Consider the following 71,102-nt stretch of genomic DNA (forward strand, 5'->3'; position numbering starts at 1 on the left):
TTGTATCTGAAAAAACCCATTTATGTAGACCCCATTCACATATGAGGAACTGAAATACCCTATGTAGATATAAATAAAATTGATGCAATATGGGAAAGATGTTGTACCTCATTACATATAGAAATGGTAGTAACTTAGCTTTGTTTTGAAAATGACTCTGTATGGAATATCTGCCCTCAATCTGAACATACACGCCAGTGAAAGAAATGACTCATGCTGTGAAATTAAAGTTCGGAGCAACTCGATGTATTAATGCGAAAGGAATTTCAGTTCCTCCAAAGCCTAATTTATTCCCGTCGGTGCATCCAAGACCCGCCCCCAGAATATTTGGTTTGTGGTGCCGAAATATTCAGTCTGTTTTCTTTAAAATAAACGCATATACTTGTTCTAGAATAAGTGGAAATCGACATATAGATGTGGACGGTGGGATCCATTTGTTAGCTATCCTTTTTTGAATTTATTTTTAGTGCAGCTGAGCTTTGACTAACCCAGCGGATAGCAGAACACACTCAGGAGAGCATTATCAGCACGATGAACTGTGTTGCTTCTTTAATGTTCTCCTTTCCTCTTTGACTACTGTGTTCAATTAAGCTGTACATTCACACGTCTTCATTTTTAATATTTAGGGCACCATTATGTGAATGGAGTCTACATAAATGGGTTTTTTCAGATACAACTTAAGGTTTGTTCATAAACATTTTTTTTTAATAATGTGTGACAATTTCTCACAAATAGTGCCAGCTGCAAGTTCAGATGTAAATTAGTCAAACATTTCGGGACTTCTCTGTTTTTCTGCCATGTATATTTTTGATTATGTTCAAGATCTTTAATACATCTTTACAGATACACTTCCATTGTGGATGACTTTCATATGACATTGCATCACAAGTTTTATTAAAAAAAAATGTTTTTGAATGTTGTTCAGTCCAAAGGAACACTTGAGGTAATTATCAAAACATTGTTATGGGGTATAGATATATGAACAAACAAAACCAAAAAAGACCTTATGTACTTTTTAAAGCTGTGACCACCAGACAGTGAATGGAATAATTATGTCAAGAGAATAATCTTAATAATGTTGATGAAACCGCATCAGCAAGCCAGACGACGGCAGTGTTGTAACTTGCCGTCCGGACTACTCGTCATTTGCGGTATATTTTCATTTAAAGGTTTGTCAAAACTATTTTCAAAGTCTCTAAGTGTTTTTCCAATTTTTCGGAAAAAGACACATCTGTTCCCCGTAATACAGTTGAAGAATAAAGCCCGACAACGGCCGGTGTTTCGTGATGAACTATCGCTTCTTCAGGAGTTAATTTCAAGGTGATCTTAGAACAGATGCTGTTAAATTCAAAAAACATAAATCAATCAAAATTATTCTCCAAATCTTTATATTAAGTACTTAACTTAAGATGTCACAACCATGCCAACCTTCATCCCGGACGTGAGCGTCTCCAAAGTGCTTTGATAAGAACGGGACAGAACAAACCTGAAATACCTGCCCTTTAAAAAAGCCTCCGCTTTGTTTTTTTTTTTTAATTTTTTAATTTCTGAATTTTCATTTCAATTACAATTGAAACATTTGCAAAAGAAAAAAAGGAAAAACAATAAGAAAAAAAAATGTTAGGCAAATTTCCACATTTCCATTCTAGATTATTACTAGACATAAAATTGTTTTCCATATATTATAAGCAAATAGAGAGATCCAAGGAATTATAAAGCGGTTTAACAAGAAAGAAAAGAACATCAAATAAGGTAACAACACAGGGTTATTTGCAGATACATTTTGTATTATTGCCTACCCTTCTATTCCTATCCGGAGTGAGAGTCCAGGTATGTGCGCAATTGATCTAACTCTGTAAATATATACTTATTATTATTATAAACCAAAATACACCGACATGGATATTTCAAATTGAACTTAGCACCTCTAGATACAACTTCGTTTCTCAGATTTAAGAAGGCTTTTCTTTTCTCTTGAGTTCTTTGTGTAATATCAGGAAATACTCTTACTTGAAAGCCATAAAATAATACAGACTGATTTTTGAAAGATCTTCTCAATACTTCATCTCTGTCAGAAATCTGTTGAAAAGATAGAAAAACTGTTGCACGCTCCTCAATTTTTGCTTCAAATGACTTCTCAAGAAACTCTGTCAAGTTGTCAGGGGAGTTATCTTTATCCATTGATTCTTGTTGTTGAGGCACTCTATTTGCAGATGTTTTTGCTGGGGTATAGTAAGCCCTCGTTACTAAAGGCATTTTCTCCTCTGAATATGACAAAATGTTTTTAAAGTAACTTTTAACTAAGTCAATTAAAGACATCCATTTTGTTTTCGGAAAATTGAGAATTCTCAGATTATTTCTCCGCATCTGGTTTTCTAGGTAATCCAATTTACCACTAATATATGATTCAGACTTGATAAAATTAACCTGAACTTCTTTTATATTACTTATATCTTTTTCCAGATTCACAACTTTAGTTTCCATTGTTTGAACTCTCATGTCCAAGCCATTAGACTTCTCTATATTCAATTTTACTGCATTTGTTAAGTCAACTATAGCTAAAAAAGCCCGCGCTTTGTATGCGTGATGACGTATAGCGTCCTTCCGTGCTGACGACAGGTTACCGTAGTAACCTATCAACAAATGCAAGGTTTATTCCAAGCACTTATACTTCAATGTTGACCAATTTGTGAAACGGTATCTGCGATGTTGTTTTTACAAAAATACTTGTAATTCCAATGCAGAATTTAATCCCATTTTTTCAAGTCATCTTTAAATTTGTCCAGTAAATCATTTGTGTTTTTAAGTCTTTCAGTGTAATTTTCTAATTCTGAAGAGCTTGATAATTGATCTTGTATGGAATGAATTTCATTTTTAATTTCAGCTTCTTTGGCTTGTGCTGTTTTAATGATTAAAACCATTACATCCAAACTGCATTTACTTAAAATTGCATTCCAGTTGGTCAGAAATTCAGGATCTTCATTATACAAATGTGGAGCCTTTAATATCCGTAGACCCCGTGGTAACCTTTGATGGCGACAGTAAACCGCATCAGCAAGCCGTCATCTGGCTTGCTGATGCGGTTTCATCAACATTATTAAGATTATTCTCTTGACATAATTCTTCCATTCACTGTCTGGTGGTCACAGCTTTAAAACGTACATAAGGTCTTTTTTGGTTTGTTTGTTGTGTTTGAGAAGACTTTAGTTGGTTCTTTTGGTTTTGAGCTTGTCGTATAGATATATGAAACACTAATATTTTAATTTTAAATAGTTTTAAAAACTTTTTTCACAATATATATAGGTAATGTTCAACCTTATATTAATCATAGTACGGTTGATGTTGCATGTTTACTTTATGTCTGTATATCTATGTTACCCAGTTCGTATAATTTTTTCAGTGTATGTTTGTATAGTCATATTTTAATGTAGTGTTTTAATTTTGTTTCATTAATGTTTGTGTCATTGTGATTTGTTCATAGCCCCTGAGGCAGCCACTGAAAGAGCGGCGAAACTCGGCCTGAGTCGGGCAATTGTTTTTAAATACGTCTCCACCTCAATAAATATTGGATAAAGACCTTTGGCGTCTATCTTCTTTGTTTTACCTCACAGCTTTTTTAAACAATATCCTGTGCCAACTTTAATTTCAGTGGTGGCGTTTGCATCATCACCTGCCCTTGCCCTATGATTTATGTTGGTAAAACCATTAGGAAGATTCAAACAAGAATCATAGAGCACTGTTCTTGCGTACGACTATCTAGGAGTGATGCACCGCTCGTTGCTCATTGGATCTCCGCACAACACCGTATCTCTGACTTGGAATTTGTCGTGATCGTGAACAGCGCTGGATCTTTGAACTAGGTTCATTTCACCATGCTGGCCTCAACAAAGAGATTGAATGGTCTGTGTTTTACTGATCATTTGATTCCCTCTGATTCCCTGTTTCCTTCCCGCTCCTGTCCTTTTATTTGTTCCTTTCCATCCTATTCCACTATTCTTTTTCATTAGTCTTCCCTGAGCTTGTTTTGATATATTATGAATATTATATATATATAAACAGCATATTATATATGTTGATATCTATATGCTTGGAGGAGAAGTCCATTACCTGCTATTAATTAAGTTGACTTAGAGAATAGCCACTGCCATTAGCAACGGTAACATGGAATAGACTTAGTGTTTGGGTACTTGCCAGGTTCTTATGGCCTGGATTGGCCACTGTTGGAAACAGGATGCTGGGCTTGATGGACCCTTGGTCTGACCCAGCATGGCAGGTTCTTACATTCTTATGCTTTATATTGTTATTTTCTGATCCCTGTATTCATTTTTTTAGATGCTATTTGCCCCTTTCCCCTTATCAATGTTTTTTACTCGCTCTTTATCTATTTGCAGTTTTTTCACTCCTTATTATTGGCTTCTTTAAGCATCCTTTTTGACACATTGATTTTTCCCATGTTTTCAATCTTTCTCCCTTCCTCTGCTTTCTATGCTCAGAGTACACTTCAATGACTTCTATCTTTCTCTGTGACTGATTGATGTTTTCATTTTTGGTCGTCTGATACAGTGTGTCTTGCTGCCTGCACACAGTTTCTTCCTTTTTACAGCCCTTTTTGTATTTTCTTTTCATTTTCATATTTCGTTCAAACATGTTTCCCTTCCTTTCATTTCAGTGTCGGTATTTTATTGGCTTCAACGCGGCTGAATGCTGACGCCATCACGCTTGCTCCGTCTTTTCTTTTGGCGTGCTTCACCTGATTTTACCCGCGGTTTGCAGCACGAACACGTGGGTCCGGTGACTTGGTAAAAGGTATGCTTTTGGTTCTTCTTTTTCCATTGCGGATGCACTCTCGTTTATCTGTCTGGTAATTCTTCAGCTGCTCGCTGTTTAAATCTGCAGACATTCGCAACATTATATCTTAGACCGCCTATACAGCAGTTCTCTGTAACTTTGAAACCCTGCATTTCTGAGCAAGTCTATGAAGGTAGTTTACTGCTTGCTACATTTTGCTCTTTTTTTTACCATAGTTGAGTCTTTATTGCACTTGAGCTTTAGCACCATTGTTTACCGTTGTTTGTGGCTGTGCCTGTTGGTCGCCGCACTTCTCTCTGCTAGTAACCTTGCTATTGCACTTTGAGCTTTTTTGCCGCTTTTTCCAGTCACCTGCTGATGTACAGGGTCGTCACCCCGGCTTCTCCTAAGAGATGTAACAAAATATTTTCTTCCCCTTGGGAACACCCTTTTCTTAACAACAAAAATTTTATATATATTTCTCTAGTTATATATTTTTTCCACTAATTTTCCAATTATTCTTCTTTATTTTTTCTTTTGCATATTTTTGTGGGTGTTTGTCTCTTATCATCCACTTCTATTTTTGATAGATCTGTCTGTTCCTATATCAGTGAAGATCTGATTGATCTCTTGCTCTGTCCCTCCCGATGCAGCCAGTGCGAAACACCGCCATGATTAAATAAGGAGACCAACAATGCCATCACAATTAACTGTTTCACTGCTTTCAAATGCAAGATATCTGCCTGATAATCATACTGAGTGAATAAAAATGTCTTCTACTCCAGTACGGTTTCTGCGCCTGTACATAGTTCACCTGTCCTGACACATCTCCTGTATTATTTGGATTTCTCCATGTTCTCCACTTGTTTGTGTTGCATCCGTCGGTCTTCGACGACTTCACCCCACCTACCTCTGTCTACTCTCGGCTCCTCCCGCTCACCTTGGACTGATGGCCGCTGCGGCGTCTGCTTGCCGTTCTCTCCGGCGTCCCCGGACTGGCTTTGGTGCTGTCTCCCGCCATTCTCCATCAAGGTACCTCTAGGGCGTGCGCACGCCGCCCTCATCTTTAACTCCACTTTGGCACGAACCTCAGGGTCGTCCCCCTGTTCTGACATCACGACTTCCGGGTATATCTGCCTACAGTATTTGCTAGCTCATTGAGTTAGCAACAGGATTCGTACGGATGGGATTCGCTCTCCATTCCTAAGCTACTCTGCCACTCCAGCTCTATCTGGAACTCTTACTACCCTTCGGGGTCTCTAACGAGGTACCCGCTCCTCGGGGGCCTCTTTGCTTCTTTCAGGTGCTATCAGGAAACCGTTACTCGCTCTTCCAGGGCCCATGTTCCCTGTGTCGCTGCCTGCAAACTCTACCCTTCTACTTGGAAGAACTAACTTACAGTTACCATCAGTGAGTAGAGAAACCATCTCTCTCCACAGTACTGCTTCACTGGAATCAGGTACTCGCTCCTTGAGGGCCTGCTCTCTACTCCGGTGCCAGACCTCTCGGCTAGTGGAATCTCTGTTACTGCTAAGTGAGTACAACACTACCGAGTCTCTCTGCTCTAAGGGATCAGGTACTCGCTCCTCGAGGGCCTGCTCTCCCTGTATTGGAGCTTCGCCTATTTCTACATTGGGACTCTGAATGCTAATCTTATTGTGTGCTCATAACTCTCAGTCCCTTTCCACTACAGCACGTCCTTGCCGAGGATCCACTGTTCCAACGTTCTGTGTGAGACGTGCCCAACCGGGCTCTACAACCACTACTCACTACTGCCACATCTGGTGCGTACTCAAACTGTTTAATAAAAGATTCAAATCTGTGTTTGTCTGTCCAGAATCTAGCCTGACACCGTGGTCCCTCACGGGACTGCCCCCATGGGCGTGGTCAGCTGCCACAGTGTCCAAGGGTCCACCCAAACACCATTAACCATAACAGTTTGTTGGTTTTAGAATGTTTACAGAAATTTAAATCACCAGTAATTGTGCAAATTTCATTAGATATTGAATTCCATAAACTTTTACCTTATTTCAATTCGTTTTATCTCTTGAAATGAAGGGACACGCAACTGATTATCCCGAGAGGATCGTACTTTTTTGGAAGGAACTTAACTTCTGTTAGATATTTTGGAGCTAGCCCACGTAAGACTTACAAATTAAACTAAAAAACTTAAAATCAATCTTAAAAGAAATGGGTAACCAATGTAAAGATTTTAAGAGTTCAATTTTAGAAGGATGTGTGGATAACTTGCAATCTGTGCATCTCACTGTTTGTCACACCTGAATACAAGGCATTGCAAGAGTCTAACTGACTAGCAATAGTGGCATGAATTAGGGTAGCCAAATTGTCCTGGGAGAAATATAGCATAAATTCTAAATTATAGAAAGAAATAACCTACGTCTCTGGAAATTTGAGGCTGAAACGTTAATTCTAACACAACTCCCAGAATTCATACATTTTATTTTATTTATTTATTTATTTAGAAACTTTTATATACCGGCATTAGTGGGTACATCATACCGGTTCACATAATAACTTAAAGCTTGGAAAATACATTTCAACAAGGAGAATGTAACTGGGCGGGGGGTAAAATAAATAGGCAGTAGGAAGGATAGATAAAACAAGAAAGTCATAACCAGAGAATACAATTTATAATTTACAATGGTAGTCTCCTTAATATAAGGAGAGGGCATTTTGTTGCAAAAGGATTTTAAGATCTTCTAAATTATCACTGATGGATCAAAAACCTGGAATGACTTTTCTATCCAAAGAAGTTCAGTTGTGGATGGGTTGACATTAATTTATTAATTTCCCCCCATTTATCATTTCTCTTGGTTCCTGATTCAAATTCTGAACTTGATCGGAACAATATTCATAATATATCGAAACAAGCTCAGGGAAGAATAATGAAAAAGAATAGTGGAATAGGATGGAAAGGAACAAATAGGATAGAAAGGAACAAATAAAAGGACAGGAGCGGGAAGGAAACAGGGAATCAGAGGGAATCAAATGATCAGTAAAACACAGACCATTCAATCTCTTTGTTGAGGCCAGCATGGTGAAATGAACCTAGTTCAAAGATCCAGTGCTGTTCACAATCACAACAAATTCCAAGTCAGAGATACGGTGTTGCAACCAGCGGTGCATCACTCCTAGATAGTCGTACGCAAGAACAGTGCTCTATGAGTCTTGTTTGAATTTTCCTAATGGTTTTACCAACATAAATCATAGGGCAAGGACAGGTGATGATGCAAACAACACCACTGAAATTACAGTTGGCAGAGAATATTGTTTTCCTTATGAGGGTGGGAAAACACTGTGAGGGATGCCAAAAGGGAATAAAATATACAGGACCCACAAGGGGTGTGGCCAGCTGATAGAGTACAAATAGAGAAAGAGTGTGTGTCTGTGAGACACATGCACAAGCTTCCTCTGTGTCTCTCTCACAACACAAACAGGCTTCCTCTGTCTCTCTCACACACACTAACACACATACATATGCTGACACACTAACACACATACATATGCAGACAAAACCTGAACTGGAAACCACGACAAGGCAGATTCTGTATGCAGTGCAACAATGGAAAAACTATTCCTCAAAACAATGCAATCAAGAAATATAAATCAATCAGAATAGTAAAACCATACTAAAAAAGGATACATTTCAAAACAGATGATTAATAGAATTACCAAACACTAATAAAAATATTTCAAAATAACAGACACATCAAATCAAATAATTAAACTAACAACGATAAAAAAAAAAAAGTCTCACTCTCCATACCTAGGAACTTTAGATTTCTAGTCATCTTGAGATTGTTGTGGATTGGAGGAGAGCGCAAAAACTTTAATCCCCTCACACACATGAATACAGGCACACATGCACAGGAACAGGCATGCTCTCTCACAGAAACCCACACAGCCAGTCACAGACACACACAGGCCCACTTATACACACACACACCCTCTCATACACAAATACATAGATATCCTCTCATACACACACATACACTCACACCCTCTCTTACACAAATACATAGACATCCTCTCATATACCCACATACACTCACACCCTCTCATACACAAGGTACATATAAGACAAGCAAGCAACAGACAAAGAAGCCTAAGGTCACAAGGTAGGGCAAGACGACACTTGAAGGCCCAAAGGCCACAAGGCAGGGTAAGGAGGCCACAGGAGAAGTCACGAAGGCAAAGGAGGACACAGGACAAGGCAAGTTAAGGCAAAAAGGCCACAGGGGCCACGCAGTAGCAAGGGAAGGTGGGCCAATGCAAGGAGCCAAGGTGACTTGATGAAGATGCAACGAGTTTTGGGAGAGGCAGGGCTAAATAGGGCTGGCCCTGCTGCATCATGGAGACATCAAGTAGGTGGGAGACAGCGTGGCTCAGTGAGGACCTCTGCTGGTGTGGGGGGCACTGTCTAGCAGCCAGGATCGTGACTTAGCCTTTTCAATAATATTGCCCAAATTGAGCAAATTTGAAATAGGACAATAATTAACAATTTGTGAAACATTGTCTCCTGCCTTTTTATCTTCAAACTTGTTTTTTTGAAATATCAGCAAACAACATCAACATCACAAAGGGGCGGATTTTAAGAGCCCTGCTCGCCTAAATCCGCCCAAATCCGGGCGGATTTAGGCGAGCAGGGCCCTGCGCGCCGGTAAGCCTATTTTACATAGGCCTACCGGCGCGCGCAGAGCCCCGGGACTCGCGTAAGTCCCGGGGTTCTCCGAGGGGGGCGTGTCGGGGGCGGTCCCGGTCGTCGTGGCGTTTTCGGGGCGTGTCAGCAGCGTTTTGGGGGCGGGTACGGGGGCGTGGCTACGGCCCGGGGCGGTCCGGGGGCGTGGCCGCGCCCTCCGTACCCGCCCCCAGGTTGCGGCCCGGCGCGCAAGAGGCCCGCTGGCGCGCGGGGATTTACGCCTCCCTCTGGGAGGCGTAAATCCCCCGACAAAGGTAAGGGGGGGGGTTTAGACAGGGCCGGGCGGGTGGGTTAGGTAGGGGAAGGGAGGGGAAGGTGAGGGGAGGGCAAAAGGAAGTTCCCTCCGAGGGCCGCTCCGATTTCGGAGCGGCCTCGGAGGGAAAGGGGGTAGGCTGTGCGGCTCGGTGCGCGCCGGCTATACAAATCGATAGCCTTGCGCGCGCCGATCCAGGTTTTTAGCAGATATGCGCGGCTCCGCGCATATCTACTAAAATCCAGCGTACTTTTGTTTGCGCCTGGAGCGCAAACAAAAATAGTCCTATTCTCGGAGTATGAAAATCCGCCCCAAAGTGTACAGTCAGAAAGGGTACATACTTGAACAGTAAAAACACAGAGTACAAACAGGTAAGCACCTACTGCTCCAGAGACCAACTGCTTAAGTACGCAAACATAGATCATCAAGCAGTATCCACCAAATACTTCCATAACCTCGATGATTTCTCAAACAAAACAAATGTGGTAGAGCCATAGAGCTATCCCCCCCCCCCCCCCAGCCAGCCCAGCAATGGACAGAATCGACATTCAACTCATAGGTGCTGTAGTCTTATGCACCCAAGAGATTGCAGGAGGAATATCCTCCTCTCTGTCTCCCCCCCCCCCTTTCCTATAGCAAAACAACCCGTAAGTGAAAGATCCAATTCATTACATTATATATATTAAAAAAAATACAGGATACATCAGGATATAAAAGTGGCCTGCACAAAACATACTATTTGTTCAAGATCGAATTTCTAGCACAAGGAGCTAAATTCTGAATATATTTATCCCATACTCTCAAAAATCATTTCTTATGTGTAGAGCTAGTATTGATAGTCAATAACAGAGGTTCCATAACCACCCATATTGTGTAAAGAGTTTCTCCGTTGCCAAAAAGATGGAGACTCGGGAATAAGATCACGAGGACGCAGTGCTTAGTAAGAAAGGTGAGGTGCTATCTCACAGACCGCGTGTGGGTGACTTGGCATTTAAATCATTTGAACCCTGACACAGAAGCAAGGTTTTTTTTCTTTCCTTCATCAGTTCCAGCATCTGCTCCTGGATTGGCTTTTGCACCACTATATGTTTTCACTAAAATGGAAAGACGAATGATTAAAACAGGCAGAGAAGAGGTAACGGCAGAACCTAGGGCTGCGTTTAACACCTTTAGTGCCTTGGAGTGTATTGTTCTTTGCTGGTTTTCATTCTAGGCTGGCACTAGGACAAGTGCCAGGTCTCAAAGGGTTACAGAGACTTGAGGTGGATGTCTCAATACTTACAGGGCTGTGCCTTCATCACTGTGCTCCTGAGATTGTGCAGCTGGAAGGAGAGTAGAAGTTGTGCCCCCACCACTGGAATCCCAGTGAGTGACGGAAGGGAGAAGGATAGGGAAGGGGGGTGCAGGAGCAGAGGCGGGAAAATTCATCTCTTTCTTTCAGATCTTGGAACAATTCCATGACTCCAGGTCTTGTGCCTGTAAGAGGTCCTCAACGACCTCCATGGGCTCGGGTATGAACACAAAGCCCAGCAACTCCTCAGGGTCCAAGGGAAGGGCAGGGGAAGAAGCAAACATGACTTCAGAAATACAGACTCGGGCGTCAGATTTGAGTGTCATTGCTTGCTTTGAAATCCGTAGTGTGCAGCACATGGGGGTTGTGGTTTGGCCAGTGTTAATGTCATGCCTGCTCAGAGTTGGCTCCAATTTGCTAGCTGATGAGCCAGAGTTTCAGTAGCCAGAGAGAGCATATTAAACACTTTCAGAAGATGATTCTGAGGAGGTAACCTATGTGATCTCGAAAAATCATGATGAGTGCTGGATAATTCTTATTTAGAAGCATAGAACAGGATGGCTCTCCAGTCTGCCCATCCACACCTCCTGCTTCCCCGTATTTATTTATTTTTGATTTTTATATACCGCGGTTCCTATATGAGATACAGATCGCCTTGGTTTACAATAAACAGAAAACTTCACTCAAAGGCAGTACATAAAACAGAATACTAAAACTGGTACAACTGCTACAAACGGTACATAGAAAATTAGAGCTGATACAATAGGTGTTGTGGAGCGCTAGGAGAGCGATCCCACTCCTGAGAGATGGTGTCCTTGGGCCGCGCTCGACCCCAGAGGACTCCGAGGAGGTGCCGCGGGAGGCGTGGCATGCCCGAGCATGGGCTGGACGGAAGCAAGGCTGGAGTGATGACTGGAGACAGGCCCTCCTCCGGGCCTGCACGCTTCAGAAGACCCAACAATGCTATGTTGGTCTTGTGAACAGTCCTCCGACCATTCCCAGCCCTTTCGGACCTGCCGCAGGGTACGGCACGAAGCGGCAGGCCGGATGGAGGCCAGGGCAGCGAAGACTGGAACATGGGATGCGACGACCTTCAGAAACAGAGGTAGACTCAGGCAAAGACGAGGACTCGGGAACGAGGTACTGGAAGTGCGGACGTAAACTCAGGAACGAGGTACTGGAAGTGCAGACGTAGACTCAAGAACGGGGTACTCGAAGTGCAGACGTAGACTCAGGAACAAGGTACTGGAAGTGCAAACGTAGACTCAGGAACGAGGTACTGGAAGTGTAGACGTAGACTCAGGACGAGGTATGATGCATACAGGAGACTCAAAGGGCGAGGTACGAGACTGGCAACATGAAGCGCCCTACACACAGCCGCCCGTGGGGCTGGTCACAGACCACGACAGGGGTTGCAGGCAGGATACCAGGCTTTCAGAAAGTTCAGGAACAAGGTAAGAGGCTTTCTCAGAGACCTCAGAAACGAGGTGCATGGCTTGCATCTCGAAGCGCCCTACTCTGCCCGCCCGTGGGGCTGGTCACGGACCACGACATGGCTTGCCGCGAGGCACCAGGACATCTTGAGGACACAGCAGGGACGAGGTGCTAGCTTTCAGGAGATTCGGAACGAAGGTAAGGCTTTCTCAAAGACTCAGGAACGAGGTGCATGCTTGCATCACAAAGCGCCCTACTCAGCTCGCCCGTGGGGCTGGTCATGGACCACGACATGGCTTGCCGCGAGGCACCGGGACATCTTGAAGACACAGGGAAGAAGCAGGTGGCTGCACTTCTGGCAGCCTAAAGCAGGGTTTGCTGCACACCGGCAGCCAAAGGTAAGGTATAAGCATCAACTGGACTGGAACACGGGTACCGGATTGGAAGACAGGCCAAGGGCAGGAACATGAACAGGCAAACATCAGGGCTGGTACATCAAGCAGACATCAGGACTGGAACAGCAGGTAGACATCAGGACAGGACGAGGAGCTTCGACAGAGAACAAGCAACACAGGACCTTGCAGAAGGCTGGAACACGGACAACTCCTGGAGCAAGGATGGTAGAATCCCAGGAGTGACCAACTCCTTGCGAAGGCAAAGTCAGACTGGAAGCTGAGCCCTTTAGTAGGGCTGACGATGACAACGCCCAGGGAGGGGTCAGCAGGGGGCCACACCTGGCTGGCCCTTGAAGAGGAGTAGAGAGGCCGCGCGCGCCCGCCCGTGCCCTAGGAAGCTGGAGAGAAGAGCTGGAAGCTGGTGGCGTCCTCAGCCACGTGGAGGGCCCAGGGAAGCAGCGGAGCAGCCCTGGGCTGGAGCTGGGTGAAGGCAGGTAACTGGAGCAGCTCCCAGCTGCAAGGACTGAAGCAAGAGAGGTGCTGGCTGCAGGAACGGCCCCATGCCATGGAGACAGCCTCAGGGAGAGAGGTAAGACTGTAGGCAGAGTAGAGAGCTGCAGGGACGGCCTCCCTGCCGGGCGAGGACCCGGGCTGAAGCAGGCATCGGCAGGGACGGCCTCTCTACTGGCTGAAAGTCCCGGGATCGCAGCAGCACGTCGGGGGAAGGCAGAAATAGCAGCAAAGGAGCCGGCCGCATGGCAACAGCTGCGGGGACGGCCCCAGCTGATTCAGGGAGAGAGAAGCAGCATCAGCAGCCCAACTGGCCGCGAAGGTAAGAGCCTGCCCGCGCTCCTCGCGGGCAAGATCACAACAGTACCCCCCTCCTCAAAGCCCCCCCTCAAGCCTCTGTCAACAGCGAGAGGAGGAGGCGTAGTCCATACTGTCGAGGGCAAGCGAAGATCCAAGGACAAGCTGGTTCTTCTTGGCGAGTAACCGTAGCGAGAAGAATAATGGAGCAGAAGACAAGGCAGTAGTGGTCAAGGTCCAGGCAAGACAAACACAGAACATGGAACGCAGAAGACAGAGGTCAGGCAAGATGCAGAATACAGAAGTGCTGGAGCATCTTGGTTCAAGGATCAAGTAGTAGAGGCTGGAGTCCTCCAAGGGTTGACTTGAATGGATGTCCTAACTAAGGCTGAAACTGTAGTGCAGAGAATCAAGACACAAAAGTTCAGTAAGTCCCAACAGGAGCGAGCCCAAGACTGGGCGGAATCTAGATGTGGGTAAAGTCACCCTCGAGTGAAACACTCAACCACCAACAAGCAAGCAAGCAAACCACTCAACCACCCAACAAGCAAGCAAGCACACATTCACCACAAGCAGGCAAGCAAAAGACACGACGAGAGACCAAGAGCACGAGACCGGGAGCAGACGAGACCAAGGGAACACGGGACCACGCGAAACACGAGACCGAGGGACATGGGACCCACGCGAACACGAGACCGAGGGAGCAGCGACCGAGCAACGGTGACCGCGCGAGCAGCGACCAAGCGAACGGTGACCGCGCGAACAGCGACCGCGCGACCGACAACACAAAAACACAAAAGAGAGAGCAAGGGAACGGAGAGCTGATATTGTAAACCGTTGTGATCTTCTTTTGGAACGAAAGTATATAAAATTCCTAAATAAATAAAATTGAATAACTTTCAATAATGTCTCTAAAGTTAACAAAAACAAGGGAGACAGAGGGCAACCCTGCTTTTAGTTCCCCTGCCAATATTGGAGGCCTCCGAACATTCCCTATTCGCCACAATCGAAGCTTGAGGTTTGTGATATAATAGTTGCACTACTCTCCTTAAAAGACCACCTAAGCCCAGATGTTCCAGTAGGCAGAAAAGATAGGACCATGCCACCCTCCCATTGACCACGGATTACATCAGGAAACGCCATCGCTTCTGATTTATCCATATTTAAATGAATTCCCCCTTATCAATAAGCACTTCAAATGTCTTACTTAATAGAGATGAAACTTATTCCCTTAAATTTTTATAAAATTCTGCACTGTAACAATCCGGTCCTGGGGCTTTAAACATGGCTGTACTACCTATTCCCCCCTGAATCTCCTCTATCGTGATTGGTCGATTTAAGTAAGCCAAATGAAAATCATTAAACAGCTTTAAGTTTTAAGTTCCATAAAAATCATACACATTTCTCAGTATCAAAATCTTCTGAGGTATAGAGTTTGCTATAAAATTCCTCAAAAATTTTCAGAATTTCACTATTAGAATTAATCTTTCTCCCTGCATTGGATTGTAAAGTAGAGATGTACAAAGCCTTTGTATAACTACGTATTTACGTTTAGTATTTAAATTTTGTGCACTATTGGTGTGTGCACTTATTAAATTGTTTATGCTTCATTTATAGTGCTATTGTTCAGTTTAATTGATTGCCGCACATTCTTCTGCTGTGATTAACCTAAATGTGTGTGCCTTTAACTCCGCCCTTTATGTATGATTGCTGTTTAACTGCCATAAATCCCATATAAAACAGTTCTGGACGCTACAGTTGTCCAACAACTGCGCAGACATTCAGCAAATTCCTACACATCTCTGCGCGCATGCAACATAACCTCAGCCCCTCAATTCTTTCATTGCTGGGCCACGGGATTTTTTCACTAACCACTTTACTCATATATCCAGATTCGCTATGAGTAAGATTCAGTGGAATTTTCAATTATCAGTGGATCTAAGCTGTTCAACCGCTTTCGTCCCTATTCCATATTACTGATCTAGAACCAAATCCTCGGCTGGTCCTGCTCATGGTTGCATTTACTTAGGGTTGACGAGTTTGAATCCACATCTTCCCAACCCAATATGCGTCTATTCTGCTCCATGCAGAGTTTCTCATCAACTTCCTGGAGCTTCAAGCCATGAGTTATGTCTTTATGCCTTCCAATACTGCCTCTGCAACAAACCTTTGTGCATACAGACAGTCAGCATAGTGACAAGTACGCACAACCTTTTAGCTGCTCTGCTAGGAAGCTGCACAGCTCTAGCCTTTGGCCTTTGCACACTCCATGCATCCCTGTGCCATTTATCTAACAGACTTACTGAACGCACTAGCAGACCTTTTTCATAGATGTTTCCATTCTCTTGAATGGTCTCTGACTACATGTGTAGCGAGAAAAATCTTCTAGCGCTGAGGTCAACCGACCTTGCCCTCTGCGTCCGAATCAAACCATACGGTGGACAAATTCTTCTCCCTACACATGTCTTGAAATGCGTTCCCATGGACGCCTTTGCTGCAACAAAGGCCTCTTATATGTGTCTCTTTTGACGCCTCTCATAGCCAGCACTCTTATTATGCTGCACCGGGATGGGGTTCACTGTTCTAAGACCCACGTCCTGGCCGAGACCAGTATGCTTTCCCATACTTCTCAATCTATCACACCAGTAACCAATTCGCCTTCTCACAGGTCAGTCTCATATTATGGACTCACTGATGTTTTCAGGTACTGATAGCGTCACAACAGCCTTCCACACATAAATCTTACCATTAAAAATGGCATGTTTTACCACATGGCGCATACAAAAGGGTATTAGCCCTTTTTTCTGCACCACTCCTTTTCTTTTACTCCCTCGGATTCTGCTCCCCAGACATCCTCCGCATGGGTACACCTCAGTTCCAATTCAGCGTACCACTTGGGAGTGGGGATACCCGATTAACGGTTCAACCCCTTCTGAGTCAGCTTACCATGGGTTATCCACGGATTAAGCCACCTCTATGTTCACTAGTTACAGAATGGGGCCTACATTTAGTGCTTACAAGACTCATATGTTCCCCGTTCGAGCCTTTACATTCCTCTCACTTAACAGTCTAGCATGGGAACTTCTTTCCCTTGTAGTCATCACTTCTGCCAATAGGGTCAGTCAGTTAAACACCTTGTTGCATACTCACCTGACCCTGCGTTCCTCCGTGACTGAGTGGTCCTACATAATCACTCTCATATTCTTCTTAAGGTAGACGCAGCATCTCACCTTACTCAAAATATACTCTGCCCACTTTTTCTCGATGCCTCTCTCTCACCAGGGCGAGAGGGTTTTCCACTCCTTGGACTGTAAGAGTGCATTTGCATTCTATCTAAACCGCACTACCCTCCATAGGAATTACACCTAACTCTTTCCTTCTTTGACAAAAGACAAGCTGCGAGTTCCAGTGGGCAAACAGACTCTCTCCAATTGACTAGCAGACTGTATCGGATTCTCCTATGATGCATCAGGTCTTCCTCTCTAGGGGTGAGTGCAGGCACATTCTATAACGGCCATGACAACATCAGTACCACACTATCGTTCAGTACCAATTGCCGACATCTGCTAGGCTGCGACATGGAGCTATCTTCACACATTCGCAGCCCCCTACTACTTATCAAAGTCTATCAAGACTCTGCCTTTGACCAACCTGTCTTGAAAAGCTTTCTTCCACTATGATCCCCAACTTCTTCCATAACCACCTGCTGTGATGTCAGGCTGCCTCATCATTGCCCAATTATTGTGCCTCCGTACGAGTTGGCCTGTTGTAATACGAGTCAGCCTGTAGCTTGCTAATCACCCATATGTGAGGACTAGCATCCTGCTTGTCCTGGGATAAAGCAAAATTGCTTACCTTGTAATAAGTGTTATCCCAGGACAGCAGGATGTAGTCCTCACAGAACCCACCCACCTACCTGCGAAGTTGGGTCCGATACGTTTTATTATTTTATTTTATTTTTCGCTCACACTTTTTGCTACAAACGAGACTGAAGGGAGACCCCTGTGGATACAGGGATCATGGCATGCTGGGCATGCTCAGTGGACTCAATGTGCCAGTCAAACGTTTCTAGAAACTTTGACAGAGAGTTTTCCGTGATAGGGCTCCGTCAGTGACGTCACCCATATGTGAGGACTACATCCTGCTTGTCCTGGATGTAGTCCTCACATCCAGGACAAGCAATTTTGCTTGTCCTGGATGTGAGGACTAGTCCCAGGTAAGCAATTTTGCTTTATAATATTTCAAATGGGTTTTAGAAATACTCAAATCCTCTTCTTTACCAGAAGTTTACCAAACCCTTTCTAACGTTCTCCCGGTTTTTTTTTTCTCCAACAAGCAGAGATCAGATGAAAACCATGGAGCCACTTTAATACTGGTGCCCTTTATTTGGAGCAATCTGATTTATAGCCCAGGATAATGTGCTGTTCCAGGCAGTAATGAGCTCATCCATCTCTATTTTCTCTGCAAGACTGATAATATCTAAGATAGCATTCTAAAGTGTTCTACTGTTGTTTTAATCCCTAGATCAAATAACTGGCTGATCATTAAGCCCAGCTGACTGCTGTAAAGCCACAGCAAACGGACCAGTCCATTCTTGTAGTAAGTAGTAAGGTTACATATCTGACAAGGATTAATGTACTTGTTTCAATGTAACGCCACAGCTGCGATTGTTCAGTTTCAATGGAAACCGATATGATTTGATATCTTCTTTCAAGAATGTCGGTATACAAAAATTCGAAATAAATAAATAAATTAAAAATCAAATCGAATATATTCCCTTTTAAATGAGAATGGGAATTCACAATTTGCTTGTCGCCTTGTAGATTTAAGTTGGATAAAAATGTTGTGGCCTAGAGAAAATTTGTCAAGGAACTCCATAGATTTTCAAAATTTGACAAGTTTTTTAGAAGAATCTCAAGTAGAAATTTTAGCACGGATTACTTGCTGGGCTGCATAGAGAGAGGAATATCGAGTAAGAAAAGGGAAGTGATTATCCCCTTGTACAGGTCCTTGGTGAGGCCTCACCTGGAATACTGTGTTCAGCTCTGGAGACCGTATCTCCGAAGAGACAGAGACAAGATGGAGGCGGTCCAGAGAAGGGCGACCAAAAAGGTGGAAGGTCTTCATCGAATGACTTATGAGGAGAGATTGAAGAATCTAAATATGTACACCCTGGAGGAAAGGAGGAGCAGAGGTGATATGATACAGACTTTCAGATACTTGAAAGGTTTTAATGATCCAAAGACAACGACAAACCTTTTCCGTCGGAAACAAATCAGCAGAACCAGGGGTCATGTTTTGAAGCTCCAGGGAGGAAGACTCAGAACCAATGTCAGGAAGTATTTCTTCACGGAGAGGGTGGTGGATGCCTGGAATGCCCTTCCGGAGGAAGTGGTGAAGACCAGAAGTGTGAAAGACTTCAAAGGGGCGTGGGATAAACACTGTGGATCCATAAAGTCTAGAGGACGTAAATGAATGTGGGGAAAAAAAAAAATTGCATTCACAAAAAAGCAGGGAGAAGCTTGCTTTTTATGGCAGTTACTACCCTAAATCAAATAAGCCTGATACTTCACTTTCAATGCATATCCAGCATAGCTCTTTGCTTCAACGGCAGGGGAGGAAGTCTTCAAGCATATTCAGCATAGCTCTCTGCTTCAACGGCAGGGGAGGAAGTCTTCAAGCATATCCAGCATAGCTCTCTGCTTCAACGGCAGGGGAGGAAGTCTTCAAGCATATCCAGCATAGCTCTCTGCTTCAACGGCAGGGGAGAAAGTCTTCAAGCATTTCCAGCACAGCTCTCTGCTTCAACGGCAGGGGAGAAAGTCTTCAAGCATATCCAGCATAGCTCTCTGCTTCAACGGCAGGGGAGAAAGTCTTCAAGCATATCCAGCATAGCTCTCTGCTTCAACGGCAGGGGAGAAAGTCTTCAAGCATATTCAGCATAGCTCTCTGCTTCAACGGCAGGGGAGAAAGACTGACACTTCACTTTCAATGCATATTCAGCATAACTCTCTGCTTCAGCGGCAGGGGGAATGAAGAAAAGTGGATCTATATACAGACAACCAACAAGGATTGAATTACATAGTCGGGGTAAACAAGCATGGGTGTGGTTTGCTTGTTGCGGCGGTTGCTGCCCCTGGCTAATTAAGCTAGATATTTCATTTAGATGCAGCTCCAACACTGCTCTCTACATTAATGGTGGGGTTGGAAGGGTAATAGAATCAAAAGGTTACTAAGAGCCAAGAGAAACAGATAAGTATGAAAAAAAAGAGAGTGTGAAACTTGCTGGGCAGACTGGTAGGGCCGTTTGGTCTTCTTCTGCCGTCATTTCTATGTTTCTATGTTTGTTAATATCTTTTCAGTCTGAACAAGATATGAATCTGGTGATGAGGGATTATTTAAAAAATATGGGTATTCCTTTTCTTGGTGCTATGGTAAGGGTCTATCCAGACCTTGCCAGAAACACCCAGATCCGTCGTAGGGAATTTCTGTTGTTAAGGCCTGAGGTTCTTGCTCTTGGCGCTACTATAATTGTAAAATACCCTTGTAAATGTGTAGTAAAATTTCAAGGAACACCACATATTATTTTTAAGTTAACTATTTAAAAGATTTCCTGAGTGCAAAAAGGCAAGTTTTGACTAATGAGAATGTGATTGGAGGTAATGAAATATATGCTGGACTCCCTGTCACAGTCAATATTTGGTGATTTCTTGTGATATTCCTCATTTATGGGTTCATATTATCCTGCATATTTCCTCTATGATGTCTTTAGTTGTTTGAGGTATGGCATAGATGATGATATTAATTTCTTGAATTGAATATTGATATAATTCTTTATATTTCTTTTTTATTTTTCCTTTATGTATACATATCAAACGCTATATTATTTTCTTTGCAAAGTTATTCACTTTGTAAAATGTTGAAAAAATGAATAAAGAGATAAAACAAAAAAAAAATGTTGTGGCCACTGCTTTAGCTTCACCAGCTGAAGGTAAATTAATATCAGCTAATAAGATATGATCACGCCTCTCCAACCCCAATATCGTAATCAGTTGAGATATTTGGGGACCGATAAATAACCAGAAAAAGAAGGTTCAGTGCACCCATCTAATTTAACAAATCAAAAATCAGTTGCTATCTATTGGGAAGTAAATCCCTCTGTTGCGTCCGTCGGTCCTCGATGGCTTCGCCCCGTTTGCCTCACCTTATTCATGGCTCCTCCCGCTTACCTGGGCAAGATGGCTGCCGCCGCATCTACAAGCCGACCTCTCTGGCGTCCCCGGAATGGCTATGGTGCAGCCTCCCGCCATTGCTCCTCCCAGGTACCTACTAGGGCGCGCGCGCAACTCACGTCTTTGTACCACCCTTGGCGCGAACCTCGAGGGCGTTCCCTCAAGCTGTCGTCACGCCATCCGGGTATATTACCTTCACTCATTTGCTAGCTCCCCGAGTTAGCAAGGACTCGAATCCGTTCCTGTCCTCGCTACTCTGCCGCTTCCGTGCTGCCGCAGGAAGCTCTCTCTCTTTGCCCTTCGGGGTAATTGCTAACTTGGGTACCTGCTCCTCGGGGGCCCTCTGCTTTATTGCAGGTGCCTTACAGAGAACAGGTACTCGCTCTGCGAGGGCCTGCTCTCCCTGCCTTGGTGCCTGTACCTTATACTACAGACCTGGTGGAATCGCATATCAACAGCAAACATCAAGGGGTAGATTTTCTAAATCTACGCACGCGCGTACTTTTGTTCGCACACCAGGCGTGAACAAAAGTATGACGGATTTTATAAGATATGCGCGTAGCCGGTTGGATGGAGGCCTTTTAAGACGGATGATGACCATTTTTCGTCCCCATGCTTCACGGTTCCGATCGAACTATACGCGTGGGTTCTGAGGGCTTTTCCTCCGTATCTTAAGAAAGTGCCACACAGGTCCTTTTCAATCGATTAGGAAGGCAAGTTATGGTGTTTACTTCCCGGAAGTCCCGTCTTTGAGTTGGTGGGCAATGTCAGCGGGGGCGTGGCTAAGCCAGGCGATTTGCAGCGGTCAGGCAGGAGGTCAGAGGGAAGTCGCTGGTGTCGGGTTTGCCAACTTTCAAAAGTGAAAATTCCGAACATCCCTCGCAAGAACGATGGGGCATGTGGCGACCACTAGTGCCCTGAGGCCCCCACCTTCCTTCCCCATTTCAATCAGGATCCCCTCTTGCCTCGCCTATGCCCCTCCCCAAACCCACCTCCTGGATCCCCGAAACCTTATCCTGCTTTCCCTGCTCCCTTGGCTTGCGTACGCTGTCAGAGCAGTTCTGGAAGTGGCTGGGAGCAGGGAAGACATTACTGTGCTCCCAGCTGGGCTTTCAGGGGTCCGGGAGATGGGTCCTGGGGGTGCGCTTCAGGTTGCAGGTCAGTCGAAAGGGTGGGCAGGCAGAGAGGGAGGGGGTTCTGATTTTGTTGTAAAAATCTCGGGAAGGAGAAAAGGGGGGATTGGCATCGAGGCACCAGCAGCCGCTGCTTTATGTTTGAATTTGGTGGCTTGTGGAGGCGGGGGATCGGTACTCTGCTGGCACTTGTTTTAAAAGTGTTTTCTGGGCTTGCAGCCCCTTAACCGGGTGTAAGGAACCCCTGGTTTCCTTACCAGAAGGAATGTACTATTTAACTGGGGAGGGTCAGAGCAGGAATTAGCGGAGACATGGCTTTGACACCCCCCCCCCCCCCATGTGGGAGCTATAGATGGTGTGCTCTAGCTGTTTGTTACCACCAAGCACCTTTTTAGAGCATGGATTTTAGTTTGGATTTTGGTTAGACAGGTTGTGGGATTTTGTTTGTTAGATTTCCTGGAGACAGGACGTCTCTGACTGTTGATTTTTTGTCACGTAATGAAGAGAGAAGCTAGTGGGGTTTTCCCGTAAAGCCAGCCCGACAGACTGACTTCTTAGATGCTGTGTTTACACTTTGAATCCGTTTTGGAGAATTCCCTTGTGTGGACTGCTCCCAGAGGACTGGGGAGTCCCTGGGCAAGGTGAAATCAAGGGTAGGGATAGAACTGTTAGTCACCCGATACAGAGGCATTTCAACTTCAGACCTCAGGAAAGGTATGAGGTATGTCATTTTGCATCATCTCCTCAGTTTTGAGGCAATGAAATGTTTCCACCCTTCCTGGCTCTAGTTTTGATTTTCCCCCTTGTTTGGGTTCAGAGACTATTTTTCTTTTTTGGCTCTGAGCGCCCTTGGTACTAGGAGACTCTGTTCCCAAGCCTTTGGGAGAGAGGTACGTTTCACTCTGAAGGAACCTGAAGTGTGGATGATTCATCTGGGCGGGAAGAATCCCTGCCCCATGACAAGAAGGGAAGGAGCTGGAGGTAGTGGCTAAGAACTGCGTCTGAGAGCTACTTGAGAAGGGAATACCTGCTCGGTATTTGCAGAAAGGATTGAGACTTGGCACTTGCGTTCTGATCAATTATTGGGACTGTATTCTAACCAGCCTACAGTGGGGATCCATTTGGGAGTGGAAGGAGGATTGAACTCTCTGCAATCTGAATATTTGGAAAGAGAAGGAGGTCACCTACTAGAAAAGGTCACACATTTATTCATCTTTCTTCTGCCTTATTTGTTCATTGACTTTATTTAAATTCTGATTTGAGATCCTCTAATCAACTCTCAGTAAAGAAGCAGGAAACCACATGGCTTCTCGGGGTGTGATTTTTGGATGCAATAGGCTGTGACGATCATCAGTGCTGTTTACAGTGAAGGAAAAGGGGCTTGAAGCTGTGCTTCCCTCCACAGGGAGGCTATCTATGCAGAAACAGAGAGCAGTAGAGTCCATCTCTCTTTCCATCTATGGGAGCCATCCTGCCCAGGAGTTTACATGGCTATGTTCTGAATATAGCGGGTTAAGTGAAGAAAGAGAGAGCCCCTCCATCCCTACCCAGATCCCACAAGCAACTGGTCACAGAGTACTGAGGTTAAGTTCACTTAGAAAATAGCCACTGCTATTACTAGCAACGGTAACATGGGATAGACTTAGTGTTTGGGTACTTGCCAGGTTCTTATGGCCTGGATTGGCCACTGTTGGAAACAGGATGCTGGGCTTGATGGACCCTTGGTCTGACCCAGTATCGCAGGTTCTTATGTTCTTACGAAAAACATCCAAAAACTACAGTTCCTCAAATCCCCCTGGCAAGTGCAAGCCAGTGGCAAACAGGGGGGGGGGGGGGCAGTAGGCAAAGACCTAGACTGGGAGGAGTTGCTAGTTCCCAAGGGGCAGAGGGAGAGAAGCAGCATGGAGCCGGAGGAATCACGGAGCTCATGGACCCCTCAGAATAAGAACCAAGGCTAGGGGTTAGGACAAAGAGCTTCCTAGAACTGGGGCACAAAGTGGATGTCAGTGGCAGGAGAGGGAAGTTGAAATCCCCAGCAGCATTGCACTGCCAAAGGAGGGGATGTGTGCAGAAGCACGCTGGGAGACATTTGTAGAGAAAGGTGTAGGCAGCCTCACAACTCGGCGAGCCAGCCTTTAACAGAAGGTTTTCTTTTGCAATATGCATGAAGCAGTTTTGCCTTCAGTGGAATTGTTTGTTTTTTTTTCTGACTGCACATGGAGCCTGGGAGAGACAGCGCTTCCCAAGGTTTTTTTTGTAATTCCTGCTGAAACATTTCCACGTGGGCAGAAAGCAGGCTGTGGTCATTGTTTGTTGAGTTCTGTGAGATTGGCTGGGCTTTTGCAGAGAAACCCAGGTGAGCCATGCTGGGACAGACCAAGGGTCCATCAAGCCCAGCATCCTGTTTCCAACAGAGGCCAAAACCCAGGCCACAAGAACCTGGCAATTACCCAAACACTAAGAAGATCCCATGCTACTGATGCAATTAATAGCAGGGGCTATTCCCTAAGTATAATTGATTAATAGCCATTAATGGACTTCTCCTCCAAGAACTTATCCAAACCTTTTTTGAACCCAGCTACACTAACTGCACTAACCACATCCTCTGGCAACAAATTCCAGAGCTTTATTGTGCGTTGAGTGAAAAAGAATTTTCTCCAATTAGTCTTAAATGTGCTACTTGCTAACTTCATGGAATGCCCCCTAGTCCTTCTATTATTCGAAAGTGTAAATAATGATCTTAAACACCTCTATCATATCCCCCCTCAGCCGTCTCTTCTCCAAGCTGAACAGCCCTAACCTCTTCAGCCTTTCCTCATAGGGGAGCTGTTCCATTCCCCTTATCATTTTGGTAGCCCTTCTCTGTACCTTCTCCATCGCAACTATATCTTTTTTGAGATGCAGCGACCAGAATTGTACACAGTATTCAAGGTGCGGTCTCACCATGGAGCGATACAGAGGCATTATGACATTTTCTGTTCTATTAACCATTCCCTTCCTAATAATTCCTAACGTTCTGTTTGCTTTTTTGACTGCTGCAGCACACTGAGCCGACGATTTTAAAGTATTATCCATTATGATGCCTAGATCTTTTTCCTGGGTGGTAGCTCCTAATATGGAACCTAACATCGTGTAACTACAGCAAGGGTTATTTTTCCCTATGTGCAACACCTTGCACTTGTCCACATTAAATTTCATCTGCCATTTGGATGCCCAATCTTCCAGTCTTGCAAGGTCCTCCTGTAATGTATCACAGTCTGCCTATGATTTAACTACTCTGAATAATTTTGTATCATCCGCAAATTTGATAACCTCACTCGTTGTATTCCTTTCCAGATCATTTATATATATATATATTGAAAAGCACCGGTCCCAATACAGATCCCTGAGGTACTCCACTGTTTACCCTTTTCCACTGAGAATATTGACCATTTAATCCTACTCTCTGTTTCCTGTCTTTTAACCAGTTTGTAATCCACGAAAGGACATCGCCTCCTATCCCATGACTTTTTAGTTTTCGTAGAAGCCTCTCATGAGGGACTTTGTCAAACGCCTTCTGAAAATCCAAGTATACTACATCTACCGGTTCACCTTTATCCACATGTTTATTAACCCCTTCAAAAAAATGAAGCAGATTTGTTAGGCAAGACTTCCCTTGGGTAAATCCATGTTGACTGTGTCCCATTAAATCATGTCTTTCTATATGCTCTACAATTTTGATCTTGAGAATAGTTTCCACTATTTTTCCCGGCACTGAAGTCAGGCTCACTGGTCTATAATTACCCGGATCGCCCCTGGAGCCTTTTTTAAATATTGGGGTTACATTGGCCACCCTCCAGTCTTCAGGTACAATGGATGATTTTAATGATAGGTTACAAATTTTAACTAATAGATCAGAAATTTCATTTTTGAGTTCCTTCAGAACCCTAGGATGCATACCATCCGGTCCAGGTGATTTGCTACTCTTTAGTTTGTCAATCTGGCCTACTACATCTTCCAGGTTCACAGTGATCTCGTTCAGTTCGTCTGAGTCATCACCCCTGAAAACCATCTCCGGAACTGGTATCTCCCCAACATCCTCATTAGTAAACACGGAGGCAAAGAATTCATTTAGTCTTTCTGCAATGGCCTTATCTTCCCTAAGAGCCCCTTTAACCCCTCTGTCATCTAATGGTCCAACCGACTCCCTCACAGGTTTCTTGCTTTGGATATATTTAAAAAAGTTTTTATTATGAGTTTTTGCCTCTATGGCCAACTTCATTTCAAATTCTCTCTTCGCCTGTCTTATCAATGTTTTACACTTAGCTTGACAACCAGCCTTCACCTGGATTGTTTTTTGAACTCCCCCTGGGACGTCAGGAATGGGTTGATATTCATTGACCTGTTTTTGGAAAGGTGGAGCCTTCCAAAACCTGGCAGGTTCTGTCCTCCTCGGGCCAGAACATTCTTTAACTACAGCAAGGGTTATTTTTCCCTATGTGCATCACCTTGCACTTGTCCACATTAAATTTCATCTGCCATTTGGATGCCCAATCTTCCAGTCTTGCAAGGTCCTCCTGTAATGTATCACAGTCTGCTTGTGATTTAACTACTCTGAATAATTTTGTGTCATCCGCAAATTTGATAACCTCACTCGTCGTATTCCTTTCCAGATCATTTTGTATATATATATACTAGCCGTTAAGCCCGTAACAACGAGCTACATTACCTTTTTTTTTTTTCGGTCCATTTCCTTACCCCTCATTCTCCCCCTCCCCTCATTCTCTCTCCCCCCCTCACTCCCCACACCCCCTCTGAGCTCATTCACAACCCCTTCGGATGGCGCAGACGGAAGATCTCCGGGGGAGGTCCCTCCCTCCCTTGCGCGCGCCGCCGCCGCTACTGCTCCTCGCCGCACCATTTTTGTTACAGGCAAGCTCTGACCGACGTGCTGCCCGCGCATGCGCGGTAGAGTTGCTCTCTACTGCGCATTTGCGGCACGTCGGTCAAGCTTCATTTACCTAGTAGATTGAAAAGCACTGGTCCAAGTACAGATCCCTGAGGCACTCCACTGTTTACCCTTTTCCACTGAGAAAATTGACCATTTAATCCTACTCTCTGTTTCCTTTTAACCAGTTTGTAATCCACGAAAGGACATCTCCTCCTATCCCATGACTTTTTAGTTTTCTTAGAAGCCTCTCATGAGGGACTTTGTCAAACATCTTCTGAAAATCCAAATACACTACATCTACCGGTTCACCTTTATCCACGTGTTTATTAACTCCTTCAAAAAAATGAAGCAGACAACTTACTACTTCCCCAGATATCTTCAAAAGATATCTGGGGAAGTAGCACTGTCAGTATTTTTTTTTTGTATTCTTTATTTATGATTTTTAACATTACTTAGACAACATTATAATTATCACTGAACCAGTCATTATTCTTCATAGTTATTCATTTCAAGTATTTGTATATATTCAATTAAACTCAAACAGGCAATTAAATTCCCATTAAATCAGTATTACATTCTCAAAGAAATATCATTTTCAACATCATACAATGTTTTGATCGTGAACCCTTGGCCCGGCTGAGACAGTGGATGGTAAGCTGTGGAGGACCACAGCGAGCGTCACAGCCGGGAGGAGGTACGGAAGAGACTCGGATGAGGCTTCACCACTGGAAGTCCGAGGTCCCCCCATGGACTTAGGTGGGATCCTATGCGACCAAGGATCCGGGCTGCGGCCAAAGAGATGGACGAAGGACGGCTGGGCCCACGTAGCTGAAGAGTCTTCACCCTCGGAAGCCCATGGCTCCCCCGGGAGGAGCCCGTGAGAGCCCGAGCCGCTGGGACTTAGGAGAATCCTCTGGGCCAGCAAGTATCGGATACCTGAGGAGATGAAGAAGCCGAAGTCGGAGCCCATGAGCGAAGCCGGCTCAGAAGCCATAAGTCAGAGATCGAAACCAAAGCCAGGGACGAAAGCAGGAGACGGAGTCGTGGGACGGAGCCGGGTCAGGAGCCAGAGGTCAGAAAACAATACCAAGCCAGGAACGGAAGCTGGAGACGAAGTCGTGGGATGGAGCCAAGTCGGAAGTCAGAAGTCAGACGTCAATACCAAAACCAAGGGGCAGAAGCTGAAGACAAGTCAGGATACAAGCCGGGTCGGAATCCAGAAGACAGAAGAAGCAATCCAGGGACTACAGCAGCAACCTCGTTGCAAGGCGAGGTGCTACTGCAGCTGCCGGGTTTAAATGGCCCGGCGGCGTCTGACGTCATGAGGGGGTGTTCCCGGGTTTTCCCGCGCTGGCCCCTTTAAGAGAAGGCCCTAGCGCGCGCTTAGAGGGCGGGGCCAGCTGCAGAACCTCCCTGCAGTCCCCCTTGCAGGGAGAACGCCATGGAGGGCCGCGTCTTCGGCCCTGAAGGCCGGAGGGAAGGCGTTCCTGCGGCCGGACCGGCCGCACAGTAAGTGCAGGTCCCGGGGCAAGGCCCGGGACCGTAACATACAAATTAACCATATGACATGTTAAAAGAAATTCTGGTGCTCCTAACCTTTTATTATAGCACATCACATAAGAGAATTTTCAGATAATATGCGAACCAAATTTTCTTATTTCTCCAGTTCCTATGTTGGGTTTCCCACACCTATGGGAGCTTTTGCATTAATAAATGATCTCAGCTGGACAGGTTCAAAAAATATGTATCTATTATTATTCAATCGAATAACACATTTACTTGGATATCTCACTATGAAATCCGCTCCAAGGTCTCTGACTTCCTCTCGCATAGACAAAAATGTTTTCCTACGTAACTGGGTTTCCCTTACAATATCTGGGTAAACCCAGATTTTTCCACCTAGGAAAAATTTTGATCTGTTGCGAAAGAAATGTTTCAAAACTGAATCTCTTATAGTGTGAAATATAAATGAAACCAGTAATGTTCCCCTGAAGTCTATTTGATCCTCCATAGACTGTTCTAACAAAACTGTTATATTACCTCCCTCACTTTCGGGCCGATATAGTACAGTGCGCTCCGTTGGAGCGCACTGTTAACCCTCTATTGGACGCGCGTTTTCAATGCGCTAGCATTACCCCTTATTTAGTAAGGGGCCGAAAACACGCGTCCAACCCCCCGAAACTAATAGCGCCCGCAACATGCAAATGCATGTTGATGGCCCTATTAGGTATTCCCGCGCGATTCAGAAAACAAAATGTGCAGCCAAGCCGCACATTTTGCTTTCAGAAATTAGCGCCTACCCAAAGGTAGGCGCTAATTTCTTCGGGCACCGGGAAAGTGCACAGAAAAGCAGTAAAAACTGCTTTTCTGTGCACCCTCCGACTTAATATCATGGCGATATTAAGTCGGAGGTCCCGAAAGTTTCCAAAAGTAAAAAAATTAAAAAAAAATTTGAAGTCAGCCCGTGGCTGTCGGGTCGAAAACCGGAAGCTCAATTTTGCCGGCGTCCGGTTTCCGAGCCCGTGGCTGTCAGCGAGCTCGAGAACCGACGCCGGCAAAATTGAGCGTCGGCTGTCAAACCCGCTGACAGCCACTGCTCAGGTCCAAAAGGAGGCGCTAGGGGCGCGTTAGTGTCCCTAGCGCCTCCTTTTGACTGTTTTTACTGCTGGGCCTAATTTGAATAGTGAATCGCGCGCACAGGAGATTTGCCTGTGCGCGCTCCGGGATTCGCCCGCTTTCCCGTGGACTTTACTGTATCGGCCCGTTAGTAATTGTTTACTATTTTCTTGTAACTTATTATCCCTCTTTCCTTCATTCAAGAAAAATATTTTTGCAATTGGTGGGATTGCCTCTTTAGGGAATAAAAGGTTTTCTATAAGATACCTCTTAAAAATATCCAGAGGAAGACTTAATCTTACACAGGGAAAATTCACAATTCTCAAGTTCTTATATCTAATCTCGTTTTCAAGGGTTTCTATCTTTCTAGAATTTTGTGTTTCTCCTTGCATTATTTTACCCTGTATTTCTTGCATTTGAGACTTTATTAGTATTATCATTAACAACTGGTTCTAAATGACATATATGATTTTTTGTTTCTGACATTATTTTTGCCAACATTGCAATAGATGATTCTAATGAAGTCAGAGCCTTCCATACCAATTCCAATGTGATTTCTTGTTTAGATACCAACTGTAAACCAAAGAGGTAGATCCTAAAAAAGTACGCCGGATTTTATAAGATTCGCGCGTATCTTATAAAATCCGGGGTCGGCGCGCGCAAGGCTGCGCAAAATCAGCAGCCTGCGCGCGCCGAGCCACGCAGCCTGCCTTCCTTCCGTGTCCCCCCACCTTCCCCTCCCTTCCCCTATCTACTCCACCCCCCAGCCCTACCTAAATCCCCCCCTACCTTTTGTTGTGCAAGTTACGCCTGCTTGAAGCAGGCGTAACTTGCGCGCGCCGCCTCGGCATCCCCCGGCACAGGCTGCAGTGCCGGGGGACTTGGGACCACCCTCCCGGCCCGCCCCCGGCCTCGCCCCGGACTGCCCCTGACACGCCCCCTCCCGCCCCTTTTACGAAGCTCCGGGAATTACACGCGTCCCGGGGCTTTGTGCGCGCCGGCGGCCTATGCAAAATAGGCGTGCTGGTGCACGCGTAAATCCAGCAGGAATTACGCTCGCAGGGCTTTTAAAATCTAGCCCAAAGGTTGTAAACCCAACTTGGACCCTTGAACATGTTGCCTCATATTCAAGTCCTCTCTATCAACAGGTGACGATGTCCTTGTTTCCAAATCTGGATTATCCTCTCCAGCTGCTCCAGAGATTTGCTGTTGCAGCTGGGATTCCCTTCCAGACTCTCCAATGAACATATTAGCAGCCACTACTTCATCTTTATCCACCCCGATGGGGATGCTCTCAGTCACCAACTTGGGGAGACCGGCTATCTCAGTCATCTGATGTTGATGGCTACTTGGATGAGAGGGTATCTCTGGAGCTCCGGGGCTTAATGATGTATGAGCGCCAACATAGAAGACGTGTGCTCTGCGTCTATCAATGTAACGGACTGCCTACTCGGAGTTAATAGGTTCGCAGGGGAGAAAAAACCTGTTATGGCTGATTGTAAGGTTGTTATTGCTGAGGTAGTCGGGGTCTCTACTCTAATTTTACCTTTATGCTTTGTATGAGGCATTTATTTGGAAATATTTAAACCTCCACAGTTTTTCCCCAGTCCAAATTACTCACGGTTGGAGCACCAGTGGAGGTAGAAGAGATAGGATATTCAATAATTTTTATCAGCTGGAGAAACAAAGTTTTCTTCAGATTCTCCGAAACCAGACGAAGCCGAACAGACAAAGCCGCGCATGCCCCTTTGTTGCACATGGCTTCGTCAGCTCGCCAGCGTTGACTGCGCGCCGCAGGAAGGTACTTTAAATACCTTCCTGAGTCTGGGTAAGTGACGTCAGTGTGTCCCACACAAAGCGTCCGAGAGGAAACAGTTCTCCAATGTAAAGTTGAGTCGTTGTGGCCAGCCACCGCTCGACCCCCAGTAAAGGCAAAATCTTCCTAGTTCTCCTCAAGGAAAAAGATCACGGAAGGCACTTTAAATACCTTCCTGAGTCTGGGTAAGTGACGTCAACGTGTCCCACACAAAGCACCCCAGAGGAAACAGTTCTCCAATGTAAAGTTGAGCCGTTGGGGCCAGCCACCGCTCGACCCCCGGTAAAGGCAATATATATATATATATATATATATTTGCTCTGAAGACGGGGAAAGGGTGCTGGAGGGCACATGGCCCCCCTCCAGCACCCTTTCCCCGTCTTCAGAGCAAAATGTAAAATCTTCAGTCCCTGGACTTTCACACTCCCCACCTCTCCCACAGTATGAAAGGGCCCACACAAGGCAGGATAACTGTACGCCAGCTCTGGAACAGGCCTAGAGTTATCCAGCTCACCTAGACAATTATACCAGCTATTCTTCCCTGAACACCCCTTTTTTATCCATCCAAATTGTGTGATTTCATGCAATATTCAGGGGAATTCTCTGCAAAACTCATGGCGCCCTCACCACCACTTTACAGAACAAACATGCCATGGGAGCTGGTGGCTACTGAAGCAAGTGGAACCACACACAAAATTGCAGCTATACAGCTGAACCCGAGCTAGAGGCAAGCAAAAGCTGATATTTAGAAACAGCCCAACCTTAAGCTCCTCCAGCGGTTATCCTTTCATTTCCCTTAACAAGGCAGGATCACAAGGCGTAGAGCAGGCTGGCAGGGGCCTCACACTATCAAAGCCCCCAGCGTTCATGGACATGGTCACCAAACCCCCGAGTTGAAACTAATTTCTTCACTTTAGGGCAATTTATTCCAGGAGACGAGTTGATATCTTATAGCCTCGGATACCTTCCGGATGGGCGACACATGTGTGCTCACATTCTGTCACCTGTCTGAGATGTTGAATGGTAAAGGTGCCAGTGTTAAATGGATGCAAGTCCCACCCACAACCAACTCATCTCTGTTTTTTGTCTTCACAGCCTACTAAGAAGGGATGATTTTGAGGGTCCCTGTTTCTCGACTGTATCCCCTGATTCTGGTGACTGCTCTGATGCTGTGGTATTGGGAAAGGCAACTCCACCCCTTGCCAGTACCTCCTCAAAGATCTCCAAGAATGGGGGCGAAAACCCGACTTCTCATCCTTTCCACATGGAGATCTGGGTCCACCTTTGTGGGGCAGCTATTCAGCCAAAACCCTGAGGTCTTCTATCTTATGGAACCAATATGGTATATCTGGATGCACGAAAGCCACAAGACCCCTCTCCTTATGCATGAGCCTGCAAGGGATCTGCTCAAGTCCCTCTTTCTGTGTGACATCTCAGCACTGAAACCCTATCTGGAAGAAGCTAATTTTCTCTCCGACATCTTCATGTTTTATGAGAGCCGGGCTCTCTGCTCCCCACCAGCCTGCAATGCCTTCCAGCGATCTGATATCGTTGACAGAGTGAAATGTTTAAAAGATTGTGGCCAAGTCCTATTCACAAAGATAGAAGAGGCTTGCAAGACCTATAGCCACATAGTAATGAAGACTGTGAGGTTCCTGGATCTAAATGTGCTCTACCCACTACTCAGGGACCCATCACTGAACCTGACGATCATTCATCTGGTGAGAGACCCACGGGCCATCTTCTCCTCTCGCCAGTATTTAAACTTGAATCGCAGCAATGAAATAATAAGCAAAGGCAGGAATTCAGAGGCCAATGTCAGCCTAGTGATGCAGGAAGTTTGCAAAGCCCAGGTGCGGATTTACAATGCTTCCAGGGCAAGCCCTCCCCCTTTCCCTAGGGACCGTTACCACCTGGTGCGCTTTGAAGACCTGGCAAAGGACCCGTTAGCCTACCTCAAAGCGTGGTACCAGATTTTGGGTCTCAGCATGTCCTCCAAGCTGGAGTCCTGGGTCCATAATATCAGCCAGCAGGAAAGTCCAGTTGATGAAGTCGTGTTGCCCATCAGAAGGGACTCCAGGAAGGTCTCTCAGGCATGGAGGGAGAACCTGAGCTTCCAGAAGGTGAAGGACATTCAGAATCTGTGCAAGCAGGACATGGAGGTGTTTGGTTATCAACTTGTGTGGTCTGAAGAGGAGCAGAAGGACATGTTGCGAGAGCTGGTGGTACCACAAAAGGGCTTTCAGGAAGGTTATTAAAATGTTACAGACTTCTTCAGGTCCTACCCACTGAAAAATAGACCACCATTTACAGGAGCGTAGGGTGGCTAGTGAACTAGTGGTGCATCGGAAAATGTATTGCTGTCTTGCGACCAACCCTCTAAGCTGCCTCCCCAGTCTGACATCATCAGCAAAGGCCAGGCTTGAAAAGTCTCCTTTGATATGCTAACATGCACAACATTGAGCCGGCCTTTGATGATGACAATAGGCTGCGGGAGGTAGTTCAGAGTGTCGGCAGCCCAGAGCAGGAGCAGAGCTTCACTTTATCTGTAACTGGTGCTGGCAGTCAGGAATGGCGCAAGGCAATCTGCAGCCTGCCACCCACCTTGCTAAGGTACCCAAAAGAAATACACTGTCTAAGAGACAGGCCCTCACCAACTCACCATACCAAAAAATTCAGATTCTAGTGTCACCTCAGTAACAGCCACATCTTCTACTGCCAGAAAATGTGTGAACTAACACAAAACCCTTCAAAAAAGACACTCAGAACCTATATAGAAAGCTGCCAAACCATAACAAACTAACTCGTGGGACTCAAACAGCAGCAACTGTACCTGGGAATATAGGCCCTAGAACACCAATACACCTTCTCCTGGAGAAACAGAACAAGCCAGACACTAAATGCCAGGAGAATCCCTCACCTCATTCACAGACTAACCCTTACCTAATACAAAATAAGGGAGCACACATTAAAAACCGAAAAATGCAGACAAAAACTGAAATGGAAACCTTGCGCTCATCCCTGGCCTCCAGCCCATTCTTCTCTCTCTTACTCCCTATCGGCTTCCTGTTGCCCCTCTTTCACCTCCAGCCCCATGCCCACCCTTTATTACCCCTCCACAGTACCCCAATTCTTTTCCACTGCCTTTCACCCTCTCTCCAGTCCTCCAGGCCATTCCCCCCACCTCTCAATCCTTTCGCACCTCACTCATACTCCCTCCCAGTCAATCTAGCCCACCAAACTGCAAAGTCCCTGCTGCCCCCCATCTCTGTTAGAATTCCAGCTCTTAATCCTCGCGTCCACGTTCTTCCCCTGCTCTCCACCCCATTAACTACTCTCCCTGAGCCCCCAAATCTCATTCTTCCCTTGATCTACCTCTCAGTCCCTGATTCCCATTCTTCTTCTGTTGCCCAATCCCCACCCGTTTTCTCCCGCTCTCTCCCCCGCCCTAAGCAACACCTCTAAGTCATCGGGCTGCAGCTTCAATGTGAGCGCCTCCTCCCTCCTGCAGCCCCATGGTGAAAGCATTTCTTGTTTGCACCGTGGGACGCTGTATCCATGGGGCCCCCACATCTGCTGTTAGAGCCGCATGATGTTTGAACCATGCAGGCCTCCATAGATACAGAGCCCCATGCTTCGAACAAGGGATATTTTCTCTGTGGGCCTGCAGGAGGTGCCCATATTTAATGTGCAGGGGAGCGAGCAAGGGAAAATGGGAAGCAGGGACTGGTGACAGCATCTAAAGTTGGTGGTGCCTGGGCATCACTGTGCACTATGGACACTGTGCCCCTGATCGTAGAGTAAAGACGGTGTAGCCATGTTTCTCCCAGACTGTTTCAAGGCCTAACACGCTGACATAAATTTGATGCTCTTCCCAGAGATTAACACAAAATAGACATCTGGGGTTAGATATTCAAACATATGTGGCTATGTTAGCTATGCTGCTGAATGTTCCCAAATTAGTTGCTAGTTAGCTGGATAGGTCTTATCTGGCTAACTTTAGACCCGCTATTGAGCAGGTCTAACTTATCTGGTTAACTTAACCAGAATATTCCCATTTATCTTCCCTGGGTCCCCCCTATCCCACCCACAAGCATTGGTCATATCCCATCATTGGATTCTACTCACTGAGCACATCAGATGGATATTCTGCAGATTTACCACTTTCAGAGTGGTTGGGCTTGAGTCTTTCTGGAAGATTGCTGTGCATTGTTAGCTTACTTAAAAGCACAGCGAGAGTCTCTCTTTACCAAAGAACTGGTACTGGATCTAGTGCCAGTCTGGATCTGGGTGCAGACAGAAGAGCTCTTCACAGGCTCCTTCCCAGCCAATCTGGATGTTCTCCATCCCCCTCTTCTCACAGCTAGAGCTGAAGAACCTCCTGCGGGATCTCTCTCTCCCCCCTCTACTAGCAGACTGCATGGGAACGCAATTCCAGGGGATGTTCGAGGGGCTAGGACTATTGCAGGTTTTGGAAATTATTTTCAAATTGCCCACATCGGTGCAATGTCAGTGGATGCATTTAAGCCATGGGCTTTGCACCAGTTTTCAAAAGGAAAGGACCCATGGACAAGTGCCCCTGCATTTTGTGCAACCTATGGACCTGATTTTCAAAAGCAGTTCCACGCTTAAAATTGGGTTCTAAGAGGGCTTTGAAAATTGCTCCAATATCTGCCATTGAATTGTCCTTAGGATTTACCTGTGAAAGTGCACTTTACTCAAGTAAATGGCTTTTGAAAATTGCTACGGTAGCATAGTACGTTTACGCGCCTAACTCCTTTGAAAATGACCTCCATAGGAGGTAGCAATTTTAAAAAGCCATTTATGTGCGTAAAACGCATTTACATGTGTAAAATCAGACCCTGTTTGATAACATTTCTGAAGAATAAGTTTGTATGCCTAGATCCTGCTCACCTGCAAGTTTTTCTTTCTGATCAGGGTGGTTGATTGGGAAACTTATAACAGCTTGTTTAGGAGAGGTTTTTGTTTTTTTTTACTCTTTATTTATAACTTTTCCATACTGGTATAATTGTTTAAATCTCTCTCCCAATTAATACAATGATACATTATACCTTTTTTCCTTTTGATTAGCTTCCCAGTTTTTTTGTTGGTTTTTTTTTTAAGGTGGGCTAGAATTATTGGAAATACTTTGTAATTTCATTGTTCGAAGGTTTGGATATTTTTCTTTGTATTCCAGTTCATTTGCTTTTCCTTTTTCATTGTATAATGATTGTTAAGAATTTGATCAAATAAAATAAAATCAGAGCCCAAGTGGGTACTTTTTCTCTCTAACCTAAACCCCTTCCTCAGAATGCTTCCTCTCAATGCAGCTGTGGAACAATGGGCAATCTTCAGGCCAACTGATTTAATTAGATAAAATGTTAGGGATGTGTCTTCATGTTACCCAAATGGGTGCACCACAATGAATGAGACAATATTCGGTTCAGTTTTTTGCAACCCAACCGAATCATCAACTCATCTGCAAATATTGGAAAATGTCATGTATTTTTGGTTCGGCAAATAATGCACATTACTAGCAAGTAGCATGTACTATTTGCTAACAAACAGTTTTCCAAAAAGCGACCTCCCCTTATCTCTTCTGCAAGCGTCTCCGGGCTCTCCAGTGAAGAAAGAGACAGAAAGCCTTGCCCTGCTGCCTCTCAGTCAGAAAATGGCCACCAACTGGCTCTGATTGCTGGCCCCATGTTGTTTTACGGCTGTAGGCTTGGCTTTCTGACCGGAAAACAACTCGGCGCTGGTCTCGGAGCTGCCCAGCGCCACAATGGTAGGAATGACTGGGGATCGCTCCTGCCCTTTTTCCACTGGACAGTCCGGAAGGGATGAGAGGGGCAGGGTGGGAGATGCCGTTGGGAGGGGGGGGGGTTCTCTTTTATTATCCTTACTTTCAGGTTTATTTTGGTTCGGGAAACAAACCCAACCAAAATAAACATTAACTGAACCAAAATCCGAACGCCCCCTGCTCTTGAAATGAAAAAAACATAGTGAAATGAACATTTGGCCTGTGCACATCTCTATAAAATGCTTTAACACAAATAAATGACTTTGAAAATTGCCCTCTGCAAGAGGAAATAGGGAGCACCCAACATTCTCCAACGACTGGGACCCCCTCTACAAAAGGAGTATGTGAAAGGAACACTCGGCCCTTCTACACAGTCCCTTCTGAATCATGACAGGGTGTATCATGGAGCGGCAGCTTGCGGGGCAGGCTGGATGGACCATTTGGTCTTTATCGGCCGTCATTAATATCTTGCTATGGATTACTAAAAGAGGCCACATTTTATGTGTTGTGGGAGTGGGAAGAAGTATTAGGTTTGCTTTTGGGAGAGGGTGACAGGGGATATGTGGAGAAGGGGGGGCAGGGTTTGTGTTTTTGGGTGGTGAGAAGTCATGTTCAGGCTTTGTGCGTGTAAGATGCTGCCGATTCCGGGCTGCTGCACCCTGGTTGGTGTCCATTGCCAGAGGACGTGGTTAGGGCAGTTAGTGTAGCTGGGTTTAAAAAAGGTTTGGACAAGTTCCTGGAGGAGAAGTCCATAAACAGGGATTAGCCACTGCTATTGCTGGCATCAGTAGCAGGGGATATACATATATAGTGTTTGGGTACTTGCCAGGTACTTGTAACCTGGATTGGAAACAGGATGCTGGGCTTGATGGACCCTCAGTCAGACTCAGCATGGCAGGTTCTTATGTTCTGTAGCTTGCAGCCCCAGGCCTGGCATGGTGCCATGCACTCTGCGGCGATGTCCCAGTATGGCTCCCGATGTCCTGCTTTGGGACTGCATCCTGTGCCCTAGACTAAGGGCACTCACCAGTTTTATAGGCCCAGCCTCCAGGACTTCGTATGGTGCAGACTGATGACATCACTGCTACTCTGAAAGAAAAGGAGGCTCAGTTGCCTTGGTGGGTGCCTGAGCAAAAGGCCTATGCCATTGTGGCCGCTGGGCCCGCTCCTTGGTGCTCCTGCCTTACCTCACTGCTGTCTTAGTGGTCAGTCTACTGCTGGTGTTCCAGCCTTGTTCCTGACCCCTCTCTGCCTGCCGTCTGCCCTAAATCCTGCCTTCGCTGATCCCTGCGCGTTCCTGCCTGCTGACATTCTGGATCAGCCCCTTCCCGCAGGCCAGCTGCTGCCTATTAGAGCCTTAAGTAGTGCTGTGTGCTGGTTAGGCCACATCAATCAAATTAATCAAGTGATTAATACCCTTATTCAATAAACATTCACACGGTTAATGCGACTCCAACATTGCTCTATGCTTCAATGGCAAGAGGAAATGTGGAAAAAAGGATTTGCATTCAGGCAACAACCAACAAGGTAGCACAGTCTGGGTAAACAAATAAGCATGGGAGTAGCAAGTCTGGGTAAACAAATAAGCATGGGAGTAGCTTGCTTGTTGCGGCGGTTACTACCCTAAAGCAATTAAGCCTGATACTTCAATTTGAATGCATATACAGCATAGCTTTCTGCTTCAACGACAGGGGGGAATGAAGATAAGAGGATTTACTTTTAGACAACAACCAACAAGGACTGAATTGCTCAGTCTGGGTAAACAAATAAGTGTGGGAGTAGCTTGCTTGTTGCGGCGGTTACTACCCCAAACCAATTAAGCCTGATACTTCATTTGGAAAGCATATCCAGCGCAGCTCACTGCTTCAATGGCAGGGGGAATGAAGAAAAGAAGATTTATATTCAGACAACAACCAGCAAGGTCAGATTTGCACAGTCTGGGTAAACAAATAAGCGTGGGAGTAGCTTGCTTATTGCGACGGTTACTACCCTAAACCATTTAAGCCTGATACTTCACTTTGAATGCATATACAGCGCAGCTCACTGCTTCAACGGCAGGGGGGAATGAAGAAATAGGATTTACATCCAGACAACACCTAACAAGGCATTGATCTGAGCAGTATGAGTATACAAACATCGGGGTAACTTGCTCGATACGACGGTTACTACCCTCAAACATTAAGCCTTATACTTCACTTTGATACAGCTCCAACACTGCTCTCTGCATCAATGGCGAGGGTGGAAGGAAATTAGAATCAAAACGTTACCAATAAGGGCCCTGAACTCAGCGGTCGGAGTAACAGATAAGTATGAGAAAATAAGTGTGAAAGCTTGCTGGGCAGACTGGATGGGCCTATTGGTCTTCTTCTGCCGTCATTTCTATGTTTCTATGTCAGTCCAATAGCAACCCTACGGGTCCACTCATCCTGAGTCGTGACAGTGTGTTTGTACTGGAAAGGGACCGTGGTTTTGGTTTTGGTGATGTTGTTGGGAAAGTTTGTGCTTTTGGGGGGGGTGAGGTGAGAAGAATCAGGTTGTGGGTTTATGTTTGAAAGGAGTGTCAAGTTTTGTGTATTTGCAAGTGTGGACACTGCAACCTGTGCTTTGCCTCATAGCACAGTGTACATGTAAAGAAGGGAACTTTGTGGGCTTGTGTTCTCAGGTGCCACATCATCTTTTTCGTTGATCCAATAAAAGGTATAGCAGTTTGTAAAAAAAATGCCAGCTTTCTCCAGGGCCAGCATGGCTATGAGAAGGCTACGAGAAGCCAGGACTGATGTTCTGGCAGGGTCTGAGGTTAACATGGGCAGGGCAGGCACATACATATATTAGCCTAATTTGGCAGAGGAGATTCATTTTCACAGACACACACATTCTCTCTCCTTTCTGTCTGTCTGTCTGTCTGTCTGTCTGTCTCTCGCTCAACCTTCCCATCCCCGCTAGTCTCTCTCTCACACACACAAACATACACTCTCCCCCTGTCTTTATCCCTCAATTCTCCCAATCTCTCTCTCTCTCTCATTCTCTCCCTTCCTGGTAAGCCAGGGCAAATGGGAGTGCCTCGGGGTTGCACAGATACACAACGCGAGTTCTCCTCAGCCAAGAGCTCTGGTTGACTGCCGTGAGTGGGAGGCAGGCTGCCTTCTCTCTTGGTAGAACCGGGGGGAGTAACGTGAAGGGCACAGCCAATAACCACGGTTCTGCTGCTGCCGCAGGGCAAGAGTAGCAATTGTGTGGCAGCCCGTGGCAATTCCAGTCCTGACCACGCAGACGTTTTGGGTGGGCCCATAACAAAAGTGGGTGAGCCACTGGTCCACCTGTGGTTATTCCCATGCCTACAGTATGCTACATACTGGAATGAACAGGCAGTGCTGGGACTGACCTGGGAGTTCTCTGGCTTTCACCTGGAGACGCTGGGATTTCAGTAACATCACAGGGTCCCCCAGGACACCAAGGAAATGTATAGAGGCCAACTCACAAGCTAGAGGGAGGAGCCTGCAACAATTGGCCATGTGGGCTGAAAGAAGAGTGAACGCTTTGACCGATGCAGGCTAGAAAGAGGGAAATGACAGCAGCCTTCCTAGTCAGAAAGAGAGCAGAGGCCGCAGCTTGCATAGAAATGGTGGCAGAGACTGAAGTGGCTTGTGTGGGCCAGGAGCTGAATTGCTTAAGGCAGCCTGCTACAGGCTAGCTTTTGGGGTGGCTTCGAGACAAGGCCAAGTTTCGAATCTCTTCTTCGTCAGGGGAACTGCATCACCACTGCTCTCCTCAGCTCTTTTATGTTGTTAATCCATCTCGTTTTCTCTGAATTCAAAAAATGCTCGCAGCGCGCTGCCTCTGTTCAAAAACCCTAACCCTTGGCCTTGTTGGGTATAACACGCTCATGCCGATTCGATGTCTCAGTTTGAAGCTAAGTATGGCTCGTTTACAATGAGTTGGTGGACGGGTTTCATTCATATTTATGGTGAACTTTTCACAATATTTTACAAGTGATAAACGATCTTCTTAGTAACAAAAATTGAAATGAAAACATTTTATAACAGGGTGGAAGGTGGTGTTCATGATTAAAAAACATCAAAGATAACCTGGATGGTATCTTGAACGTACTTTATGAAACATCACTCTCCTCTCTAAAATTTTTTTTTTCTATTGTGAGAAGTGAGTTTATAATTTAAATGATATGGTGATTACTGGTGTTCGGTATAGTCATTTATTACACAAAAAAAGTTTAAAAATAAAATAATAAAATTAATTAATTCGGTGTGGGTTGGGTAGCGTCAAGTGGGCTTGGGCTCTGGCAGGTTTGCTATATGGGAGTGTCTTTTTTTGCAGGTTGTTATTAAAGTTGGCAAGCCTGTCCACCACCCAGCCTGTACCATACACACCCTACCTTCAGTAAAACATGACACCTCTCTCCCTTTGGAAGGTACTAAAGGTTTGATGGCCGGGGCTAGGAGCTCCAGCGCAGACTCAGCCTCCTCCTTTATCAATCAAACCGGATCCTAAGCAACCAGAGGCGGGGGGGCCTCTGCGTCCTGAGCAGGACGTGTTGCTTGCTACGGTGCACCTGTCAGCACAGAGGAGGTCTGCCAGAGGCAAGCTTGGGTCACTGCTACTGTACACAGTACAAGCTGTAATGCACCTCTTTAACACGTAAAGCCACACCAGGGCGCAAAACATACGGCTTGAGAACAAGCACATCAAACAAAAACCTTTCCAGGTCACAACCCACCTGTTTCTTGGCTCTCCTGCAGTCTCTTTAAGGCTTTTATTCCTGGGTCCCCTTTTTTTTTTTTTTTTTTTAAATTCCTGATGTGATTATTTTAGAATTGGAGCTGGCCCAGTTATTCAGCAGTATTGCCGTGCAGTCATGTAGAGACTGCAACAATTGGCCGTGTGGGCTGAAAGAAGAGCGAACGCTTTGTCATGTAGAGCAGTGTTTCCCAACCCTCTCCTGGAGGCTCACCTAACCAGTCGGATTTTCAGGATATCCATAATGAGTGTGCAGGAAATAGATTTGCATATATTAGAGCCCCCCTCCCCCTGGCTATGCAAATCTATCTCATGGCAAGAAAAACATCAAAGGTGCAGCTGGTCTGATTGTCATCAGGCACCTTTTCTTAGGGTCATTCTGATGCTCAAATCAGAAATCAGAGGAAGCCATTTGCTATTCTTTGGGATCAGAGGTGGCCCACTCACACTGGACTCAGGCCTACGCAAGCCTGCCATCTTGTGAGCTGTGCAGGCTCAACAGGAGGAAGCAGTGGTTGTCCGCCTTGCAACCGTGGGGGTCTGAAAACCAAGAGGCAGGAGTAGCATTAGCACCACTCCTCCCCCTGTTTAAACCAGCTTGGGGCTCTGTTCAGACAGCAGCAGCTCATCCCCCACATCCCACCCCATCCTCAGCAGTCTCAAGTGTCAGCACCCAATGCCAGCAGGCTCTTCCTCCATGCTCCTCTTCCATCCCAGGGAGGGAGAGACTTCTGGTGGAGAGAGGGAGGGGTGCCCACTCAAGCTCACCTTGAGCCCTGCCAAAACAAATCAGTTGTGGCTATGCCGTTGTTCGGGAAGGCCTCATTTCACATCCCTTCATCGCATAAAAGAAGACACAGAAAATCTCTTAAGCAGCAGACACCTGAGTGCCTACCTTAAGCAAGCCTAAGCAGTAAAAGCTGCAGCGCTGGTATTGTCTTCCCTCCTATTTTTTTTTATTCTGCACGTATACCTTTGGTCTCTCTTCTCACTTTCTGCATGAATGCAGTCGGTCACGTGAGCTCATGACAAATAACAGTGGGAGGCACTAGGATACAGCTGGAAAATAAAGGCCATGCTTGACTCTTCAGGCAGGGTCCCCCAGAAAAGGAAGAAAAAAAAAAAAAAAAGAGTTCACGATGAGTTCAGCCTCGAGATCCTCAGTAAAGGAAACGATGCACTGTCTTATTCTCTTGAAAGGCTTAGAATAAAATCTCTCTCTATATGCTTGGAAAAGGCAGTTAAGGGAGAGGAGACCCAGGAATAAGACCATAAGAGACTTAATAAAAAAAAAAAACCAAGGTGGCATGTTTTATATCTATTTGATTTATACTCTGCTTTTTCAGGCACGTCAAAGTGGATTGCATTCAGGTCCCCTAGGTATTTCCCCCATCCCCAGGGGGTGTACAATGGACCAGGCGTGGGTTACTGGGTCTTTAAAACATCCGAAGCCCCAAACACAAGGAAGTTTTTCTCGATCCGTGCCAGCATCCCCTGCTGGCGTTTACTGTTGTGCCACTGTACATTTCTACTATAAGAAAGAATGAAGGGATAAAACAGGCAGCGAGGAGGTGATGGCAGTGCTGTGCAGTGACTTTAACACCATGGTGCCCATGCATTTCTTCACTGCTTTTCACTTCAGGCTGGCGCTGGGATCACAGCCAGACCTCAAAGGGTTATGGGAGAATCCAGGCGGGCGTCTTGCCCTGCAGGATATCGTTTGGGCTGCACCCACCTTGCCACCGTGGCTCCTGAATCTGTGCAAGAGAAGAGAAAATTGCGACGCTGCTCCTGCTGCTGGAATCCTGGTGAGTGGCAGGAGGGAGAAGGCAGGGCGTGGGGGGTGGAGGAAGGGGACCTTAACCCCAGCAGGGAGGGGGGGGGGGGGGCAACAGAGCATGGCAAATCCACCAGTTTCTTCCATATTCAGTAGCAGCTCAGAAAAGCATCACAGCTTAATACAAAATGCCCATGGTCCAATCAATGCGAGACCTTGATGCCCACGTCTGTGGGTGGCATGTGGGCATGGTTTCTGACACCCGGCTCTTCCCAGAGGTTCAAGGGGATTTCAGAAACGTGCCGCCGCTGGCTCTGATTTTGGCAGTGCTCAGCTCACAGAGGTGGCAAGTGATCACCTCAAGACCCAAATTGCTTGCCGGTAATGCAGTAGCTAGGGAAGCAATATTAAAAATGATCCAAAGATGATTCTGAAGAGGGAACTGTACTGGGTCTTGAAAACTCATGATCAACTCTGGATAATTCTTACTTTGGTGCAATACAAGGTGGTATAGTTTACAAATGAACCTCTCAGTGCATTGCTGGAGCCACCCTCGCCACCATTCCCTTATTCATTTGCTATCCTCTCCTTCACAGGACAGGATGGCCCGCTGGATCAGCACCTCCTTCATGTGTTTCCTGCTTCTCACTGTGGCCTTAATGCTATGGTATGCCAGCGGCCTGCTCTCCAGGCTTTCCCAGCCCAGTCTGCCAGCCAAGCCAGAGAAGACGCACCTGCTCCTCCTCTCCTCCTGGAGGTCTGGGTCCTCTTTTCTGGGCCAGATGTTCAATCAGAACCCTGAGGTTTTCTACCTGAAGGAGCCTGCCTGGCACCTGTGGAACCGGTTACAGCAGAAGGGCCCAGAGCGCCTGCAGAGGCCTATAAGGGACTTGCTGAGGTCCATCTTTCTCTGTGACACATCAGCGCTGAAACCCTACATGGGCAGGAGCGAGTTTGTGTCAGACTTGTTCTCCTGGATCAAGAGCAGAGCACTGTGTTCTGCTCCAGCCTGCAGCACCTTCCCCAGCCTGGGTGACTTGGAAGAGTCCCACTGTTCCCAGATCTGCTCTAGGACTCCCTTTCAGAAGATGGAGGAGGTCTGCAGGTCCTACAGCCATGTGGTAGTGAAGGCAGTACGGATTCTAGACCTGGAGGCTTTCTACCCACTTCTGGAGGACCCCTCACTGAACCTGAAGATTATCCACCTGGTAAGGGACCCGCGGGCTGTCCTTTCCTCTCGTGAACATACAAAAGGGCTGGAAATGGATGACATGATTATCACAGGGGCACAGAAGGCCAAACCCAATGCCAGCATGGTAATGCAGGAGGTTTGCAAGGCCCAGGTACGCATCCACAATGCATCCTTACCCCTGAAGGACCGCTACCTCCTGGTGCGCTATGAAGATCTGGCAAAGGACCCCTTATCCTATGCGGCCAGCCTGTTTGAGTATGCCTCCCTGAGCCTGTCTCCTCGGATGGTGGCCTGGGTCCACCACAACACACACCCGGGGGTGCACAGGAATCAGGGCTTCCTGATGTACTCCAAGGATGCCAAGGTGGTCTCTCAGTACTGGCGAGAAAAGCTAAGCTTCCAAAAAGCAAAACAGGTTCAGGAAATCTGCAGGCAGGCAATGAACATCTTTGGTTATCAGTTTATTGGATCAGAAGTGGAGCAAAAGGACATGTCCCTTACCCTTGTTTCACCCTGAAGGTCAAATTCTTCAGGAATTTAAATCTATTTTTCTAGCTATTCACCCTCCTCATGCCCATGGCATCCATTGCCAGAGGATTTGGTTGGTGCAGTTAGTGTAGCTGGGTTTAAAAAAGGTTTGGACAAGTTCCTGGAGGAGACATCCATAAACAGGGATCAGCCACTGCTATTACTGGCATCAGTAGCATGGGATACACTTAGGGGCAGATTTTCAAAGGCTACGCACGCATGTCCCGGGGCTTGCTAAAATGGGCGGTCCAGGGGCGTGCACACACTGGTTAGCAGGATGGAGAAGCTCAGTGGGACCCAGTCCTATTGTTTGGCCTTCAGGATGGCTAGCCAGGGACCACTATTTCCTTACCCTGCTGGGAAGTTTGTGTAAGAAGCCTGCTCCTCACTGGAGGGAGGAATGTTGTGCAAAATAGGGTCACTGTGAGCCAACCCTCATAGGATGCCATTTCTTATATACTATGAGACGTAGCTTGCAGCGTCTTACTTTGAACCAACCAGTAGGTTTTGACATCATTTATAGAACTGGTATAGTGCTAGAAAATCACAGATCCTTGTAGTGAGTTAATCAAAGAAATGAGGACTTACGAGCGAGGTTTGGGACCGAAACCTTGCTCTAAGTACTCCTGAATAAAAGGTGGAAATGCGTGCTTTAAATCCTCATTTCTTTGATTAAACTCACTCCAAGGACCCTTGATTTTCTAGCGCTATACCAGTTCTACTCATGGTTAGTTACCACTAGCGTATACCGCTCGTCATCTCCACCTTCTATTGGCTATTGACATCATTTATACCCTAACTCACCCTACTGTAAAATGTCCATGAACAAATCCAAGATGCCATTTCTCGTATCATAGTAGGCACTGCTAGGAATGTCTCTTTTATGGTGTAAGAGAGAGCCAGCCCAAGAAAAGGGTAGCTCAGTTTTAACACTGCGCACACACACATACTAATTCCTCCAGCCTGAGGCTATGGCAATTGTAAATAAGAAGCAGCCAACAAGGAGAAGCCAGCCATCCCCAAGGCAAGTGGAGAGATCTCCCAGTCTTTAACAATCCAACGTCTCCCTGGCACTTTCTCCCTTCTCTCTCTCTGATTGCTGAGCCACTGTGGTAGATGGGGTGCACTGGGGAGAGTCGAACGGGGCAGTAGATTGCAGCTGCTAGGAGGGAAAATCTCCTTAACATAGATACTCTTTTTTTGCACAGTCAACACAGGCATGGACACTGTAATGCTTCTAGATCGCACATGCAGTAAAATCTTGTGTTCACCTGTCTTGGAGCTGCTTAGTTTCTTTTTTATTACATTGTTTAGGCCTGGGGCAACTGCATTGGAAGTGCATACTAATGACATCACACGTTAGATTCCAGGTGGTGTAATTAATCTGAAATTTTACATGGGACATCTCACTTACACATGCTCCAGGTGTTTGGGTCCATAGTATGCAAATTTCTCTCATTTCTCACAATTTCTGAATTTAAGTCATTATTGACTACTACCGGTAGGAGATTGTGCACTGAAGTGTCCATATTCCCCCCAAAAAACTACTTTCCCCATTCTGATTCAATGGAAAATGAAAATTGGTTCCTACCTGCTAATTTTCGTTCCTGTAATACCACAGATCAGTCCAGAAAAGTGGGTTGTATATCCCTACCAGCAGGTGGAGTCAGAGAACAATTAGAACTCTGGGCACTGCTACATAATGAGAGTGCCACCTGCAGTCACTCACAGTATTGACCTGTACCCAAGCCCATGCTAAAAGAACTAAATAACGAAGGGTGCACTCAACCAAATTTCCAGACTACCACTTCATCATTAGCAAAAACCAGACCGAACAAGTGCTAAAAACTGCTCCATGAATCAGGACTGCAAAAAAGGAGCTTCAACAATAAAAAAACTAAGCATGTTCTGACCAAGACAGTCTATCAGTATCTGAAGAAAGGGGTGGGCCTCTGGACTGATCTGTGGTATTATAGGAATGAAAATTAGCAGGTAAGAACCAATTTTCATTTCCTGAACATACCCAGATCATTTCCTGAACATACCCAGATCAGTCCAGAAAAGTGGGATGTACCCAAGCCACCCTACACTGGGCGGGAACCCGAAAGATCCGAATGAAGCACACTCTCCCCGAAGGACGGTTCATCAGAAGCCTTAACGTCCAATCGGTAATGTTTCATAAACGTGTGAGTAGACCACACCGCCGCCCTACAGATCTCCTGAGATGACAGTAACTGACACTCTACCCAGGAGGTAGCCTGAGCCCTAGTGGAATGAGCTCTGAAGCCCAAAGGCACCTGACACCCTCGGGCTATGTATGACAAACAAATGGCCTCTTTAATCCTTAGACGCCTTGTCCTCCCTTTTTGGGACCGCCAAAGAGAATGAACAAATGATCGGAACGTCAAAAGTCATTGGTAACTTCCAGGTACCGCAATAAGATGCGTCGCACATCCAAAAGATGAAGCTCTCTGCCCTGAGAGGACTCCCGCGACCACTGAGGGAACCCCAGAAGCTCTACAGTCTGATTGACGTGAAAGGCCGATACAACCTTTGAAATGAAGGATGGAACCGTGCATAATGACACCTTATCGTCATAGATCCGAAGAAAAGGGTCACGACACGACAACGCCTGTAACTCTGAAATCTGACGAGCCGAGCAAATGGCCACCAAAAAGACCGTTTTCAACGTCAGATCCTTCAGCGAAGCTCTGCGGAGAGGCTCGAAAGGGGGACCAGATAGTACCCGAAGCACTAGGTTCAAACTCCAATCTGGACACATAGAATGGACGGGAGGCCGTAAATGCTTAACCCCCTTGAGAAACCGAGCAATATCCGGGTGCACTGCAAGCAAACAGCCGTTAAACTTTCCAATCAAAGCACCCAGAGCCGCCACTTGAACACGAAGGGAAATGAATGCTAACCCCTTAGCGAGTCCCTGTTGCAGAAATTCCAGAACCCGCGGGACGTCCACTGCTAACGGATCGCAGGAACGCTGGTGGCACCACATCTCAAACAGTTTCCAGACTCTAACATAGGCCATAGAGGTGGCTGGGCGTCTCGCCTGCAGGAGCGTGGAAATGACCTGTTCGGAATAACCCTTCAAGCGTAAACGTCGCCTCTCAAAAGCCAAGCCGCGAGAGAGAAGTGATCCTCCCAATCCGAAAATATGGGTCCCTGCCGAAGCAGATGCGGCAGATGCGCAAGCTGCAAGAGCCATGCGAACTAGATCCGTGAACCATGGGTGACGCGGCCACTCTGGCGCTACGAGAACCATCCTGCCTGGAGTTCTATCCGACGGAGAATCCGACCGATGAGGGGCCATGGAGGGAAGGCATACAGTAGAATTCCAGAGGGCCAAGGGCACACCAGAGCGTCGAGCCCTACCGAGCCCCTCTCCCGTCGACGGCTGAAGAAGCATTCTGTCTTCAAATTCGCCTGTGTTGCCATCAGATCTAACTGTGGTACGCCCCCCCCTTGCGCAGATGAGGTTCCACGCTTCGAGGGACAGCTCCCACTCTCCTGGGTTGAGCTGTTGCCTGCTGAGGAAGTCCGCCTGAACGTTCTCTACTTCTGCGACATGAGAAGTGGCAATCCCCCGGAGATGACGCTCCGCCCAGGCAAACAGGAGTCGCGCCTCGAGCGCTACTGCGGGACTTCTCATCCTGCCTTGCCTGTTAATGTAAGCCACCGTCATCGCATTGTCGGAGAACACTCATACCATTCTGCCCTGGATCCAGGGTAGGAATGCTTGCAGGGCAAGTCGAATGGCTCGCGTCTCGAGACGATTGATAGACTAGAATCCTTCCATCAGCGACCAGAGGCCTTGGGTGGACTTGTCTGCACACACTGCTCCCCAACCAGATAGTCTGGCATTGGTGGAGATTATCAGCCAATTCGGAGGGTCCAAGTCCACCCCCCATTCCAGATTGTCGCTCGAAAGCCACCACGACAGACTGACTCTGGATTCTGGAAGCAGCGGCATTGGTAGGTGGAACTGCTCCGACACCGGACTCCATCGCCACAAAAGCACACGCTGTAACGGTCATAAGTAAGCAAACGCCCACAGAACCAAGTCCAAGGTGGATGGCATGGAACCCAGGACTTGCAGATGATGCCATACTGTCTGATTCTCTCTCAGGAGAAGGGCATAGATTTGGCCTTGTAACTTTGTCACTTGGTCTGTCGCCAGAAACACTTTGCCGCGCAAGGTATCGAACAGAGCTCCCAAGTAAATCAGGTCTTGGGTGGGTTCCAAGTGACTCTTCTGCACATTGATGACCCACCCGAGGGACTGTAAAGTGAACATCACCATGCGAACTGATCTCTCGCAGTCGTCCTGAGACTTTGCGCGGATCAACCAGTCGTCCAGATAAGGGTGGACTAAAATTCCTTCCTTGCAAAGAAAGGCCACAACCACCACCATTACCTTGGTGAAAGTTCAAGGAGCTGTGGAGAGTCCAAATGGGAGGGCTCGAAATTGGAAGTGCTGCCCCAAGACCTTGAAGTGCAGAAACCTTTGGTGGCTGAACCGGATTGGGATGTGCAGGTACGCCTCCGTGAGGTCCAGAGATGCTAGAAACTCCCCTTTCCGTACCACCGCCATTACCGTCCTCAGGGTCTCCATTCGAAAATGAGAAATCCGAAGACAACTGTTTACCTTCTGCAGATTGAGTATGGGACGAAACGTGCCCTCCTTTTTGGGGACAACAAAGTAAACCGAGTACCGGCCTCGTCCCTGCTGTGCCTCCGGAACTGGGACAATAGCCCTGAGCTCGAGAAGACGCTGCAGGGTCGCCCGCACCCCCTCACGCTTGATGTGGGAGGCCACGCGGGACTCCACAAAAACCTCCCGAACTGGTCGCGAAAACTCTAGAGCGTAGCCATCTCTGATCACTTCCAGGACCCAGCGGTCCGAGGTAATCCTTGCCCATTCTGTGTAAAAGTTGGATAATCTGCCTCCGACAGCTTCAACGATGGAATGGGTGCTCATGGCTTCATTGGGAGAGTTTACTGTTTCCGGCACCGAGGTTTCCAGAGTCCTTACCGGAGCGGCGACCACCGCAAAAGGACTGCTGGCGTCCCGTAGTTTGTTTAGGACCAGAAGATGTAGTATATCTGGCGGCTCTATACTGGCAAGAATCTCGAAAATGAGCCCGAGGAGGAAAAAGCCTTCTTTGAAGATCTCCTATCTTCCAGCAATTTATTGCCTTTGGATTCCCCGAGCAGCTTAACCAACTTATCGAGGTCATCCTTGAAAAGGAGCTTGCCCTTAAAGGGGAGATTAGAAAGCTGGGACTTCGAGGACAAATCCGCTGCCCAATTGCGCAGCCAGAGGAGTCGACGCACCACCACCACTTATACCATACTTCGAGCCGAAGTGCGCACCAGGTCATAAAGCGCATCCGCAACATAAGCGATGCCCGCCTCCAGACGGGCAGCCTGTAGCGGCCCATTGCCGCCAGACCCCGAAGCAGAGTCCTGAACCCAGCACAGGCATGCCCTCTGCATAAGGCTCGCGCAAACTGCCGCCCGAAGACTCAAAGCAGCAACTTCAAAAACCCACTTCAACTGGATCTCCAGTTTGCAGCCTTGCATGTCTTTCAAAGCTGCAGCCCCCGCTACTGGAATAGTGGACTTTTTTGTGACCGCAGAGATTGCCGCATCCACCTTCGGAATCTTCAGAAGGTCTAAAACATCTGCAGACATGGGGTATAGTTTTGCCATAGCCCTGCCAACCTTCAGTCCCGCATCCGGAGCATCCCACTCGCGGGTTACCAGCTTGTGGACCTTCTTGGGCAACGGGAAAGAGGGTGTAGGACCCCGAATGCCATCAAGAACAGGATTAACCCCTTCATTGTCAGATTCTTCCTGAGAAACCTTAAGACCCAGAACATCCAAGACCTGGGGAATTAGGGGCCTGAGCTCGTCCCGCTTAAAAAGGCGGACCACGCTGGGATCATCTCTGTCAGCGGGTATGAGATCGTCACCATGAGATCATCAGGATCAACATCCCCTGGATCCTGAATGAGGACTGGGTCTGCCCCCGGGGTGGTCGGAGCGCCTGACCCCACCCTGGATCTTGTGGCACCTGGAGGGTGTCTCCCATCTGGCGAGGCTGCTCCCCCGGACGCTGCTGCGGATCTGCAACCCGTGCCTTCTTACCAGGGGGCCCTGACAGATCCACCGGCTGTCGAACCCTCTTGGGCGCCGCATGCCTGCTAGCTAGAAAGGCCTGGTGCATGAGTAAAATGAATTCAGGGGAAAACCCCTCTGGGTCCCCCTCCCCAGAATCGCAGGGGGTGACATCACCTGCGAGAAACTCCCCCACAGAGGTTAAAATAGGTGGAGAATCTCCATCCCCTGCTCCGCATGAGACACCCCCCCCCCTTCCGCGGGAGCGTCGACAAGCCCCGAAGCTCTCTATGCTTAAGGCGAAGGCAGCGCACATGGAAGCTGCATCTAGTGCCTGACCGCGGGCCCCAGTCCCTACCGGACACGTGCGGCAGGCTGATGATTTTGAGCGAAGGCCCATAACACAGACCGCGCAGCCACGCGGTCGAACTGTGAGGGGAAAAGTCGCTGCCAGAAAAAGGCGCGCTGTCCATCGGCGCGGGAAGAAATAAATAAAAAATTCAATGCCAGATGCCCAAATAGCATGAGCAGTGCTGAAAACGCGGCGAAACCTGGCGCAAAGCCCAACTCACCCTCTCCCTTCAGGGAACACCCCGGAGCCCCGGGAGCTGAAGGAACACACTGCCAAACTCCCGAAACAGCCACTATAGGTAGGCCCCCACTGCACCGACTCCTTACCTCAGAGGAGAAAGATGACCGCCGGCTAAACTTCTTTTTGTTTTTTTACAAAAATCTTTACAGAGCCAAATTAGTGCAGGAGGAGAGGGAGCAAGTAAAGCAGCCTTGGTGAGGAGTAGTCAGGAGCCCCTGGCCTTCCACCACCGAGCTGAAGCGGGCGAGACCTAGACAGGGGTGTCCAACCCCCTGGACGCCCGGCTTCCACTGAGGGACGGCCCACGAAGGTGCCTAACACCCCAGGAAGCACCCTAATCAAAAAGAAAACATCTCTTTAAACTCTAACTAAAAAAATAACTAAGAAACTAGGAAGACTGCAGGTGTGCATCTCTACCACCTGCTGGAGTCAGAGAAATACTGAGGGGCTGCAGGTGGCCCTCTCGCTATGTAGCAGTGCCCAAAGTTCTAATTGTTCTCTGATTCCACCTGCTGGTAGGAATGCACAACCCCACACTGGTCTGGACTGATCTGGGTATGGTCAGGAACTGCAGATTAACACCTCTACCACCTGCTGGAGTCAGAGAAATACTGAGGGGCTGCAGGGAGCCCTCTCGCTATGTAGCAGTGCCCAAAGTTCTAATTGTTCTCTGACTCCACCTGCTGGTGGGAATGCACAACCCCACTGGTCTGGACTGATCTGAGTATGGTCAGGAACTGCAGGTGTGCATCTCTACCACCTGCTGGAGTCAGAGAAATACTGAGGGGCTGCAGGTGACCCTCTCGCTATGTAGCAGTGCCCAAAGTTCTAATTGTTCTCTGACTCCACCTGCTGGTGGGAATGCGCAACCCCACTGGTCTGGACTGATCTGGGTATGGTCAGGAACTGCAGATTAACACCTCTACCACCTGCTGGAGTCAGAGAAATACTGAGGGGCTGCAGGTGGCCCTCTCGCTATGTAGCAGTGCCCAAAGTTCTAATTGTTCTCTGATTCCACCTGCTGGTAGGAATGCACAACCCCACACTGGTCTGGACTGATCTGGGTATGGTCAGGAACTGCAGATTAACACCTCTACCACCTGCTGGAGTCAGAGAAATACTGAGGGGCTGCAGGGAGCCCTCTCGCTATGTAGCAGTGCCCAAAGTTCTAATTGTTCTCTGACTCCACCTGCTGGTGGGAATGCACAACCCCACTGGTCTGGACTGATCTGAGTATGGTCAGGAACTGCAGGTGTGCATCTCTACCATCTGCTGGAGTCAGAGAAATACTGAGGGGCTGCAGGTGGCCCTCTCGCTATGTAGCAGTGCCCAAAGTTCTAATTGTTCTCTGATTCCACCTGCTGGTAGGAATGCACAACCCCACACTGGTCTGGACTGATCTGGGTATGGTCAGGAACTGCAGATTAACACCTCTACCACCTGCTGGAGTCAGAGAAATACTGAGGGGCTGCAGGTGGCCCTCTCGCTATGTAGCAGTGCCCAAAGTTCTAATTGTTCTCTGACTCCACCTGCTGGTGGGAATGCACAACCCCAGTGGTCTGGACTGATCTGGGTATGGTCAGGAACTGCAGATTAACACCTCTACCACCTGCTGGAGTCAGAGAAATACTGAGGGGCTGCAGGGGGCCCTCTCGCTATGTAGCAGTGCCCAAAGTTCTAATTGTTCTCTGACTCCACCTGCTGGTGGGAATGCACAACCCCACTGGTCTGGACTGATCTGAGTATGGTCAGGAACTGCAGATTAACACCTCTACCACCTGCTGGAGTCAGAGAAATACTGAGGGGCTGCAGGGAGCCCTCTCGCTATGTAGCAGTGCCCAAAGTTCTAATTGTTCTCTGACTCCACCTGCTGGTGGGAATGCACAACCCCACTGGTCTGGACTGATCTGGGTATGGTCAGGAACTGTTTTTAATCAATTAATATCCTTACTCTCATTCCCTATTTTAGAAAAAGGAATAGCCACACCCTGTGTACTGCCCAGTACACCAAATTTTTTTTGAAGGTAAGCAGAAATACCTACCTTATAGATTACATACCCTCTTCCTGTTTAGGTTAAGTAACTTAAGCTATTCCCTTTGATTCACGTTCAGAAGAGCCTCACTCATTACTTTGCACCCTCACTGAGATAAGAGACATCCAAATGACCTATGTCATAAACGAGATCTCGCAGACACTGGCTTCTGATTGCTAAAAGCAGTATAAGGGCAGATTGAGAGAGCAATATATAGGGTGAAGGCATTTGCGACATAACAACTAGCCTGGATCAATCAGATTGCAGGGAGTGTGAAAAGGTAATGTGTGACTTCTGCTAACATGGGCCATTCCCAGGAATCCAAGAACGGGCCTTTTAAAACATGGTGGTGGTCCTTAAGTGTGTGCTGTGCATTTTGCAGACTGCCCGCAGCAAATACAGTGTATTTCTGAAATTCTGCAGCATGTGTCTCTCGCCCATCTCACCAGGGCCAGCTCAGGTTACCTCACAACCACGCCCTCTGCTCCATTTTGGCTCTGCAGATGACTGGCCCAGGAAGAGCATTCATTTGTGCCAGGGAAGTACTGCTTATTTTAGAGACCTTGTTAACCGCCTCCCTGACCTATATGGGCCACCCAAAGCAGTGTACAGCAGAAACAAAGAATCTGCCAGGTACTTGCAACCTGGACTGGCCACTATCGGGATGCAGGATGCTGGGCTCGATGGACCTGTCTGACTCACCTTACGTCTCTTCTGTTCAGGCACCACTCCACCACCTCTTTGGGGGTGGGGTGGGGAGGGTACCTGCCCTCGGCAGACTTGTGGAGGTGGGTGTGAGCCAGCCTCATGGCTTAATTCATGTTTTTAAACTCCAAAGAATCATAGGTGGTACAAAAGTTAAACCTGTGGGCTGGAGGGTGGCAAGGCTCAGAAATTAAGCTGTCCGCTTCAACAGGGGCCACCTCAAAACAACAAAGTCAGGCTCCCACATGAGCCATCCTTTTGTGGCCCAGATCATGCTGGTTTGCCCTTCCTAAGAATTAAAACTGGAAAAGCCTGTTCCGTCGGCACTCTGTGTTCCTCCTTTCCACCACAGGAGCCGAAGTTTCTCCAGATTAAACCCTCCGGCGTTTGGCACACTTGCCTTCGCCACCTGTGTTATTGCTTTTAAGAGCACTTGAACCCTCAGGCTAAATCTTTTTAGAACAGCCAAATCCAAGCCTGCATGTGTTGCAGGAGGGGAAGGGCCGAGTAGCAAGATGTGTCTTCCACATGCTACTCCCTTGCTGCCTCGGGTTTTCCTTGAAAAGGAATTTTTTTTTTTAGAAATTCAAGCCCAGGAGATTAGGCAGCTGCATTCTCCATTCTCACCAGGAGGCACCCTTGTTCCATAGATGGCAACCATTCCACTCAGGCAGCTGGGAAACCAAAGCATCCCAGCAGCCAAGGCCCATTTTTTCTGGTTTCTGTTCCCGAGCTGAAAGACCTGTTCTTGTCCGGGAAGACTGCTCTTTGTTCAGAGCGCTTTTCCAGAAAGGCACGGTCTGACCCTATACCCTGCCAGCTTGTGGCATTAAGAATCAAAGTTACAAACCCTTGCCTTGCAAAAGTAGAAAACAAACTCTTTATTTATTATGAATACTCCATTTATTTCTGGACTGATAACTTGCTTGAGCTAGGGATACTCCGAAACCTCTTACCCATTCTTTGGATGGACGCTGCAGGGGAGCGGGGAGTCTATTTTTCAGCACAGAGAAAGAAGAAAAGAAGTCAGTTGTGTTTAATGTCCCTCCCCAGACCGTACAATTAAGCAGCCTCCACGAACCAACTCAACCCAACTGGAGGGCTTGTACAACAAAACAAGCCATTTTCTTTCCCCCCTTTGCACCATTCACACCAAGCATCAGTTATAGGCATGGAGGAAGCTGCACCAACCCCGAGAGTGGCCATGCTCAGAGCGGTGCCCCTGAGTCATCGCCCACGCTAGTGCCCGATTGGCTCCTGCGTGCCCAAAGTCAGTTTGTGACGTCACCGCCACTTCGGCCCAAGCACGCACGCGCGATGTCACGGCAGCTAGGGACCACTCGTACATGGGGGCGTGAGGGAGGACGTTCAGGACTACCCCCCCCCCCCCAGCATGGCTGCTCCCAGGGAAATAGCAAGCTAATGATGGAAGAATATCACAGCTAAAAGCTTTCCCTGGTGCTGCTTGCCCTGGGGGCTCACTCAAACCCCTGGCAAGTGGCAGTCTCTTCCCAAACAGCTTCTTTTAGGGAAGGGAGCGGCCTAAATTCCTTCAAACTTGATTTAGACTTGGCCCCAACCCTTCATGGGAGTGAAGGGTTGGGGCTAAGTCCCGGACCGGTTATTGCACCACCCCCCCCCCCCCCTCCCCCAGCTTTCCACACCTACTCCCCCCATTGCTATGAGGCTTTCTTCCTCTGCCCGTCTCCGATGTGCTGGCAGGGAAGGGGCTGTTCTTGTCGTAGTGCTTCAGGAAGCAGCGATCGTGCAGTGGCTGCGTTTCATGATGGTTTCGCCTCTCGAGGCTGATACGCTATCGGGGACTCACGTGATGGGTTCAGGCACCGGGGGGGACTGGAATCGGTTCATAGGTCACAGAAAGGATTTGCGGCCTCTGTCTAACTGGATTCGAGCTAGTGACCTAAAAATAACAAGCTCTCGATCCCTGGGTGCAGTCCAAGCTATCCTGTCCCAGAGGCGACAGGCTCTGTATGGCTGTGCCCATCCCTCAAGTCCTCTGGTGACAACAGGCTCTCCATCCCCAGTGCCCTAGACCCATCTCCTGACTCTAAAGGTGACAGACTCCGTGTCTCATCAGCCCATCCGGTCTTATCCCCCTCCGAGCTGAAGCTGGAAGGGGAGAAGAAAAGGACCACAGAGCAAGGAATGAATCAACACAAAATGGTGGGAAGTCCTGAACTTTCAGCACACCCATCCCTGAAAAGAAAATAAACGGGAAGGAAAGAAAAGTTACAATCACCCCCTGCAAAGAACAAAAACCACGCTTCATCAAGGAATGCACTCGAATGCCACACACAGGTAAGAAGTCCACCCCTTAAGAGGTGAGCGCTAGTTCGACTGGGAATGGATCAGTGTCCTTGAGTAGCACTAGCTCCAGGAGGGGTCGTAGCCTGTCCAGTCCGGGGGCGGTGCCAGGTAGACACGGCGGCTGCGATAGAGGAAGGTGACCACTCCGTGGTAGCCAGCTCGAGGCACACCTGCCTTCAGATCATCCATGGCGCCCAGCGCCTTAGCAAAAGCCTTGAAGGCCTCACGGCTAGAGTACTGCACTCGGACAGCCCCCAGTTCCTGTCGCTGGTTACCCTGCAGCTCCTCCACTCGCAGTTCAGGGGCACCATAGACCTCCTCCCGGAAGGTCCTTTCAAAGTTCTCCTTGGTGAGGTAAGTCAGGTTCAGCTCAGTGAAAGGCACAAAGTGGTCATTGAGTTTGATAAACTTCAGGTGCTGGTCAAAGAACTGCCCATGGCTGACCCCCTTGCGACCAAAGGTCATGGTCCGAGAGATCTCTGGACGAATGCAGGCCCGCTCCTTGCGCTGATCTGGGTGCCGCATCCAGTCATCCCAGAAGGCTTTAGGCCACTTGGGCTCCAACTCATCCCACAGCTCGGCCAAGAGCAACCACCCCAGGCCTGGGAAGAAGTCCGTTCGGTAGAGAGTCTCCGGATGCCTGCTGTCCACCATCTGCTCCTTGCCATTGTCGTTCCAAGCTGAGACGCACCAGAGTGTCTTGTCCTCCAGGAGCAGTGGGAAGGCGGCCTGGAAGTACTCAAAGAAGTCCGGGGCCACTTCCAGGTCATCCTCCACCACAATGGCTGCCTGGTACTTGAGCACATGGAAGACCTGACCCAGTGCCCAGTGGTAGTGCCTGGATATCTTGTAGTAGCCCTGAAACTTGCGGTGGTCAGAGGGCACAGGGATCTCGCCCAGATCGGGCTGCTTGATGTGAACCACCGCATCGCCGTAGGATGCGATGACCTGGGCGGTTTCCTGGTGACCACAGTCCTGACTCACCACGATTGGAAAGCGCTCCTTGGAGGGTTGGTACTGGATGAGCTTGTCCAGGCAGCGGCGCACTGTGCTACGATCACAAGCAATCACTAGCACGGGAATCACCAGCTCTGCTGGCTTGGGGTCCGTCCTACCTCGGGAGGGTGAGCTGAGAGAAGGAGAAGCAGGAGCGGGTGTGACTGTTTTCTTCTGCTGGCGGCTCCAGATCGCACTATACTCCCGGATCTGCTGCAGGAGACCTTTCTGGCGCTCCAACTCATCCTCCGCGTCCTGAGCCAATTTCATTACCTCATAGGTTAGATTACCAGGTGTGTCCGGGGTTGGCCGGGTCCAGAGGAAGAGGAGAATGAGGGCATTCCAGGCCACGAAGAGCACCACGCCCCAGAGGACCACGTTGCTCTTCCTCAACATCCTTCGGGGGACCCGTCCGTCTGTCTCACACACACGCCCTCTGCTGGGGATTGGGGAGAAGACCTCACTCCACGGCCATCAGCCTAAGGACCAAAGAGATTACTTAGTTATAAACGGAAGGGACAGAGAAGAGTCAGCACATGCTCGTCCTCCATTACTTCAAAGGGCAGCATGCTCACAATAAAAACACAGACCATAGCGACAGATAAAACCTTTCCAGGCTCATTCGTCTTCCCTGCTGCAGATCCCAAGTTTTACCCCTCGCTCCCCCACCTCAGAGGGGACCTTCCAATATTTCCCCCACCACCTCTCCTGACATTTCCATGCATCGGCCACCCTTTTCAGTGAAGAAACACTGCCTGACGTTACTCCTGACTCCCCCTTCCAGCCTTATATCATGACCACGTTGTTTGGGGGTTTTTATTCCCCTCCTGCTTCCATCTCAGCCGGAACCAGAACCAGGATCTGGCACCATGAGCTTTCTTTTACAACCCACTTATTTCATACCTCCCCCCCCCCCCCCCCCCCCCCCCCCTCCAGCTTATCTTAGCCCAATCACTGCCACAACAGTTCTTGGCCAGGCGGGATGCAGCAGGGCCCCCCCCTACCCCCCGCCACTAGGTGTCACTGTTGCACAATGACTACCTCCCTCCCTTCCAAGGTCCCGTGAATGCTACCTCCGCAGCATCTCCAGCTGACCCGGGGAGAAAGTCCAACCCAGGAACCTCCGCTGGGTTGGCCTGTGACCCACTTGCTGCCGTATAAACAGATCAGGGACGGGAAGAGAATTAAGAGCCACGCCTCTTGTGCACTGTGTAATTCTTCAATGGCCAGGGCACGCACGCACGCACGCACACACACACACACCCACCCACCCACCCACCATGTAGGAGCACAGGTTCACCTTATGTATCTAATCTGTGCCTGCAGCGTCCTATGCTGGATTAGGGCGTGCATATGAAATCTTTTATAATCCTCCTCCAGGTCGGCACTACCATTAATACTCAAAAACATCAAAGTCATCAGGTCTGCATCTCATCCAGGCAGAAACTCTCCCATCTCTGCTCAACTCCCCAGCAGGGGCCGGAAGGCGAGGCCAGCCGAAAGCAACAGCCCTTGGCCTTCAGACTGGATCCTAAAGCACTTTCCGATGCAGTGCTTTAGGAAAGAGGCGTGCAGCCACCTCTGGGGTGCTGGGGCCTGGATACATGAGAGCTTCCATGGGGAACGTTATTCTGATTCATCTTCTTGTACCTGGGTAAAATCACAGCCCAAGGAAACTCCCAAGTCACATCGTTCCTGCTGACCTGGATTTCACATTATTCAAAATTTCCAGCCAGACAAGGCCGAAGCTGGCCCAGCAGCTTTCCAGGAGAGAGATGGAGAGGTCCTGCTCCCAAGGTACAAGGCCGGATCACTAGAAAAACACAGGGAGGAGGGCCCTGAGCTACCAGGAAATCTTGAGGCCAGCTCAAAACACGCGTCTGAGATTGGAGGGGAAGCCCCGGTCCGTGGCCACGATGCTGCTTCTGTGACAGCCACGTAACCACGCATACCACTCTGGTGTGTGCTAAAAGCATACCTGCGCGAGCTCTCTCGGAAACGGACAGGGCCACACTCGACTAGTACACAGCAGGCCAGGGGACCCTTCCAGTCCCTCGGTCTTCTCCCCTCCCCTCTGGAAGCCCTGGGAGACTGTGACCTTGACAGGCAGGTACTCCCAAGCTCATGGCTCCCCTGTGACACACCCTCCTTTAGCTGGTCTAGCTGGTTTGATGGGGCAGGGGTGGGAGGAGAAGTAGGGGGTGAGTCTCCATAGAAAGCAGATGGGGACTGAGTTACCTATTTAGGACAAAAGGCCCCACAGACAGAGCAAGCAGCAGGAATCTGGAGACAGCAGGACAGACAACAGCTCTCTTCCTTCTTCCCCATACAAACATGATGTGTCTCTGTGCAGCTTCTGGCCTAGATATCCAGAGTTTATCTGCTTAAAATAAAAGTGGCAAATTCACTGCAGAGGGGCACTTAAATGCAAAAGCTACTGCCTCTTCTGATTATTTAGAGAGAGCTGCAAGACGTTACGCAGCACTGTGCAGACCCATAATAAGAGACAGTCCCTGCTCCACCGAGCTTACAATCTTGCTTACACGCACAGACAGAACACACCAAAGACACGGATTATTAAAGGAATGGCCAAATCATGCAGGCTAGGGTTCATCCTTGAAAGGATGGGATCTGAATATGGCAACAGAGGGAGCATAACACGCTGACTCAAGAAGGTTACTCTAGGCATTTGGTACGGGCTCCAGATCTGACAATGGAGGAGAAGGGCCCAGATAAAAGCACCTGGCCTGATGAGCCAAGTCTGGGAAGAGGGTTGAATTGGAAGAGAAGAGAGGAAGGCTAAGACTCCAGGCTCCAAGCTGCGATTGCCCCGGGTTGATTTGGCTTCAGCCAGCCATGTGCTGCTCTGACAGCGCTGGACTTTGCTGACTTTTCTCAGTGCCCGAAGCGCTGGACTTCCTTCAACAGTGCCCAAAGTGCCGGAGCTGCTTCAACAGCACCCAAAGTCTCAGATTTGCTCCGACGGCACCGATGCGCCCACTCCGAAGGCGGCGGATCTCCGACCGGGCCGGACACTTTGACAGCTCAGGAAGCCCTGGAGCCGGAGACCTGCGATGCGAACGCCACGCAGAACCCTCAGGACCTGGTGCCCCGGGTCTTAGCGTCTTGCACGATGCCAAAAGAATTGCGGATCCGTGCAGGAGGAGACCAGAACGAAGAGCCGAGCCACCGGCGCAGGCTTCCTGCCAGACACTCTTCTTTTCCAATAGTTTCAAAATGTTTCCAAATGTTTTTGGAAGCACTGAAGTGCTATAGAGGGGCTGCCAAGGCAGAGAAGGCAAAGAAAGAAGGAAAGGAAAAGCCTCCACAGAGAAAAGCTTCAAGACCTTTTTGTTTTTAAGGAGAGAGCGGGTGCCCGTCCGAGCAGTAGTGAGACTGAGGGGGTCCTAAATGTCATGGCTAATTCAGCCATGCTTGTCAACAGAGGAAAGCTGTTACTAGAAGAGCTGGCAGCCTTGCCTCACCAACCTGTTCTGGTTTTTTCTTTTCGAAGGGGTTAATAAGCACATGAATAAAGGTTAGCCAGCAGATGTAGGGTATTTGGATTTTCAGAAGATGTTTGTCAAAGCGCTCCATGAGGAAACTAAAAAGTCATGGGATAGGGGGCGATGTCCTTTCGTGGATTGCAAGCTGGTTAAAAGACAGGAAACAGAGAGTAGGATTAAATGGTCTGTTTTCACAGTAGAAAAAGGTAAACAGTGGAGTGCCTCAGGGATCTGTACTTTTTAATATATTTATAAATAATGTCAAAAAGGGAACAACAAGCAGGATGACCAGATTTGCAGACGACAAAATTATTCAGAGTTGTTAAATCACAAGCGGATAATGATACATTGCAGGAGGCCCTTGCAAGACTGGAAGATTGGGCATCCAAATGGCAGATGAAATTTAATGTGGACAAGTGCAAAGTGATGCACGTGATTCCATACTAGGGGTTATCATCCAGGAAAATGATCTGGGCATCTCTCTGTACAATACTGTGAAATTCTCAGCTCAGTGTGCTGCAGCGGTCAAAACAGAAACAATCAGGCCGATACAGTAAAATCGGCAGAAGCGCCAGCTCTCCCAATGCGCGCCCAGGCCACTCTTCTGGGCGCACGATCCAGTACTTAAATGAGGGCCCGCGGTAAAAAGAGGCGCTAGGGACACTAGCTCGTCCCTAGTGCCTCCTTTTTGACAGGAGTGGCGGCTGTCAGCGGGTTTGACAGCCGACGCTCAATTTTGCCGGCGTCGATTCTCGGACCTGCTGACAGCCACGGGTTCAGAAAACGGACGCCGGGATAATTGAGCGTCCGTCTTCAGACCCGCGGGCCGATTTTTAATTTTTTTTTTTAATTTTGGGGCCTCCGACTTAATATCGCTATGTTATTAAGTCGGCTATGTTATTATGCCGGCAGGCATTAATTTCTGAAACTAAAATATGCAGCTTGGCTGCACATTTTACTTTCTGTATGGCGCGGGACTAACTAATAGGCTCATCAGGCTGCATTTGCATGTTGCGGGCGCTATTAGTTTCGGTGGGGGTTGGCCGCGCGTTTTCGACGCGCTATTACCCCTTACTGTATAAGGGGTAAGAATAGTGCGTCAAACGCGCGGCCAATCGTGGGCTAACAGTGCGCTCCGGCGGAGCGCACTGTACTGTATCGGTAAGTTAGAAATTATTAGGAAGGGAATGAATAAAACAGAAAATGTCATAATGCCTCTGTATCGCTCCATGGTGACACCGCACCTTGAATACTGTGTACAATTCTGGTCACCGCATCTCAATAAGGATATGGCTGCACTGGAGAAAGTGCAGAGAAGGGCGACCAAATGATAAAGGGTATGGAACAGCTCCCCTATGAGGAAAGACTAAAGAGGTTAGGACTGTTCAGCTTGGAGAAGAGACGGCTGAGGGGGGATATGATAGAGGTCTTTAAGATCATGAGAGGTCTAGAATGGGTAAATGTGAATCGGTTATTTACTCTTTCAAAATATATAAAGACCGGGGGACACCCAATGAAGTTAGTAAGTAGCACATTTAAAACAAACTGGAAAAAATTCCTTTTCACCAAACACAATTAAAACTCTGGAATTTATTTCAGGAGGATGTGATAGAGGTAGTTAGCATATCTGGGTTGCAGGTAGACTTGGGGGAAAACCACTCCTTATCCCTGGGTGTTAGCAGCATGGGGTCTGTCTATTATTTGGGTACTTGTGACTTGGATTGGCCACTGTTGGAAACAGGATGCTGGGCTTGATGGACCCTTGCTCTGACCCAGTATGGCCGGTCTTGTGTTCTAAATACAGCATGAGGGTGTCGGGCAACATTGTGATGTTTGGTGGGATTTGGTAGGGGCGGACGATATTGAAAGGTTTTCTGTATTTTTGGTGCTTATTGTAGTATGAGAGTTTTAGGATTGGTTGTACACTGCTAGGTCAGAAGGCAGTTATGTAAGAATCTTAAATATATAAATATAGTTGTGTAGCTGAATTTTGGATAGACCGTAGTAGGGAGAGAGAGTTCAACAGGAGACCTATGAGTAGCAGGTTGCAGCAGTCTAAACCGATGGTGATAAAAGTTTCTGGCAATGTGTTCAGAGAAGGGACGAATTTTGGCGAGGGCCTTGTTTGGTGTGATGTTTAATTAAATCGTATAATTGCTACGATGTCAGATTCCTTGGCCTTTAATTGTCAGGATAACCAAGTACCTGTGGCCCATCACTTAGCAGGATGAGATTTCTTGTCTGTTGCATTATGTATATGTTCTATTAACAAATGTTCTTTGTAAGCTGCTTAGAATATGGGATAATGTGGCACAGAAGATTTTTAAATAAATAAAGAAAGAAGTGACGTTTTAGTGGTGCTTTGGAAGTGCATGGAGAACAGGTTGAAGATGACCCCAAGGTTTCCGGCAGAGGGACTGGGAAAATAAGAGTCCATAGAAAAGGAAGGAAGGGGAGTAGTGAGGAGAGGAGGCCCCTGTCCCCTCAAGAAGAAAAAGGTCGATCTTGGCCATATTAAGTTTCAGGTGATGCAGAAATCAGACAGACAAGCAAGTTGAGATTAGGAGAGTTCAGGAGCAGCGAGGCTTGATAAATCACAGGTGCCAGGTTGCCTAGATTTAGCTGTGGCACTCAGGATTTTCCTGCCCCCGCCCCCAAACAGTTGCTTTCTTCGAGTCTGAAACATATTATGCCTGAACTCCTGTGCTGGTCTTGCAAGCCAGTGGAACTGTGAGACAGCTGTGCAGTGCTGGACTTGAAAAAAAAACAGGAGCCAGCCCACTGGCTCACATTCGGGCCGATTCAGTAAAGTCCGCAGGAGAGCGGGCGAATGCCCACTCGCCTGTGCACGCGATTCAGTATTTAAATTAGGTCCGGCGGTAGAAACGGGCAAAAGGAGGCACTAGGGACACTAGCGCGTCCCTAGCGCCTCCTTTTGGCCCAGAGCGGCAGCTGTCAGCGGGTTTGACAGCCGACGCTCATTCTCGAGCCCGCTGACAGCCACGGGCTCGGAAACCGGACGCCGGCAAAATTGAGCGTCCAGTTTTTGACCCGACAGCCACCTTCAAATTTTTTTTTTTTTTTTTAACTTTTTTTTTACCCTTCGGGACCTCTGACTTAATATCACCATGATATTAAGTCGGAGGGTGCACAGAAAAGCAGCTTTTACTGCCTTTCTGTGCACTTCCCCGGCACCGGCAGAAATTAATGCCAGCCTTTGGATAGGCGCTAATTTCTGAAAGTAAAATGTGTGGCTTGGCTGCACATTTTACTTACTGAATCCCGCACGCATACCTATTAGGGCCATCAACAAGCATTTGCATGTTGAGGGCGCTATTAGGTTCGGCGGGTTGGACACGTGTTTTCCGCCCCTTACTGAATAAGGGGTAAGGGAAAACGCGCGTCCAATGGCAGGTTAACAGTGCGCTCCGTTGGTAAGTGCTGGCTGGCTAGAGAGTAGGTGGTTGAGACTTGTAGGGATGAAGGTGGTGGCTTGAGAGACAGAAAGGGGATGGCAGAGACTGGTGGGGACCTTAGCCATGGAGGTAAGTGAAGAAATAATGAAAATAATCTTAGTAAATTAGGCTCTAAGTAGCTATGGTGAGCTCTCATCTAGTGGCTCCTAAGTTTTATGTTGGCTCCTAGTTTCAAACAAAATTTGTCAAGGCCTGGAGTTACAAAGATAGGTCGGAGAGTCATGGGGGGATATCAGATTTTGTATATCGAGATAAGAGGGCCCAAGACAGAGCCCTGAGGCACCCCAACAGAGAGTGGGCCAGCAGAAGAAACACTGGAAGTGCAATGGAAGTGACAGGCTCAGGATGTGTTTAATCCAAGACACGGATTATCCTCAGCTACAGCTGGTGATAATAAATAAATAAATAAAAGGGGGTGATGCGGAAAGGGTGGAATTAATAAGATCCATCCGGCCTTGAACATGTTCACCGAGTCGTACTCTGAGAGATAACCCACGCATCACACACAACATACAAAAAAATATAGCAGAGAGAATGCAGAGCACACATGGCCTAGGGTACAGTCCCTTTGCCCCCTCTCTCTGTCACACACACACACACATTATGGGCTATGTGTGTGGTAGAGTCCCCTCTCTCGCTCACACACACAAACTAGAATATGTCTCTCTGTTGTCCACAGGGTGTACTGCGCAGCCCTTTAACTCCTTCCTCTGTCACACACATTGCAGGCTATCTGTACGGTATAAGCCCTTTCTATCTCACATACATACACTTTATAGGCTGTGTGTTTCTCTCCGTCTCTTGTTCTTTGTCTAACCTTACTGGACTCTATTAAGTAACTTTTCTGACTTTGTTGCTGCTCAATCTCGCCTTACCCCAGAGATCCGATTTCCTGGCAACCCGTTGTGCACTGCTCCAACTTCTCTGAACTTTGGCCAGCCCTCTCTCCTCTCCCACCCTCTTGCTGCTTGCCCGGGACTGAAGCTCTCCAACTCTCTGCTAGAGTGCAGGTCGCGGGAAGGAAACGTGTCCTGTAGGCTCGAGATAAGAGGAAGGAAAGGCTGCCAGGTCAGTGCACGGAGGGGGAAGCTGTCAGCACAGCCCAAGAGGCGGCGATGGGGGAGGAACCGAAGGGTAACCCTTCCAGAGCCTGGGGGAAAGAGGGCAGCCTTTCAAGTCCATGCCCGCTAGCCAGAGCAGGACCCCCCCCCCCCCAGCTTGCGAGAGAGAACCAGAGCTCAACAGGCCGTTCCGCTAAGGCGGCCGATCCCCCGACCCTCCCCTAAGGTCGCTGCTGAAGGCGGAGGAAAGGAAGGTTTTTGGTGACGAACTGTCAGAGCTGGGGGGAGGAGAAGCTGATAAAGCTCTTGTACAACCCCCTCCGATCTTTCTGGAAAGCCACGCTCTTCCTTTCTCTGCGCCTCCTAGCTCCCAACCCACTGTAATGGACTGCAGAGTGAAAGTGGATTGGAAAGCTCAGGCTGTGTTCCCCGCAGCCCTCACTGCTACACGTCGCGCCCTGACGGCCGACATCCCTTTTGGAGGACAAAACCCATGAGCGTAAATCTGGGATTACGGTTTGCAACGGGAAAACGCGCGATGCCGGCCCCGGGATTAGTGGGAGCCACAGCCCCCGAAAGTTGCCAAAAATTCCCGGGGACCTCAATAGGACGCCCCGCATCCCCAGGCGGCTGATTGTACATGTACAAAAAAAAAGTTTCAGTAACGGCAGCAGGCGCCTTCCCTTCAATACAAAAATCCAGAGGCCAGGACCCCCATCCGCCGGACTCTCCCCGCCTTACTCACAAATCCATCCCCGGTGGTCTAGTGGGGGGCCCGGAGCGCCCCGTAGGCTCCGGGCCCGGCGGCGGCCATTTTTTCCAAAATGGCGCCGCCCGGCCTTTGCCCCTATCACGTGATAGTAGTAAAGGCTGGGCGGCTCCATTTTGAAAAATGGCCGCCGCCGGGCCGGGAGCCTGCGGAGCACTTGGAGCCTCCACCGGGCCTGGTTTGTGATTAAGAGGAGGGGTCAGGAGGGTGCAGTTCCGGTCTCTGGCAGTCCATCCTTTTTTTTTTTTTTTTTTTTTACCAAAGAGGAGGGGGTTGGGGCAGCACTTGCGCCGAACTATATGTTTACTCTAATTTTGATTTTTTTTTTTTAACAATGGTGGTCTCAGGGGCTCCTTTAAGGCGAGGCCCCGGAAGCCGTCAGCTATTAACTCGAGAGTTGCAGTACACTTCTGTAGGATAAACATGTTCTTGTTAAACAGGTTGTGCAGCTCAGCTTTCTGGCTCCCTGTCAGGAGTACGGCGGTCTGATCAACCCCTACATGCCAGGGACAGGGTGAAGCCGACTGGGCAGTAGCAACTGTTGACACATAACATGTGGGGGGGGATAGTGATCAATCATTTCTCTCTCGCATGCACACTTGTTTACGGCACGGTATAAAAGAGCAGGACTTTCCAGTGTCCGGCGGGAGTAGGAGATAGTGCCTCTATAGACGTATAGAGTGCTGGACACTGAAAACCCCCTTCTCGCCTTTGCTGACCTGACGACTCCTCGATACAAGGCTGATGACATGAAGGGTGCTGGATGGCATATGCAATCATGTGGTATGTAAATAACTTTCTGTAAATAATGTCTATTACCATGATGTCACGTTAATAAATGATGTCATAGATATTGTGTCAGAGTCCCTTACTCTCTCATTCCCAACATTTGGCGTCACTGAACAGGATGTCTCTATTTAAAAGGAAAAACGGAAAAGAGACATCCGAACCACCAAGCCCGGTGGATCTAAAAATTCCCGGATGGGAAAAAACCCCGTATAAAATGTTGGCCCAGGAATGAGCTACAAATACAGGGCTTGCGGAGGCTTGGGATATAGGAGGAGAACCTTTAGATATTGTAAATCAACTCCAACAGGTCCCCGTAATAAAAGGAAAAAAATTGGGGACAGTGGGACGGAGAGGATGGGTAGTATTAACAGGATATAGGAAATGTCATGAACAAAAAAGCGTGTTGCAAGAGAAATTAGTTGAACTAGAGCAAGAGATAGACAACCTCCTCAAAGATAATGTTATGCTTAGGTGTCACTTAGAGACGTTTAAACAGAAGACAGAACATTATCAGACGGTGGCCGAACGAGCCGTTGTGTGGGTAGCACAACACAAATATAGAAAACGAAGAGGAAGAGTAAATCATTCTAAAATTCGAGCATGTATTATGAAAGATGACTGGGATCCAGAGATATGGGACGGGGGACATATGGGACTCTACGGACAGTGAGGAGGAGGCAGTAATACCCCCTCCCCCCGTAGAGCAAGCCTGTCCCATAGTCAGGCGTAAATTAAAGCAGACCAGCGATGGTAGAGCTATAGAACAGGAGGGTACACAAGTAATGGAGGATCGCATGGGGCAAAAACCAGGAGAACCTATTGACCGCTGGCTAGTAAGATTATATGAATCGGGGGCGGGAGACATTATGATTGATCAAAAAGATTCACTATGATTTCTACCGATCCCAAGGTAAGGGCAGCTATCAGAACAGTAGTTTGGCAAGGGGATATGACGGACTTGTTTCGAGTAGTTGCCGCTGCCACTAAAACAAGGTATAACACTGTATTAGATTGGCCCGTCAGTAACAAACCATTATATAATATGCATGTTCCCTGTACGTACCAGGATCAGTCCAGACTGCTGGGTTATGCCTCCCCTCCAGCAGATGGAGTCAGAGAGAAAACTGAAAGCACCTCCCAGATATACTGGTGTGCCACCTGCTATCCTTCAGTATTTCCTCTGACTCCAGCAGATTGAGAGACATAACCTGCGGTCCTGTCTATCCTGACAAAAAATCTTTCAGGTGTCATTTACTAATTATTACTTGTTAGTTATACTGTCTAGATCAATTAGTTGGTTCTCTAACTAGTTTACAAAAAAAAAAAAAAAAAAAAAGAGTTTTGGTTTATTTCGTTTCTTGTCCCTTTTTCTGGTTCAGCGCAGCGTGTTATTCACTGCAGCATAGAGGCAGGCTGTGAGAGCATTGCTCTCATTCTTTTTCCCGGTGTTGTGTCCCTTTTGGTCCGGGGGAAAGCCTACCGGTGGTCCGGTCACCCTCCCCCATCTATCTCTGCTTCATTCCAGGTGTTTTAACCTGAAGAGGGCCTTGTTTATTTGTAAAAAAAAAAAAAAAAAAAAGTTAATTAAATTTAGAATTAAAGATTAAGGACCCGTAAGCCCTGTTGGAAACAGGCTGCGGTCCGTTGTAGCCCTAGCCTGCCGCGCTGACCGGGGACTCCGGAGGGGGTGAGGTTTCTTCACCCAGCGAATTTGCCAGTCGCAGCGACAGCTTTTTTGGCGCGAATTTACTGCTCCCAGACCCAGCTACTTACTTTTGGGCGCCCTTTTCTGCAGCTTCAGGATGCCCCGATCTTCGGCCTGCACGGCCTGTGGCAAGACGGGGGCGCGACTCTCCAGGGAGGGTCTCTGCTCCCACTGCATTCCCGGGGGCGAGGGACCCTCCCGGGGGCCGAGCGCAGCCCGCAGCACGGCTTCTCGTCCTTCCTCGGAGCGATTAGGCAGGCTGGCAGCCGCGCGGTCCTTAGCCCCGCCTCCCACTGTTAGGGAGCCGGCGGCCATTTTGACTGCGCGGCAGCCTGCTGATTCGGCATCGGAGGAGGAGGATTTTTCTTTTAACTCTCCTCCTGCCCTAAGCCCGTGCCGTGAGTCGGATTTGGAGGCTCCTCGAGCCCCTCCCCCTCGGGACCAGCCCGCGGGGGGATCCAACAAAAGGAAAGTGCCTTTTTCTTCCCAATTTGTCTTGTTAATGCATCAGGCGTTTTTAGACGCGGAGGCAGGCTGGGAGCCGGATGAACCCCCTCCCCCTACGGTCCCCAGAGTTCCCCTGAGCAAGGCCGGTCTGGGTCTCAGGACAAAGTGGGGGGTTCGGATGCTGCTAGAATTTATTCCCTAGGGGGAAAGGGAGGTCCGGGAGCTCCGGATTTTACCCAGGGGTCTCCGGATGGCACATGGTCTCCGGATGGCACAGGGACAGAGGTCTCTGACGCTCAGGGAGCGCTCAAAGGCGATGACCCCCAGATTCTGCGCCTCTTTGGCAAAGATGAACTTAACTTTTTAATCCTTCATGTTTTGAAGGAGTTAGAAATCCCAGCGCCGCAGCAGGACACTGACACTTCCACAGGGGACATAGCTATGGCAGGTCTAAGGGCCCCCCCCGCAGACTTTTCCTTTACATGCCAAGGTCTTACAGATCGTGTCCAAAGAATGGGAAGTGCCGGAGGCATCCCTGCGTGTAAGCAGGGCAATGAATAAGTTGTATCCCCTGCCAGCGGATTCTTTGGATATTTTTAAGGTCCCTTCCGTGGATTCGGCAGTGACTGCTGTGGTTAAGCATACTACCATTCCTGTCACGGGAGGGGTAGCCTTGAAGGATCTCCAAGACCGAAAGTTAGAGGTTCTGTTAAAGCGCATTTTTGAGATAGCGGCCTTAGGGGTCCGAGCAGCGGCATGTAGCAGTATGGTTCAGCGCGCTACTCTCCGCTGGGTTCAACAATTGCTTACCACACAGGAGCTCCCACCAGCCGAGGCTGAGCAGGCCAACTGTGTGGAAGCGGCGGTTGTTTACACGGCGGATGCCTTGTATGATTTGTTGAGAACCTTGGCCCGCACCATGTCATCGGCGGTCGCTGCTCGGCGTTTGCTGTGGCTTAGGCGTTGGTCGGCGGATGCCTCGTCAAAATCGCGCCTCGCCTCTTTTCCCTTCAAGGGAAAATTATTGATGGTGAGGAGCTGGATCAGCTCATCAAAGACTTGGGGGACAACAAGGTGTACAAGTTACCGGAGGACA

The 71,102-nt window shown here is 47.8% G+C and overlaps 3 protein-coding genes across 6 annotated transcripts; 2 read left to right on the forward strand and 1 right to left on the reverse strand.

Annotated features, from left to right (window-relative positions):
- Nucleotides 1-4,677: 4,677 nt before the first annotated feature.
- Nucleotides 4,678-36,572, forward strand: LOC115080570 (carbohydrate sulfotransferase 6-like). Its single transcript, XM_029584806.1, has 2 exons — nucleotides 4,678-4,806; nucleotides 32,511-36,572. The coding sequence occupies exon 2, from the start codon at nucleotides 32,525-32,527 to the stop codon at nucleotides 33,671-33,673; it is 1,149 nt and encodes a 382-aa protein (XP_029440666.1). The 5' UTR covers nucleotides 4,678-4,806; nucleotides 32,511-32,524; the 3' UTR covers nucleotides 33,674-36,572.
- A 7,082-nt stretch (nucleotides 36,573-43,654) lies between these two features.
- On the forward strand, nucleotides 43,655-46,739 carry LOC115080572 (carbohydrate sulfotransferase 5-like). Its single transcript, XM_029584808.1, has 2 exons — nucleotides 43,655-43,775; nucleotides 44,341-46,739. Exon 2 carries the CDS (start codon nucleotides 44,347-44,349, stop codon nucleotides 45,451-45,453), a length of 1,107 nt encoding a protein of 368 aa, XP_029440668.1. The 5' UTR covers nucleotides 43,655-43,775; nucleotides 44,341-44,346; the 3' UTR covers nucleotides 45,454-46,739.
- An 8,981-nt stretch (nucleotides 46,740-55,720) lies between these two features.
- Nucleotides 55,721-67,178, reverse strand: MGAT1 (mannosyl (alpha-1,3-)-glycoprotein beta-1,2-N-acetylglucosaminyltransferase). 4 transcript variants are annotated; one of them, XM_029584802.1, is made up of 3 exons: nucleotides 67,042-67,119; nucleotides 66,111-66,266; nucleotides 55,721-58,732 (listed from the first exon to the last, which is right to left on the reverse strand). In XM_029584802.1, the coding sequence occupies exon 3, from the start codon at nucleotides 58,647-58,649 to the stop codon at nucleotides 57,318-57,320; it is 1,332 nt and encodes a 443-aa protein (XP_029440662.1). In that variant the 5' UTR covers nucleotides 58,650-58,732; nucleotides 66,111-66,266; nucleotides 67,042-67,119; the 3' UTR covers nucleotides 55,721-57,317. The 4 variants fall into 4 exon arrangements, with proteins under 4 accessions (XP_029440662.1, XP_029440661.1, XP_029440665.1 ...); XM_029584801.1 differs by lacking the exon at nucleotides 66,111-66,266 and having other exon boundaries at nucleotides 67,042-67,178; XM_029584805.1 differs by lacking the exons at nucleotides 66,111-66,266; nucleotides 67,042-67,119 and adding an exon at nucleotides 59,904-61,889.
- Between the last annotated feature and the right edge of the window lie 3,924 nt (nucleotides 67,179-71,102).

This window comes from Rhinatrema bivittatum, chromosome 19 (assembly GCF_901001135.1).
Source record: "Rhinatrema bivittatum chromosome 19, aRhiBiv1.1, whole genome shotgun sequence".
Taxonomy (NCBI): Eukaryota; Metazoa; Chordata; class Amphibia; order Gymnophiona; family Rhinatrematidae; genus Rhinatrema; species Rhinatrema bivittatum.

What these genes read in the sequence shown, in the direction of transcription:
- LOC115080570 (XM_029584806.1), top strand. Translation starts at nt 32,525, where the DNA reads ATGATTTTGAGGGTCCCTGTTTCTCGACTGTATCCCCTGATTCTGGTG.
- LOC115080572 (XM_029584808.1), top strand. Translation starts at nt 44,347, where the DNA reads ATGGCCCGCTGGATCAGCACCTCCTTCATGTGTTTCCTGCTTCTCACT.
- MGAT1 (XM_029584801.1), bottom strand. Translation starts at nt 58,649, where the DNA reads ATGTTGAGGAAGAGCAACGTGGTCCTCTGGGGCGTGGTGCTCTTCGTG.